Source organism: Chlorocebus sabaeus, chromosome 18, assembly GCF_047675955.1.
Source record: "Chlorocebus sabaeus isolate Y175 chromosome 18, mChlSab1.0.hap1, whole genome shotgun sequence".
NCBI lineage: Eukaryota > Metazoa > Chordata > Mammalia > Primates > Cercopithecidae > Chlorocebus > Chlorocebus sabaeus.
In genome coordinates this window covers 62,657,262-62,729,350 of record NC_132921.1, presented here as the reverse complement: position 1 = coordinate 62,729,350, position 72,089 = coordinate 62,657,262, and the positions used below count along the sequence as shown (strand labels likewise).

The 72,089-nt window shown below is 42.2% G+C and overlaps 1 protein-coding gene across 1 annotated transcript; it reads right to left on the bottom strand.

Moving 5' to 3' along the window:
- Positions 1–57,259: 57,259 nt before the first annotated feature.
- On the bottom strand, positions 57,260–66,744 carry ADCYAP1 (adenylate cyclase activating polypeptide 1). Its single transcript, XM_007974503.3, is given in 7 exon segments — positions 57,260–59,943; positions 61,045–61,143; positions 61,619–61,750; positions 63,926–64,036; positions 64,363–64,630; positions 64,633–64,664; positions 64,867–66,744. Coding segments are annotated over 7 exon segments (1,014 nt in total). The 5' UTR covers positions 65,049–66,744; the 3' UTR covers positions 57,260–59,753.
- Between the last annotated feature and the right edge of the window lie 5,345 nt (positions 66,745–72,089).

Here is a 72,089-nt window from a genome sequence, read left to right as displayed (position 1 = left end):
TCAACAGAAACATGAAGATAAAGGTCCTTTGGGTCACCTCATATTCCAGATACACCAGGAGAGACTTCTCCAGAATCAGCAAACTTGACCATGAAACATGGTGGGAGGGTAAAGTCCGTGTTCTAAAATTATCACCCAGGGGGCTCCAGCCCACAAAGAGAAAGCATGCCTCCCTCCTGCCACCCCATGGAGTGGCAAGAGAGTGAAAGACGCAAGTCTGTTTCCCGTCACTAATCATAACTCCAGACTCCCATGGATGCCTATGAGAAGAGGATCTCATGCAGAAAAAAAAAAAAAAAAAAAAAAAAAAAAATGGGTGTCATAACTTCAACAATGTGAGAAAAAGCAAAACAGATCGCAGGAGCCTGCGAGAACAGAATGTAAGAGAACGTGAAATGTTCATGGTTTCAGTCGCATATACAAATTATGAACCAGTTGGGATTCACCAGAAATGTTTTGTGGGCCAACTTTTCAATGCAATGCTTTGCTCAGTCTGGAGAAGTGTGAAGAACTGGCAGCTGACTTATGGTGCCTTGTTTTAAGTGTAAATCTGGGTTCATCCCAGCAGCTTACATCTCCAGGGCCCTCCAACAACCAGCTGAGTCAGCAACTGCAACAGCAAGCCTCCCCATGGAGAAGTTTGTCACTAGAGACACCACACTTGAGTACACCATATTGCAGCTTCCGAAGAAAAGCCCTAGGGTACTCCTCTCCAAATGCCCACAGGATGACTTTACAAAGCCATTGGAATTAGCCCATGCCTATGTCCCCTTCCTGAGCTCCTAGATTGGTACTAGACACTTAGTGAGGGCACCCAGTGTTGGGTGCTAAGAACTCTGCCACCAACTTTCACAAGATTAGCTTGTTAACTTCATAACTAACACAGCAAGAACAGGAAGATGAGTCAACTGCAGCACAGAGAAGGTAGCTGGCTTGCTACCGTGCTGTAAGTAACACAGCTAGGATCCAATTCACTTCACAACACAGACGAGGGTCTGCCCTGCACAGCAGCAGACACTGTGTTTATCCTGAGATTACTAAGACATTGCCATGATCTTTGAGGAATTGACAGTCTACTGGAGTGTGCCTCATCTCATGGGTTTCAATCCAGATTTTTCTGCCACTTTTTAAAATACTGTAACTACTTCCAAACACTTTATTGTCTGTATTTCATTTTGTGCTTAGCACAGACTATCCAGAAAGGTATTTACCTTCCTATGTACATGGGCCATATTTTTACCAGGATTTTAAGCTTTGTTATTTTTTTGAGATGAAATCTCAGTCTTGTCCCCAGGCTGGAGTACAATGGTGCGATCTTGGCTCACTGCAACCTCTGCCTCCCAGGTTCAAGTGATTCTCCTGCCTCAGCCTCCCCAGTAGCTGGGATTACAGGTGCCTGCCACCACACCCAGCTAATTTTTGTATTTTTAGTAGAGACGGGGTTTCACCATGTTGGCCAGGCTGGTCTCGAACTCCTGACCTCAGGCGATCCACCTGCCTCAGCCTCCCAAAGTGCTGGGATTACAGGTGTGAGCCACCACGCCCAGCCTTAAGCTCTTTGAAGGCAAGGAATATGTTATGAACCTCTTGTTCCTGTACCTAGCACTGTATCCTACACCTAATAGGCTAGCTTAGCAGGTTTCTTTTAATATTGGTGGTGGTGGTGCTGATGTGAGTGATTGAGATCAGTTCAAAGTAGAGAAGAAAGAATTCGAGTTTGCTCCCTTACTACCAACAAAAAGGTGTGTCTGTGTGGATATTATATGATTAAAATTCATTTCAGGAAACATTACACACTAGCAGCCTGTAATTCAGAGTCTAGGCTCTCAAACCAGACTAATTACATTTAAAATCCATTCCCATCATGTATGTATTAGCTGGGTGCCCTAAGCATATTACTTAATTTCTCTGTGCCTCATTTCCCTCTCTGTAAAATGAGAATAATAATAGTAACAACCCACCCTCGCAAAGACTGTGTGTGTTAAAACATGTAAAGTGCTTAGAACGGAGTCCAACACATAGTAAGTGTTCAACTAACATTGACTCTGGCTATGATCTTCAGATAATTTTGCCTCAGTGCAGTTAGTATATAGTTATAGGATTGGCAGAAACAAATTACAGGGTAACAGACCCTATTAATGGATTTATTTTAAATAATAACTTCCAAGGGGCATCCTTGGTTCAGTATGAATTTAGTTCAATGCTTCATCTGGAAAATGATAATTTTGTCAATAAATATTTATTAAGTACCAAATAATACTTAATTAATTGTGTGTCTCTGTCACAAAAATTTGTCTTCTAGCACACTTAATAAATATTTATTGACGAAATTATTATTTTATAGATGAAGAACCATCTTCTTCCCTCAAAGAGCTCAGAGTCGAGGGCTGAACCTAGCACAATAAATGCAAGGACAAGGGAAAACACCAAGTATTATGGAACACAAAGAAGGGCTACACCTGCCGTTCTGAGGAGGTGAAAAGAAGTCTCTTGGAAAGGCCACATCTGTACCAAATTTTGAAGTAGCAGTGAGCCAGTTACAGAAGCGAGAGATAATAGAAACAATAATGATGTTAATAATTATAACACCATGTATTCTCATGTGTCTTTACAACTTACAAAATGTTGCAATGAAACTGACTGGTAATTGGTCCAAAATGTGAGCACATGAGCTGTACCAGACCAATCAGGGTTCTTTTCTGCCTGAGCTGATGGAGAATTGTGTCTTTATCTGTCTGGTTACAACAAAGGTGAGAAGACAGAGCTGCTGCTGCCACGTCCCCAGCTGAGCGGAGAAGCAGCTGTCGGGAAAGAATGAAGTTGCCAAGCAGAGGCAGAAATTAGAAAGATCATGTTTGATATGCTGGATCTAGTTGTCTGTAAAGCCGGCTCCCCTTGCCCTTCCACTTGGACTTACATGCACTGATGATGACAGCGAATACTTATAATTAATAATATTGCTAATGACCATGTATTGAGAGCTTAATATGTACTAAAGCCTGTGCCAAGCTCCTCACACTGCCAGTAGCACAAAATTCTTTTATAAAATGTGGGCAAATATAAAGCAGTTGCCAGACAAGGAAGAAATCAGCTGCTTTAACTGCCTATTTCTTATCAAATTAAATTAAATCCCTGCTTAGCCAACAGCTAAGAACTGTGTCTCACTTAAGCAGCATCACTGGATAGTTAGTATAGACAATGAAATCTGGTTGTTTGGTGCTATTTTTTTAATATTCTTGCCTTTATTTGTTCTGTAAGTCCAAAGAGGCTTTGTCTAAAGTCAGGGATTTATTTTCTTACCAGGTCAATAACTTTGATTAACATGATATAAAAAATTTTAGTGTGATATACAGAAATCTCAGAAAGTAATTGTAAAACATTTTAACGCACTTCTTAAAATCTTAATTTACAAGACACTTTGTCTTACCACCACTGACCTTTCAATGCAAAAACTTTACAATATTTGTTTGCCAATTATTTAAATATAGCCCACTTTTGATCACTTGCAGACATGTATTTGGGGGGCAAAAGGAGAGATTGGTTCTATCAGGATGCTCCTCAACCCGGCATGCTGCCCAATCCATCGTCAACTTACTACTTACCAGTGCTCTCTGACATCCCCCAGGCCACCAGCCCCACTCCAGCCCCATGCCGAACTCATTTTAAGATAAATGCCTGTACAGTACTCTGCCAGCAATAGCTCCTCAGGTATGGATTTAACACTGTTCATCTGTACAGCTCAAATAAAGTGTTACTCTCTAGTAATGTTGTCTGAAGGGTCTTTAAAATAGTCCCCCTGTCCTTTTCTCTTGCCAGGTGCAAATTCTTCCTTCATCAGCAAAGACAATTTGCTGTGGGACACGGCTCCAAATTGCCTGCATCCTCATTTATGCTGCTGGAGAACGGCATAAATGCTCCTTTTTCACCGTTCTACTACTTACTGCTGTTGTCAAAGACACCAGAAACCAAGTCAGTTTCCACACTATGCAAAGCATTAGAAAAATAACAACAACACGAACACACAGTGGTTTGGTCCTTAACCGTATTCTAAGTACATGATTTTAACACAATGTGAATTCTAAAATGTGGACTGGACAGATCGTTTTATTCCTCTTTTACAGATAACAGAGAGCACAAACAACTTGTTCAAGGTCACTGGACTGAAAGTGACAGAGCCAGGACTCTGTCCCACATGCAAAGACTCCATGCATCGTGCCTATGACTCTCAGAGAAGAAGGCTATCATAAAAAGATCTATGCTTGATGCTAGAAATTCAAGACCAGCCTGGGCAACATAGCAAGACTCTCATCTCCACAAAAAAAGAAAAAAAAGTTAAAAATAGGCATAGTGGAGCACACTGGTGGTAGTCTCAGCTACTCAGGAGACTAAGGTGGGAGGATCCCATGAGCCAAGGAGCTCGAGACTGCAGTGAGCTGTGACACACCACTGCACTCCAGCCTGTGCAACAGAGAAAGACCCTGTCTCAAACAAACAAACAAACAAACAAGCAAAAAAACACTAAATCCCAAACAAACCTAACCAATAATAAAAATCATTTCAGTTTACAGCCTTGGTTGTTTTTTCTTTACTTCATATTCTTTTTGGGATATATGATGCTTGTCTTTAATAGATACATATTATGTTTGATGAAAAACTTTTAATATTTATCTCCTTCGGATAAACAGTCCAAAATGTTTCCAAAAATAACAATTCATTCTTATTAAAAGCTCTGTGTGGAGTGAACAGCAGTGGCACTTATGTAAACCATACTTCATTTCATACCTGGAAATGAAAAGATAGAAGCAGCACAAACTGTCAGATAGAAAATGTTTTTCCAAAATAAGGCCTTCTGAAATGGCTTTTGGAGTAAAATGTCTGAGTATCCCCCACACCTCACGTTCTTGGCAGATAAGTCACAAAACTCCCGAGGAAAAAAAAAAAAAAATGTTTCCTTCTCAGTTCCTTCCCCGGGAGAGATTTTAAATGTTGATCAGATTCTCATTAGAGAAAGAGTGTTCATTTGAGAAGAAGAGGTTTCTCATCCTATTCAAAACAATCCGTGCACAACCCAAGAGACTGGAGCAACACAATCATCAGCTAAAACCATTTTGGTGGTGTCCCTGGTGCCCTGAAGGAAGAAGCAACGGAAAGACAAGATGACAGGCCCCTCACGCGGCAGCAGATCACACAGGCTGTGCCACAGAGCAGTTGTGCCCTCTGCATCCGGCACAGAGACAGCCAAAGAACGCTTGCTTTCTTTTTTAACTGAAAAGTTAAAAGTTTTTTAACTGAAAAGTTAAAAACAATAACGACATTATGCCGGTGACAGTTCCGATGCTAGCCTCCAGGGGGCGCTGTTAAATTTCGTAGCTACTTCAACCAGCAAGTCTCCAAGGAGCCAAGTCAAAAACATTTTTCTCCAGCCAGAGCTTTCATAATCCTTGCCAAATACAGACAACATCTAATGACAGAATATTTTAGGATCTTGATGTTCCTTGACAAGTTTATCATTACTTTCTGAAACAACCTTGAATATCATGGCTTTTTACAAAGTTTTCTTTAATTTCAAGGAGCAAAAAGTGATTTTTTTAATACCTCACAACTAAGAAATTAACATAACCTGCATGACTTATGAGGCTTCCATTAATAATACTTATTGTTTCTTCCCCTAAAATCCTCTACTTCCCATTTCTATACAATTTATAAACACATAGAAAAGGAAGGATAAATTTGAACATAGAGAGAAACGAGGCCCAGAAAACAACTCAATAGGATTATACCCTCTTCATATATGCATATATACAATATATAATCTATATAAATAGAATCATATATTAATCATAAATAGAATCATAATTTTATATGTATGTATAAATAGAATGTATATAATTTATATAAACAGAATATTTGTGGACATAAGAATAGAATCATATATCATATAGTCAGTATCCTCATGTATATAGTCAGGCTGTTAAAAATCTCACAGTTATTAACAGATATTAATATATTATTTTTAAATTAACTTAGCGAGTGTACAAAAGTAGCAAGATAATTTATTTTCAGTATTACTAATTACCAAGGACACTTAAGCAACCAAAAACTGAGCAGTCATTTTAAACATAAGTGCTTTTACATTTGTTTCTGGTCCATAACAACTTTTTCCCAACTGTATTCCCTTGTCAAAGAAGTTTTGAAATGCTGTAAACCATTCTTCACTTTTGGAGAAGCAAAATGCACAGACAGAAATCTGTTGAACTTTGTTTATTCAACCTAGCATTTCTCAAACTTATTTGAGCACCAAACATATTCTTCATTGACTACCTTTTAATTTCTCATGCAATTTATTATAATAAACAATAAAAATAGCATTATAAATATGGTTTGGAAAACACTAGCCTAGGGTATTCATGCTAAGAACATTTAAGAATTTGTGAATACTGTGTTTAAATAATTATTTTTATTTTGTTCTTGATACTCAAAATTTCTTTTGGGAAACTATTTTATTATCCAGAGAATCTATGTCAGTATATATGATAACCTAAATTTGTCAGTTTCATCTCCATGTATCATGCTGTAATGCTATAAAAATGCACACTCGTATACTAAGATTTATCAGTTCCACATAATGGTAATATTTTATACTCCTCCAAAAGAAGCTGGAAGTATACTGCAGGCATTTTGTAACACATTTTTTCTAACACTACTGTGACACAGGTGGAGATTAATTGTTCCATTTCACAGATGTAGAAAAAGCATCTTAGAGAGTGAGTCACAAGTAAAGTTGGAAATAAAACTCATTTATTGAGACTTCAGAATGTAATCTTTCATCCAGATGGCAATGTTCCTCTATGAATTAAAAGTATGATTCTCTCTGTGTGGCCATCTTCTTGAGAAAAAAGTAAAATAAAGAACAAGTGAAAAGCACTATTGATGGAATCTTCTCCACAACAGAAACGTTTGATCCAGGATCTTTCCCACAGGGTTCTGATAAGAAGCTAAAGGAGCACCCTCCACAGCCGGGCAGAGAGCACGTGGTCATATAATTCTAATGGTGAGCCAAAGAGCGTAGGATCAGTCATCAATGTCCAACTATCCACTTCCTTTCAAAGAACTACAACTGGAGTTTGCATAGTCATTTGCCCTAGGCCACAAAATGAAATATACAGCAGCCAAATAAGTTGAAATAATTTCAAATCTCTTAAAATAATTTAATCTTCTGCATTCATTGAGTATACTTAAAAGAGTTAATGATTATTAAATCATAGTTATTGTTGCTGTTCTCACTTTCAAATGGTTTGGAAGCTGTCTTTTCAGGAAAAGCTTCCTAATCACTTTCCCAGTTCCTTACATCCTCCTGCACACACACACACACACACACACACACACACACACACTCTTATTTTTCAGTCCCTGCCAGGACTTTGTCATTCCTTTCAAAAAAAAATTGACCAGGCATAGTGGCTCACACCTGTAATCCCAGCACTTTGGGAGGCCAAGGTGGGTGGATCACCTGAGGTCAGGAGTTCAAGACCAGCCTGGCCAAAGTGGCAAAACCCTGTCTCTACGAAAAATACAAAAATTAGCCAGGTGTGGTGGTGTACACCTGTAATCCCAGCAACTCAGGAGGCTGAGGCAGGAGAATTGCTCCAACCTAGGAGGCAGAGGTTGCAGTGACACTCCAGCCTGGGCAACAGAGTAAGACTTCGTCTCAAAAAAAAAAAAAAAAAAAATCAAAAACACAAACTCTTGGATTTTTTTCTGTCATAACATTTTTGCTTTTAACATTTAACCTTGCCTCCTGGTGCATTTTGCTCAGCAGAAATGCTTCTCTGGGCAAAGTCATCTGTGTCTCCATTTTCAGCATGATGACAACAAAGCATGCTATCCCCAAAGTTTCCATTTCCACATTTAGAACCAATTAGCCCTCGGCTGTAAGATTAAGTTAATTCTTGGCCAATTCTGTTACTATTCAAAGAGAATTTAAGGATTCGTAGACCAATGTTCAAGCTGGAGTAGTGTTCAGTTCTTCTACCAGCGGTGTTCATCTGCGTTTACAATGCCTCTTAGGAACTGAAGTCTAGTCCCAGAATCTGAGTATAAGGCTGGGCTCCTCCACTCTTGCCTGCTCAGCCCTCCCAGTTGCCACTCCCTGTCTTGAGGCTTTCTGGCATATTTCCATCATCTGTCACCCACTGCTTTGTCCCTGTGCTTTGCCAGATCATCCAGATCATTTCACTCTGCCAGCTTCCAGGCATGCTCCTCAGAGACCCGCCCACCCTGAACGCCATGTCTGCTTTCCAGGTCTCTCCTTGGCCACCTCTATAGTCCATCAAAGTACTACTAATTCCAAACACTTGAGTATCAGCATCCAAAAATGTTCACCTGTTCCAGAAACACTGAGAATCTGGAAGAACAAGAGACTGGAAGTTTTACTAGCAGGACAGTAGACACCCACAGCATCACGTACAGAAAAGATGATGCACACAATACAGAAAGAAAGACAGAGTCCCTGTCACCTCAGACAGACACCTCCCACACCAACCTCTCCTCCCTCCCTGTGAAACTCACCTCCCAGTCACCAATGAGGAGAAGCCAAATCGTCAGATTGAAGTTTGGCTGTCCATAGTGCAAACTTTAGATTCAGATTTTCTTGGTTCCATCCCATGTCCATGACTTACTAACTATATAATCTTTGGAAAGTTACTTCGCCTTTCTAAACCTCAGTGTTCACATTGTTAAAATGACAGGAATAATCATTTACCCCATTAGGTTTCTCTAAGTCCTAAATGAAGCAATCCACATAAGGCAATGAGCAAGTACTGAGGCTACAGTTGACATTAGATAAATGGTAACTAACTAGTAGTATTAAGCCCTTTTTCGTTACACCCAAACAGGAAAATAAGAAATAAACAAAAAACTGGTGCCTGAGAATTTCAAAAAGACTGGGCCCAACTGCTGTATTTTTTTCCTTTCACTTTTATGCCTCACTCTGATCATGCTTGTTAGTCACTGCTGGCCCATGACACCATGACAACCAGTAAGTCAACAACTGCAGCATTTCTCAGCAGCTGAATCCAACCCAGCAAACTCCATGAGACTCTTGAGTTCTCTTCAACATGCTGCCGAAGGGTGAGAGTTGCCTTTCTGCTTAAGGAACTATTACAAATCCTTGAACACTCTTAAAGAACCCTTGCCCCACGTAGAACAGGCTTCCAAGCCTTTATTCACTGGCTCATTGGACTTCGTGCCATGCTAATAATTATTCTGCTGGGATGCTGCTTCTAAGGCTGAAGTTTTCAGTGCTCCAAAGCAAGCCAGGTTTATAGTCTTGACCTTTTTCAGAGAGAGATTGCCACCGTCCTCAGGGTCCCCTACTGCCAATTTCACCTTGGCAATTCCTCACAATTTGAAAACATTATCTACAGGGATGCTGAAATGCTGCACGTCACACTGTGCAGACTATTTCTAAAGAACGGCAAAAGTTATCCAGCTAAAGAACTGTTTTTCAAAAGTGTGGGCTCTGACCCACTAGTGAGAAATGAAATTTAGTCTCTCTCTAGAGACCTGTTTTTAATAAAATAGAACAGAAATGAAATAGAATAGAACAATATCAGAACATGTCCCACTTAGTAAGGGTAAAGCGGCAGTCACGTTTTAATTACACATTTAGGTATGTCTGTACTAGATCATATTGTAAAAATGTAATTCTTACTCTGGATCAAGATGAAAATTTTATGGAAGTTGCAGATCTAATGGGATGACTAAATCAGTATCTATCCATTTTTCTACACATAACAATAACAGTTAAGAATCTGGAGGATTGAACACTGGAAAAATACCAGGGAATCTACAGTAAAATTTAGCTACATGGCTAAAAGTTATTCAGACATTAGGGAAAATTAATTCAAGCCAGCTTACATCAAATAGCTGGAAATCTAAATAGTACTTAAAGAATGTAGGTATGACAGCACACTGCCAGGGCCCAAACTGTGTCACTGGTTGACTGTGTGATCACAGCTCCATAACTTAGTATCGCCAAACCTAGGGTTCCTCATCCGTGAAATGGGAATGAAAGTAGAGTTACTAGAAGAATTAAATGAATTATTATAATGAATTGTTAAAAATACATTCTTGAGATTGGGTGCAGTGGCTCACACCTGTAATAGCAACACTCTGGGAGGCTGAGGCAAAAAGATTGCTTGAGGCCAGGAGTTCAAGACCAGGCTAGGCAACATAGCCAAACCCCATCTCTACAAAAATAAAAAGTAAGAAATTAGCCTGGTGTGGTGGCATGCACCTGTAGTCCTAGTTACTCGGGAGACTAAGAGGGGAGGAGACCTTGAGTCCAGGAGTCTGAGGATGCAGTGAGCTCTGACTGTGCCACTGCACTCCAGCCTGAGTGACAGAGTGACACTCTGTTTAAAAAAAAAAAAAAAAAAAAAAAAAAAAAGGCCGGGCGCGGTGGCGCAAGCCTGTAATCCCAGCACTTTGGGAGGCCGAGACGGGCGGATCACGAGGTCAGGAAATCGAGACCATCCTGGCTAACTAACACGGTGAAACCCCGTCTCTACTAAAAAATACAAAAAAAAACTAGCCGGGCGAGGTGGCGGCGCCTGTAGTCCCAGCTACTCGGGAGGCTGAGGCAGGAGAATGGCGTGAACCCGGGGGGCGGAGGTTGCAGTGAGCCGAGATCGCGCCACTGCACTCCAGCCTGGGTGACAGAGCGAGACTCCGTCTCCAAAAAAAAAAAAAAAGAAAGAAAAGAAAAGAAAAAAGAAAGAAGGAAATGAATTACACAGCACTGAGCACCAGTGCCTAGCACAAAGTAAGCACGTTTAGCTGCTATTTTATTTGCCATTGAAATTGGTAGTTATTATTGTTGCTTATAACAGGCAAAAAAATATTGTTGTCTGAATAACCTTATCTCACAAAATAACACCCAGTACACCATGAAGACCAAATAGCCACCTTCCCCACTTTACCATCCAGCCTATTAAATTCCCAGTGACTCCAAACACCAAATCTGCCTAAATAATCCTGGGACTCCATTTCTAGCCACAACTACCCAAACAGAAGGTGTAGACTTGTAGAAGTGGGGTTAATGCCATGATAGTTTGTTCTATGGAGTAATGGCCAGTGTGGGGTCAAAAATAAACACAAATACTTTATCTAAGTTGTCATCTGTGAAGAAAATGTGGCCTTTTAATCATTTTTTCATAAAATACCAAAAGGAATTCCAAAGAACTTTCAATTTTTTCACGACCTTAATAATTCACCTAGAGCTATTTTTTAATGAAAATAAAAACTCATTTCTCTTTTCTCCCTGCTTCAACCCTGTCAGGACTTTCTCAGTGGTGGAAGAAGGGGAGGAACGTGCAACCCACCAACGACAGGAAGCCCCGTGGCAGAGGTGGCGAGCAACAAACCTAATTGTGCCTGAACATCGATAAGAACAGCATTTTCCAGCTTTCACTGTCTTTGTTCTCTTCCCACCCATGGCTATGCTGCACTTCACAGCAGCAAGGAAAACTTAATGCAGAACTTTCTTTCTGCTGTAGGGTGGGTCGAATGTGGGAATCTTTAGTAAAAAAGAAGTTTCTCCCAGCTCCAGACTGCTTGAGCAGACTGTAAATGAAATCAGGGAGACTTCAATGGGGACATTTTTAAAACTCCATCCTCCTGCTGGGCTGTCTTAATTCTAGCATGGAGTTCACAGGTCCTCCTAGGGGCAGGGCTTCAAAGAGCCAGCAAGTCATAGTTTCATGTTAACCGCCACAGAATTTTAGCTTATGCATCCGGGGAAAGGAATTTCTTAGGACCATGAAAACACAAGTGATTCTGGTTCTGATTAGAGGGCTCAGTCTTCATCCCATAAAGTATATACGTTTATTTCAAATTTACAGATGATCAAACTGAGGTTGACAGCAGCCAAGTAACTTATTTGAGTTTGCATAGCAAGCAAATAGTACAGTCAACTTTGGAAACCAAATCAAAGAGCTCCTCTGTTACCCACAACATCCCCTCCAGCAATGGTAAACATCTCAGACTTCACACTGGCTTTCACAAACCACCTCACAAACCCATGAGAACAGAGGAGAGGCTGTGTGGATGCAGAACTGAGCTGAGTAGAGACAAGGGAAGCCCAGTGGAGGTTTTCTATCTCCCTCCCATTCACAAATACACTCACAGATCAGAGTCTATAGTGACATCAATAGAGGTTGGGTTCTCATCCCAGCTTGGGAAAAATGTGTCCAAGAGTGGTCTAGCACCAAGCCAAGCAAAAGCCATCAAGGGTGGAGCCAGGCTTCCCTTGGGAGTAGAGTGACACAGGATAGGCTGGACATTCTCTGCAAACAGGAAGCCTCATTCTGTCTTAGAGAAATAGCACTGGCCAGGCACAGTGGCTCATGCCTGTAATCCCAACATTTTGGGAGGCTGAGGTGGGCAGATCACCTGAGGTCAGAAGTTGGAGACCAGCCTGGTCAACATGGTGAAACCCCATCTCTACTAAAAAAAAAAAAAAAAAAAAAAAAAAATTAGCCAGGAGTGGTGGCACACACCTGTAATCCCAGCTACTAGCGAGGCTGAGGCAGGAGAATCACTTGAACTGGGGAGGCAGAGGTTGCAGTAAGCCAAGATTGTGCCACTGTACTCCAGCCTGGGCAACAGAGTGAGACTCCATCTCAAAAAAAAAAAAAAGCATCAAGATTGATAAATCGCATTTTTAAAAAATACATTCAATTTGTCAGTGTCTAAATAAACAGCTCTTCCACTTGAAACAATAGGCTGAAGATGTCATAATATCTAGTTAGCTTCTCTAATGCCAAATAAGAGTGTCATTAGGTTCTATCCATATCTAAGCTAGAAACAATGCCGTGAAATGTTAATAAAAAACTTTTAAGGCATATGAAATTTCCTAATTGAAAAATAAATTATCTATATTCCCAAAGAAACATACAGGATGCAGACCATGGTTATTGTTTTAGGAAGCAGACAACCCATATTAATGTTGTCTGAAGAATTCTTTTTTAGCTAAACATTAGCCATAACTAGGGAAGACATTCGCATAACTCAGCATCATTCAAAATCCAAATGCATATAGAATCTGATCTGAGATCGTGTTCAAAGCCCTGCTCCTATCAGATGCTCAGACAGATGAAGAAATTTTATACAAAGCTCCATTCTTAATGAAAATCCATCTCTTCTTCATTCTTCACCTCTGGCTGATCATGACAAAAAGAAGCTTTCCACTAAAGAGAGTGGATTGAGTAGGAATGTGGCAGGAGACACAATGTGTATTCAACCCTTCGCCTGCCGCCGGCTCCTGGGATTTAACTGGCTTTGAAATATGTATAAGCTAGGGGGACTGTTGTATTATTCATCAAAGATTTATCAGACCTTCAAACTCAATTATATATAGTGACCATGGGACACTTAAAATAACAATAACAAAACGGGTAATGAAATTATCTTTTTCAGAAATGCTGTCTAGGAAAAGAAAAAAAAAAACAGTTGTTTAATGTTGATTCCTAGGCCCCTAAATAAAAATTATAATAGTCTTCCCTCATCCCCCAACACTTACTTTTTAAGGTAACCACTCAGTTGTCAAGGGTCCCTTCCTCAACTGTGGCCAGTGAAAACCAAAATTTCCCTATAAAGAATCAACACCTTCATTTGGTAGATAAACATTGCAACAGACCTCTGAAACAATCATCGTGGTCCAAAAAGTTGAATTATCCTTAAAAACAGAAAAGGAACCATAAACACTCTACTAATGCTTTCTAAACCTAGATTTTTGTTTGTTCATTTGTTTGTTTGTTTGTTTGAATGGAAAGGAAGTTGGATGCCATGTAATATGACTCTCCAATTGTGCAGATAAGATTGCACAGATCTAATTGTACAGATCTGAGCCCCAGCGATGCTGTGACTTGGCCAAGATCACAGACAGATAATCATATTTATTACTTTGCTCAACAAACATTTATTACGTCCCTAATATGTGCTAAGCATTACGTGCAGTGTAAGGTATACTGATAAAATAGCCCTGGCCCCTTTCCTTCTAGGGCTGAGTGGGTACCAGGACCACTAAGGTATGGGCCTCTCCCAGTGATCCACTCCTAACCCACCTACCAGACCCAGTCTATGAGGACCTGTTGGAGGCAAACAGTAAAAAAAAAATGTAGATTTCCATGAAGCTGAACATACTCTTTTTAAAGGTGTCCGAAACCCCAAGAGTATCTTCCTTATTTTGTTGTGTTAAAAGTTCCTGCCTTTGGTGCTGGGCGAACTGGCTAGCCATCTGCAGAAAGCTGAAACTGGATCCCTTCCTTACACCTTATACAAACATTAATTCAAGATGGATTAAAGATTTAAATGTTAGACCTAAAACCATAAAATCCCTAGAAGAAAACCTAGGCAATACCATTCAGGACATAGGCATGGGCAAGGACTTCATGTCTAAAACACCAAAAGCAATGGCAACAACAGCTCAAATTGACAAATAGGATCTAATTAAACTAAAGAACTTCTGCACAGTAAAAGAAACTACCATCAGAGTGAACAGGCAACCTACAGAATGGGAGAAAAATTTTACAATCTACCCATCTGACAAAGGGCTAATATCCAGAATCTACAAAGAACTTAAAAAAATTTACAAGAAAAAATCAAACAACCCCATCAAAAAGTGGGCAAAGAATATGAACAGACACTTCTCAAAAGAAGACATTTATGCAGCCAATAGACACATGAAAAAAACGCTCATCATCACTGGCCGTCAGAGAAATGCAAATCAAAACCACAGTGAGATACCATCTCACACCAGTGAAAATGGCAATCATTAAAAAGTCAGAAAACAACAGGTGCTGGAGAGGATGTGGAGAAATAGGAACACTTTTACATGGTTGGTGGGACTGTGAACTAGTTCAACCATTGGGGAAGGCAGTGTGGTGATTCCTCAAGGATCTAGAACTAGAAATACCATTTGACCCACTCATCCCATTACTGGGGATATACCCAAAGGATTATAAATCATGCTGCTATAAAGACACATGCACATGTATGTTTACTGTGGCACTATTCACAATAGCAAAGACTTGGAACCAACTCAAATGTCCATCAATGATAGACTGGATTAAGAAAATGTGGCACATATACACCATGGAATACTATGCAGCCATAAAAAAGGATGAGTTCATATCCTTTGTAGGGACATGGATGAAGCTGGAAACCACCATTCTGAGCAAACTATCACAAGGACAGAAAATCAAACACTGCATGTTCTCACTCACAGGTGGGAATTGAACAATGAGAACACTTGGACACAGGGTGGGGAACATCACACACCAGGGCCTGTTGTGGGATGGGGGAAGGGGAGAAAGATAGCATTAGGAGATATACCTAATGTAAATGATGAGTTAATGGGTGCAGCACACCAACATGGCACATGTATACAGATGTAACAAACCTGCACGTTGTGCATATGTACCCTAGAACTTGAAGTATAATTTTAAAAAATTCCTGCCTTTTTAATGAAATGATAGTGACAAAAGATAATAGAGGCTTTATATACCTCACTTAGAAAACGAATTTTTCTTTTTTAAAAGCTCCTTGTCTATGGAATCCAAGTCCAGGATTCTCGGCTTCACACCACAATACCCTCTTTCTGCGGATTAGCAGATGAAGAGCTCTACTAATGCTATTACAAGAGCAGAGGCAGAAGCCCCCAGCTGGTGGTCAGTTGAGGTGAGCCGAGTTTAGCTGTTCCTTTCTACATCTGGAATTCTGGCCTTTAAAAAATATGTTAATAGGGTTAATACAATGTCCCTTGGCTCTGTGACTAACTGATATTGAGACTGGAAAGTTAGGCTGCCAAGACAGGGCCAAAAACCTCCTCTTTTATGAAATGGATTAATTAGTTAATATTTGTGGAGTGCTTGAAAGTGGCAAAGGGTTATGTCTACGCTTTATATAATCAACATTCCAAAAAAGTGATTACGAACTGAGGAGAGTGTGTACCTGTCGAGAAAGCAACTCAAGCAATCTCTGAGGGTTACATCATTAACCTGAACATAAATGAGCAATCCGCTTGTAATTTCCTGGGTACGTTTCCCCCTGAGCATAGGATCAAGAGCCCCCGGAGTAGCTTCTCTCCTTTCTAGATCCAGGAACAGCAGCAGCCGGCTCTTGTTCCTATTGCTGGATTTTCCAGTTCAGCTTATCCTGATTCTGGGCCCTTCTGCCAGAGGAAACAGGGAGGTTAGAAGTGAAGGGGCAGGCTCATAAAAATGCCTCAGTAGTGAGTAGTGAAGCACCGCCCGTTTTCATCCGCTGTTGACATAAACTGCCACTCCACTCTCCTGAGCTCCCAGGGGAAAATGCTTATATACCCAAAAGGTGTGTCTTATAAATTCCTAGAATCATCACAATAGCAACCATTTATTGAGTGCTTACCAAACTTCAGCACTTGGGCTAAGTGATTTCCACAATTATGCTATTACAGTCTCACGGCAGTCTTTACTGTGTTATAATTAGCCTCAATTTTTAGTTGAAAAAATTGAAAGCTAAAGAATATAAATAACCAGAGGGGCTTCAGGATGGCTGAGGAGAGGCATCCAGCACTCACCTCCTCCACAAAGAAGAACCAAAATGGCAAGAAGAAAATCACACTTCAATAGAGGGAAAGCCATCAGAATTCCACAGAGAAGTGACAGGAAATATCCAAGGCACGGAAGGAGATGGAAACTAGGCAGCCTGCTGAGCGGAATTGGTTGGGAGCCCAGAGAAGGTCTCCACTATGGGGAAAGGGTGAGTGAGAGATCCCCAGTAGTCTACATTTCCACCATGGAATCCTGCAGCCCTAGCCATGGGAGAACCCCCAGCCCTCGCAAGGCCCTGAGACTAGTATAGGGAGCTGCCTGGACTGTGCAGTGGCATTGCTGCAGATAGGGAGCTCACACTGCGTCCTACACACACACCCAAGTCCCAAGCAACTGCAGCACAGAGCCAGTTTGAGAGTCCAGCTTCACCAGACTGCATCCTGCCCTGTGACCCAAGGGTACCTCCATCTCCCCATCTCTGGAGCCCTACTGACATCCCCACATGTCCACCTAGAGGGCTGCAGTAGTGTGACACTGGTTGGACCCAGTGGAGTGGCTGGGTCCCTAGCACTCTAGCACACACACAGTCCTGCACCCCAGAGAAAGGACAGTGTGGCACCCTGAGGAGTCCTCCCCTAAAACAAAGGGAGCCAAAGTGTATGCTCCATAGAGCCTGAAGCCTGCCTGCCTGGGGCCACTACCACTGACAGCAACCCCCATACCCCCACCCCTCCCCCAGCAACAGAACCACAGTGCACTTGCACACACCCCAAGGACGGGCTTTCCCTACTAACCACCACTGCTGCCTCCACCCACAAGCTCCACTGAGAAGTCTGGGAATCACCCTGCCCTGCCCACCACAGCCCATACAGAGGACAGGCCCACCTGACCTGGCACTGCTCTTCCAGTGCTCAAGCAACATACCCCAGGGGTTTGGGGATCACCCCACCCTGTCCACCACTGCTGGCAACTGTGCACCCCTCCCGGGGATCTGAGGGTGGGCCAACCCAGCCTGCCACCATCATCACAGTGGCATCCACCCTCATGTGCCACTTTGGGGACTGGGGGACTGGCCTGCCCAGTCCATCACAGCCACTGGTAACACAAGCATGGGCCTCCTGGGAGCCTCAGGGTTGTCCCACCACTGCTATAGCCACTGCCACACCAAGCACACTGTCCAGAGGCCTCAGAACCCGCCCTGAGGTACAGCCCACCACTGCCACTGCCAGCACCTGAGGAAGCCACCTGGAGATCCAAGAATCTCCCACTTAGACCTGCTAACATTGGTGTCCACGTGCATCAGCTGAGAGCCCAAGGACAGGCGTGCTCAGGCTGCCACTGCTACAACTAGGGCCCAAGAACTACCCTACCTGGCTTTCTCGTCCCCAACAAAACCTTATCATAGCCTTCACTTAACAAATGCAGATCAGTCACTGAGGAAATCAGAGACACCGCTGATACCGCTTACAGCTGAAGAAATGACACCGGTGCATGCACCTAGAATCAAAGCTAAAGTACCCTACCCAACCAACAACACAGATGTATCTTCACAAAAAAAGCGCTACCCTGTAAAAGGAGATTTTAAAATAGGAAAAAGCAACTGTGACACCAGATGTGCAGATATCAATGTAGGGACACAGGAAACATGAAAACACAAGAAAATGTGACACTCAAAAGGAACACAATAATTCTCCAGTAATAGATTCCAATCAAAAGGGAATTTATGAAATACCAGAAAAGGAGTTCAAAATAATGATATTAAAGAAGCTCAGTGAGATATAAGAGAACACAGATAAACAATACAAAGAAATCAGAAAAAAACAATTCAAGATATGAATGAGAAATTCATCAACAAGGTAAATATCGTTAAAAGAACCAAACAGAAATCCTCAAACTGAAGAATTCTATGAATTAAATTAAAAATCCATTCAATGGCTATTATTTAAAAAAAAACAGAAAGCAACAGATGCCAGCAAGGCTACAGAGAAAAGGAAACATTTGTACACTGTTGGTGGGAATGTAAATTAGTTCAGCCACTATGCAAAGCAGTTTGGATATTTCTCAAAGATGTTAAAACTACCATTTGACCCAGCAATCCCATTACTCGGTATATATCCCCCCAAAAAAATATCTTCCTACCAAAAAGACACGTGCACTTGCATATTCATTGCAGCTCCATTCATAATAGCAAAGACGTGGAATCAATCCAGGTGCTCATCAATGATGAAGTGAATAAGGAAAATGTGGCACATATACATCATGGAATACTACAGAAACCCAAAAAAGAATGAAGTCGTGTCCTTTGCAGTAACATGGATGCAACTGGAGGTCATTCTCCTAAGTGAATTAATGCAAGAAGATAAAACCAAATACCACATGTTCCCACTGATAAAAGTGAGCTAAATATTAGGTACTCATGGACAAAAAATATACACATCAACAATAGAAACTGGGGACTGCTAGAGGGGGGCAGTAGGAAGGGGGCCACGGTTGAAAAGCTGACTATTGAGTACTATGCTCAGTAACTCAATGATGTGATGGAATCATTCATGCCCAAACCTCAGCATCATATCCAGGTAATAAACCTGTACATGTACTCCCTGAAACCAAATAAACGTTGGAAAAAAATTCATTCAAGATTTTCAGCAATAGACTATATCAAGCAGAAGAAAGAATTTCGGAACTTGAAGACAGGTTTGTTTTAAATAACCCAATCAGACAAAAAAAAACAACAACAAAAAAAAAGAATTTTAAAAGAATGAACAAAGCCTGCATAACTTAATGGGACACCATAAAATTATTAAATAGTCTAATTTTTTAGTGTTCCAGAAAATGAAGAGAAGCCCAAAGTCATAGAAAGCCTATTTAGTGAAATAATTGGTGAAAACTTCCAAGTCTAGCAAGAGATTTAGACATCTGGATACAGGAAACTCAGAGATCACCATGTAGATACCATCTAAAAAGGCTTCTTCACAGCACATTATAGTCAAACTGTCAAAAGTCAAAGACAAAGAATTCTAAAAACAGCAAAAGAAAAGCATCTAGTCACATATAAGGGAACTCTCATCAAGCTAACAGCAGATTTCTCAGCAGAAACCTTAGAGGCCACAAGAGAGTGAGATGATATATTCAAAATGCTAGAAAAAAAAAACTGCCACATAAGGATAATAGACACAGAAGGGTTATCCTTCATAAATAAAGGAGAAGTAAAGTCTTTCTCAAACAAGAAAAATCTGCAGGAATTCATCATCACCAGACCAACCGTACGAGAAATACTTAAGGGAGTCCTACACCTGGAAGCAAAAGGATAAAATCTACCATCATGAAAACACAAAAGTATAAATCTCACTGGTAGAGTAAACACAGTAATAAGGAAGAGAAAGGACTCAAATGTTACCACTAGAGAAAACCACCAATCCATAATGATAAACAGAAAGAGAGATAGAGAGAGAAAGGAAGGGAGGAAGGGAGGGAAAGAAGGAAGGAAGAAAGGGAGAAAGGGTAGGGGGAGGGGAGGGGAGAGGAGGGGAGGGGATTTAAACTGCACTTTAGACCAAATGGACCTAACAGACATCTACAGAACATTTTATCCAACAGCTATAGAATACACATTCTTCTCATTAGCACATAGAACATTCGCCAGGATAGACCGTATGTTAGGCCACAAAACAAGTCTCAACAAATTTTTTTTAATCAATATCATGCCAAGTATCTTCTCAGACCACAATGGAATAAAACTAGCAATCAATAACAAGAGGAACTTTGGAAACTCTAGAAATACATGGAAATTAAACAACATGCTCTGGAATGACCACTGAGTGAAGGAATAAATTTAGAAGTGACTCAAAAATTTCTTGAAGCAAATGACAAATGGAAACACAACACACCAAAACCTATGGGATATAGTAAAAGCAGTGCTAAGAGAGAAGCTATAGCAATAAATACATACTTCAAAAAAGTAGACAGATTTCAAATAAACAACCTAACAATGCACCTCAAGGAACTAGAAAAACAAGAACAAACCAAACCCAAAATTAGCAGAAGGAAAGAAATAATAAAGACCAGAACAGAACTAAATGAAATGGAAACTGAAAAAAATATATATATGAAGAATCAACACAATGGAAAGCTATTTTCTTAAAGGGATAAACAAGATTGATAAACCACTAGTTAGACAAACCAAGAAAAAAAGGAAGTCCAAAAAGACAAAATCAGAAATGAAAAAAGAGACATTATAACTCACGCCATAGAAATACAAAAGATTATCAGATACTTTTATGAACAACTATATGCTAACATACTGGAAAACCTAGAGGAAATAGATAAATCCCTGGATACCTACAACCTACCAATAATGAACCAAGAAGAAATAGAAAATCTAAATGACTAATAATGAGTAAAAAGATTGAATTGGTAATTTTTTTAAGTCTCCAAAAAAAGAAAAGCCACGATTGGATGGCTTACTACCAAATTCTACCAAACTTATAAAGAAGAACTAAGACTAATTCTCCCAAAATTATTCCAAAATAATTGAAGAGGAGAGAATTCTCCCTAACTCATTCCACAAGGCCAGCATTACATTGGTACCAAAACCAGATAAGGACACACACACACACACACACACACACACACACATACATACACAGAAAACTACAGGCCAATATCCCTAATAAACATAGATACAAAAAATTATCAACAAAATACTAGCAAATCGAATTCAGCAACACATTCAAAAGATAATACACCATGATCAAGGGGGATTTATCCCAGGGATGCAAGGATGGCTCAACATATGCAAATCAATAAATGTGATAAATCTCTTCAACAGAATGAAGGACAAGAGTCATATGATCATCTCAATAGGTACAGGAAAAGCATTTGATAAAATTCAACATCCCTTCATGATAATAACTCTCAATAAACTAGGCAAAGAAGATATATACTTCAACATAATAATAGCCATATATGACAAACCCACAGCTAACATCCTGAACAAGGAAAGCTGAAAGCCTTTTCTCTAAAAACTGGAACATGACAAGGTTGCCCCCTTTCACAACTCCTATTCAACACAGCACTGCAAGGCCAGGCGCGGTGGCTTACGCCTGTAATCCCAGCACTCAGGGAGGCAGAGCAGGTGGATCACTTGAGGCCAAGAGTTTGAGACCAGCCTGGCCAACATGGCGAAACCCCATCTCTACTAAAAATACAAAAATTAGTATGGGCATGGTGGCATATGCTTGTAATCCCAGATACTCAGGAAGTTGAGGCAAGAGAACAGCTTGAACCCAGGAGGCGGAGGTTGCAGTGGGCCGGGATGCTGCCACTGTACTCCAGCCTGGGCAACAGAGAAAAACTCTGTCTCAAAAAACAAAAAACAAAAAAAAAACAACACCGCAAGTCCTAGCCAGGGCAATCAGGCAAGAGAAGGAAATAAAAGGTATCCCATAAAAGGCCTCCTGCTTCAGGAGCAGCAGGAAAAGAAGCTGCTACTGAAGATATACCAGATTGTCCTGGTGCATAACCTACTTCTAGGAGTAAAGGAGCCTTTTTAACAGAAGATGTTAATGCTCTGTGTTACTGGGGCACCACTTGGTAATAAACTGTTACTTTTAAATATAAAATAACCCTGAGTGGATTCCTCCAGTTTTTTCAAACTATGAAATTAAAAATGTGGCCAGGCAAAATGGCGCATGCCTGCAATTCTAGCACTCTGAGAGAGTGAGGCTGGCCAATCACCTGAGGTCAGGAGTTTGAGATCAGCCTGGCCAGCATAGTGAAACCCTGTCTCTACTAAAAATGCAAAAATTGGCCAGGCGTGGTGGTGCATGCCTGTAGTCCCAGCTATTCCAGAGGCTGAGGCAGGAGAATCACTTGAACCCAGGAGCAGAGATCGCACCACTGCACTCCAGCCCAGGTGACAGAGTGAGACTCTGTCTCAAAACAATATAATAAATAAAAAAGAAATTAAAAGTGTAAGTGTTCACATGCAAACAGCATCAAATATTTTTGAATGGGAGTTTATAGTAATGTAAGAAGAAACAGGGGCAATCCCAGAAAAATAAAGACCTGTACCTTTCCCTTGCTACTTCAAGGGGCAGGTCACACTATGAACCATCTGGGACCCAATTATCTGAGGCCAAGGATGTCATCAACATGGATACTGGTGACAGAGCATTCTCTGAGAAAGAGGGTCATTGCAAGTACAACAGACTTCAACAAGGAACCTGTGGTATGAGAATTCTAAGACAGCCCCAGATTCCTACCCCCTGCTATACATATCTTCTAGGTATTTCTGTAAAAGGATTTCACAGATGTAAATATTCCCGAATCAGTTGACTTTAAACTAGGGGGATTATTCTAGGTGGGTATAACCTAATCAGATGAGCCATTAGAAAATCAGGGAGCATAAAAATGGGAACAATAAACCCTGGGGATTTGAAAAGGAGGGAACCAGGAAGAGAGGAAAGGGTTGAAAAACAACCTATTGGGTAGTATGTCCACTACTTGGGCAACAGGTTCATTAGAAGCCCAAACCTCAACAGCACACATTGCCTATCTAACAAACCTGCACATGTACCCACTGAATCTAGAAAAAAAAATTAATTAAACTGAGGCACCTTTAAATATTTAAAAGTTTTTTTAAAAAAAGAAAATAAAAAGAATCAAAGCAGCAGCAGACACCTCCTATTGGCCTTGAAGAAACACACCACCTGCTGAGGGCCGTGTGGCAGAGAACAGTGGGCTGCCCCTAGGAGGCCTCAGCTCTGAAATCACACAAAAGTGAATTCTGCCAAGAACCAATGAACTTAGAAGAGGTCTTGGAGCTCTGGATGAAAACAGCCCAAAAGATACCAAAAGGCTCATGAGATCCTGAGCAGAGGACCAACCAGGCTGCGCCTAGACTCCTGGCCCACAGAAACTGTGAGATAGTAAATGTAAATTTGGATTAACGTGTTAAACAGCAACAGCAAACTAATACAGGGCCCATCGCAGAAGCACACAGAAGCAGATGCAGTAGGCTATAGGGACTCCAGGGGTGTAGATGCAGGAGACAGAAAAGGTCTAAGTTTTCTCCAGCTCCAGAAAAGTCCCTCTCACCCCTGCTGGAAGCAGAGGAGCTGGGCAGAGAACTGCAGCAAACAGGTGGGAGTGGGGAGAACAAAATCAAAGAAACACTCCTCTAAGTGTTTGTTGAAGCAGATGACTGAATTGTTTTACTTGCCTGGTGATGTGCCTGTCTTACTAACCTTATTATCCCAAGGAGCTTTCTCCTTTTTTCTCTCAGGGACTGTACAATGGCATTGGCAGAAGGCCATGAACTTGGCACAGTGTTAACGATTTTGCTTAAGCCACCAGCACTCAGGGAATAAAGCAAGACACTGTGATTCACTGCTCACTGCCTAGAGTAATAAAATGTTTCTCGTTTTATCAAGTAGGTCTACTGTTCATTTGATCATTCTTAGGATGTAACCCAAAGTCCAAATTAGGTATTTCCAGCATCCAATGCATTCTTCTAGTAAATTCTTAAAGTAGTTTTTTTAAACTTACTGTGAGCTTTACAACTTTTTCCCCTCTGGGTTCATAGAGTACTCCATTCATTCCCTCACAACAGTAATATTCTTATCATTGAATTATAGGTGGAACGCTAAAAACCTAGACTATGGTTAGACTTACCCGGAACCATAAAGTCAATTTCAGATAGACTGGACTACTCTAAAGTCTCTTTTTTCTATGTAACTAGTAACTTGTGTGTGTGTGTGTATGTGTGTATGTGTGTGTACATATTTTACTTGATAATTCTTCAGGGGTCATTTCCACAGTCTGGGTTGCTAGCTCAATAGCCTCTTGTTCCCTGATCCAATCTACCAAGTTCAACATATTCCCAGAACAGTTTGAGCTAATTACTCAAACAATTAAGAGTGGTATGTAAAACTGTCCTTTGGTTAAGCAGTAATTCACATGTGGTAAAAGGTTTTTGAATTAAAAATAAGGACACATCAGGGTTAGACAATGGGGCAGAGTATGTAAAAATCAGAGCTGCCCTCCACAGCCAGAATATATCTTTTGGCTGGGCACCGCAGCTCACGCCAAAAATCCTGAACTTAGGGAGGCTGAGGTAGGAGGATCACTTGAGCCCAGGAGTTCAAGACCACCCTGGGCAATGCAGTGAGACTTCATCTAGATATTTTAAAATGTTTTCATTAGTATATATGTTTACATACCTTCACAGACATATTTTAAATACATTCGAACGTTTATAGGTTCAACATCATCAGGAAAATTGTGTTGAAGCCAGCCTGTGCTCACAGCATAAGTTCTATAAATGCTTGATAACTGAGTGTTTTGCATGTATCATTTCACTTATGCCCAGTTATAACCCTTGAAGGTGAGTATTGCTGTTGCCATTTTGCAGATAAGGAAACTGAGATTCAGGAAAGTGAAGTAGCTTGCTCAAGGGCACACAGCTACTAAATGCCTCTTGAACAAAACACATAAATAAAGGCCAAAACCAACAAAATATCTTGAGGTAAGGCCCTCCAAGGGTTCCCTATTACAGTCATGGGCCGTGCAAGACAGACTGAATATACAATAGTAGTCCCATAAGATTATAATATGGTATTTTTTACTGTACCTTTTCTATGTTTAGATGCACAAATACTTACCACTGTGTTCCAGTTGCTTACAGTATTCAGTAGGGGAAAACACTGTACAAGTTCATAACTTAGGAGCTGTAGGCCATACCACATAGCCTAGGTGTCAAGTAGGGTCTAGCATCTGGGTCTGTGTAAGCACACTGATGTTCACGCAATGACAAAATCTCCCAACAATGCATTTCTCAGAACATATCCCTGTCACTAAGCGATGCATAGCTGTATTTTGTTATAGTAAAATTATATTTTGTTATTCTGGTAGAAGGCATATTTCTAGCCCACTAAGCCTAAAGGTAAAACAGAACTGACACCCAGTTTTACTTTACTATGTAATCAAGTAAATCAAATTATATATTTAGAGTCCAGTAGAAGCTATTCCTTTCCTTTGCTTCTATTTTAGGGGGAGGGGTATTTTTATTTAGGTGGAATAATTTTTATTGTGATTATTATTTAACGTATAGTTTCAAACACTTTACATAGAGTAACGTATTGAAACCTCAGAAAAATCCCATGAGGAATTTTTAGGTGAGAAAGCTGAGGCACAGAGAATTAAATAACTTGCCCAAGGTTACAGTGAGTAAATGGAAGAACCAACATTCCATCGCCAGGCGCCAGGCTTTCAGCTACTAATGAATGGAGGGAATTAAGGTCCTGGCTGTTCTTCCCACTGCCGCACTTTCTGTGGCACAAGGACTCATGACCTTTTTCTCTATTAAGGAATGACAGTGATTAAAGAAGGGGAACTGGTTTTGAATGGAATTTTGTGTTATAAGAAATGCAGTCTAGTCTATTTTGTTGCTTGGAGAAAACTGTCCTTCCTCCACCGCACTGCAGCTTCCAACTGGAAATTCCCTTTCCTTCCCCATACCAATCAAATGGATCTGTCCTCTCTAACTTACAGCAGCAAAGTGTACTGATGACACAAGGCATGCCATTCACAGTCAACACATGGAAACTTTTTATATATAGCATGATCTCAGCTCACTGCAACCTCCACCTCCTGGGTTCAAGTGACTCTCCTGCCTCAGTCACCTGAGTAGCTGGGATGACAGGTGCTCATCACCACACCTGGCTAATTTTTGTATTTTTAGTAGAGATGGAGTTTCACCATGTTGGCCAGGCTGGTCTCGAACTCCTGAACTCGAGTGATCCACCTGCCTCAACCTCCCAAAGTGCTGGGATTACAGGCATGAGCCACCGTGCCTGGCCAACACATAGGAACTTTAGCATTGACTTTTAAATACTGTTTGAACCTAGTTGGATAAGTGTAATTGTAGGGTTGTGGGCACCATGGCAGGTTTGGAGAGCTGCGTTAAGAATGGTGAGCCTCTAGAAGAATGCTTCAAATTAGTGGCATCCTGAATGATACTGAGGTGTGCATACTATATAATATATGGTGTTATAAATATGAACGTATATGGCATTATAATGTCAAAAAACTTTCAGGCTTAAATAAAAGTAAGTTAGCTTTAAACTGTACATGGCAGATTCAAAGAATTAGATGGGTAGATTCAATTCATGTCTATAAAAAGCAATAGTAATTATAGAATTCTAGAAGTTTTGAAATTTAGGATAACATCTTATTAATACAGGAAGATTTAGGTATAGATATTTCTGTCTGTCTGTTCCTGACCCTGATGCCCTAAGAGGGACACTTGGTTCACACCTTGAGAACAAACATCAGTCTAGTAAAGGAGGTTCACATGAGAGGATCAGATCTGAAGATGACGGTGAATCACCAACTCTGGAATTTGTACATATCCACACGTTGCCACAGTGGTTTCCCTGCATCTCTTCTTTTTCACCCTGACGGAGAATGCCAAAATTAAATAATAATTGAACTGTGGATTTAAACTGTGTAGGTTACTGCCACAGCTACTTCAGGAAGGAGCCCTGGGCTAGACGTTGGAAGACTTGGGATCTAATTACATCTCTGCTATTAACTAGTCAAATCACTTAACATCTCTGACCCTCTCTTCGCTGTTCTGGTCAATGGAGAGGGATAGGTTAGAAAAGCTCTAGGATCTCTAAAAGCTTGAAAATTCAATGATTCAGAACAAACTATGGCTACCTGCAACAACACAGGTGAAATTCACAGATGCGTCATTGAATGAAGGAAACCTCATATAAATGAGTATATTCTGCAGAATTATATATATTTTTATATATATATATATATGTAGTTGCAGAATATATATATGTAGTTCAAAAAAAGACAAAACAGCCTATCTTGTTGATAGTGGAAGAGGGCCTTCTGGGGTGCTGCTCATTTCTTCATCTGGGTACTGGCTAAATGGATCTGAGAACTTGGTGACAATTCACTGAATTGTAGACTTATGCTTTGCACACTTTTCTTTATTATGTTATTCTTTATTATGTTATGCTTCATTTTAAATGTTGTTTTCTAAAAAACTGTTCAATAGTTCAAACCATGGTGCATTCTCAAATTCACGAAGTAACTGCAAACTCTTCCTTTTACTCTGTGCTGCAACCATCTGAAGAAAAGGAGAAAAGGGAGGCGAGTGGGCAAGCATTTGTTGAGCATTTACTAAGCACCAGGTTCTGTGCTATGTATATTACATAGCCTATCTCTATTCTCACAGTAAGGCTGTGAAATAGCATCCACCATCCGCATTTACAGATGAGAAAGCTGAGGCTCGGAAACTGTAAAAGTGAGCAATGCAGCCGTGCCTTAAAGCTGGATCCGTCTGCCAAGGTCTGTAATGCTCTTTCCACCGCGTCTTGCTTCAAATTACTGCAATTTAGGGCTTATTTTTTAAAAAACTTCAGTCCTGAGTTCTTACACACAAAAATAGTTTGAGAAGGCTGGAAAATTACTTTACCAAAGTTTGAAACCCTCTGCAAGGTTCAACGTTTGCAGTAGTTCCTGCAAGTTACTCACTGAGTAGGAAGTTATAGAGGCACTTGGCCCGTCTTGGCTCATCACATGATGTGTGCTTGAAAATAAAACTCTTCTCTTATGAACCATTCCCTCTCAAGAATCTAAAATAACTCTCGGTATCTGAAAGATCCTCTTCAACCATAAGAGAGTGCAGTTGCTACTACCTTAAACACACACACAGGACTCACAAACACTGAGTGCATGCATTCCAGGAACCCCATTTAAATGGCAAAGGCTCAGGGTGATGGAGATAAAAGGCTGCCCAGCCAAGGACAAGAACAGAGGTCCGGGTCCTGTCTGGGCCAGTTAGCTGAGAGGCCTTGGGTATAGCCATGGGATCTTCTTGGTGCTTACTCTGTTCTTTACCTAAATGAGACCACTGTAACCTACACTCCGAATAAGTTTGTTGTTGTTGTTGTTGTTGTTGTTTTAATTGACACGCAGAGAATTGTGATTGCTTTAGATGATCTGTAATATTCTATCTCATTCATATGCTTCCTCCTCTGGAAAAAAAGTATTGAATGACTTTAAACCCTTTTAGATAATTTGGTTTGTGACAAAATAGCAAAATTGGAAATATTTTAGTGCCCTCCTGCCTCTCTTTTTCTCTCCTTCTTTCCTTTGTCTCCCTTAAGTCATCCTGGTCCATCCCAAAATCCTGCACTCAGGACCCTTCCTGGGCCTGCTTTTCTCTCTCTTGCCAAGAGGCCAACATCCCAACCTGTCTCCCAATAAACTTCCCTCTTTCAGTGTGGATGACTTGTGCAAGGTATCAGAAAGAAAGTAATAGGGTTGAAAGTGTTCTTTCTAAGATCAATTTTCCAGAGTAGTCATTTTTTTTAAGCAGAACGTATTTATCCACATATATTCCTGATAGACGAAATATGGATTTCAGCTTGTGTGCCCAAAGAAATGAAAGAATTCTAGCACTGTGGAGAGGCTGGCACTTTTTAAAGAAGGTGGCTACTCCCTGTGATGCAAGAACCTCACCCATCTGACTCCTCACTCCTAGGAGATGCTGTAAGGATCAAGTCGCTGAATCACACTCCTTGATCCCCTAGGTGGTTGTGTCTTCAGGCCTTTTTCTCCTATATCTAGATTAACAGGATTTTAATGAACTATAGGCATACATTTATGCAGGTAATATTTCAAATGTCACACTATCCAAAACTCGTGGCAAATAAGTGGTGTAAACATTCCAACTTGGCTAGAATATAAGGCTGTGATTTCTATGAGAGTCCACACTCAGTTCCTTGTTCAGCTCCAAATACTCATTTTAAGACTATTTCTTTCTTCTCATTTCCAATGCTTCCCATATGCACATACAACCACAAAGTAAAAACAAAGCAGGAACTAGATTTGTGATCATTACAATGTTGGTGGTCTGATGCCACTGTAAATAAAGGACTAAACCTTGATGATAGAATCTCTGGCACAGTGTGGGGTTACAATACCCTACCAGCTTTTATTGAGCATCATCTAAGTGTCAAGCATTAAGATCTGCCCTCAGGGGGTGTAATGGGCACAAAAACAAATACTTAGAAAGAATAAATAAGACCTACTATTTGATAGCACAACAGGGTGACTATAGTCAGTAATAACTTAACTGTACATGTTTAAATAAAGAGGCCGGGCATGGTGGCTTGCGCCTGTAATCCCAGCACTTTGGGAAGCCGAAGTGAGTGGATCACCTGAGGTCAGGTGTTCGAGACCAGCCTGGCCAACAAGGTGAAACCCTGTCTCTACTGAAAATACAAAAATTAGCCAGGCATGGTGGTGGATGCCTGTAATCCCAGCTACTTGGGAGGCTGGGGCAGAAGAATTGCTTGAACCCAGGAGGCAGAGGTTACAGTGAGCCAAGACCGTGCCATTGCAATCCAGCCTGGGCAACAAGAGTGAAACTTCATCTCAAAAAAATAAATAAATAAAATAACTGAAAGAGTATAATCGGGTTGTTTGTAAGTCAAAGGATACATACTTGAGGGGATGGATGTCCCATTCTTCATGATGTACTATTTCACATTGCATGTCCATATCAAAACATTTCATGTATCCCATAAATACATACATTTACCATGTACCCACAAACATTACAAATCAAAATAAAAAGATCCACCCTCAAAGTGACTGCCATATCCCAGTTCCTTCATCTCTGGAGAGAGACGCTGGTGTTCACCTAAATGCCTGTGATAAGAACACCATTGTATATCCACCCCTCCCCGCCTTGTGCCGCAGCATCACACAGTCTGGTCATCCCAGGTCTACGTGCTTAAAACATGACCCAGAGAGACATAAGACAAGCTCAGATGGGCAGGTTTTGGGATCCACAGAGAAGAGCCATTTTTAAGAAGAATGCTTCTAAATTTCATAATTCACATTTGTAAGCAAGTACTGGAAATAAAGTGCTGTTGTTGGAAAATAAGAACATATTATAAATCAAAAAATATTTCCTAAGCAGATGTTTACCCTCATAGTCTCCAGAAAACTCCTACACTTTGCCATCTCTGAGCCTGAATTTCCAACTTAATGCCTGTGTCAATTGTTTATAACATGCAGATCGAGCCATTCCCTATTTTATTAGTATGTAGAGTGCCTCGCACAGTACCTGGCAAGTACTTATTGAATAGGCACCCAATAAATATTTGTTGCATGAATGAATGAACTGTTAAAATCTGTGAATCTGTGACTCATGTTTTAGACAGCAGAAATACAAATGATGTTTTTAATTAATTCTGCAACATATGGTATTGCTTCTAAATATGCTTTATTAAACTATAAGCGAGCGCTGAGATACTGATACTACAAAAGCAACTCTGCTTCCAGAATAAAATTATAGTAATGCATATCTAGACTTATTTGTGAAATACAGACTACTAATGTGCATTCATTGGCCCTTCATTATGTTTGTACAGGAGTTTTTTAATGTTTAAGTTACCTGACTTCTTTTCCATCAGTAGAGGTAGGAAAGTACATCCATTAGGCCCAAGCAAGAGCTGTCACCACTGTGGTGTTTGTCCAGCTATACCCCTCCTCATGGGGAGTCCACAGGGCCTGAAGCCCACACCCTCTCCTAGACCATGCTTTGAGTATCTAGGACCCCAGGGTTCCCAGGTCAGACAACCCCAAACCTGCTTTTGGAGCCTGTGCAACACCACTTCTGGGGTCCTTCCTCCAGAGGGTGGAGCCCATGCCTAGAGTGCTCCTCCACTAGGACTGAGAAGTGGTCTGCACGATAGGGAGGGAGGCCCACACCACTGCATGCAGGACAGAGCCAGGGATGGGGAGGAAAGGGGCTGGCCTCAGGCCAAGGACCAGGGCTTGCTCTCGCTGTGCCACCACATTCCTGCACAGACCACCAAGGAGTCCAAAAATTCTCAATTCAAAACTGCTTTCCAGGTTGTCATGAAGATGTGTCAAGATGGGAAGTTACAACAGAGTTACATTTTGGTAGCTTGATATACGGCTTATCAATATTTAGATCTATGATTTGTGAACCTTCATTTATACTCATGCCCCTTGCTTTTGCAAATATTAAGCATTTTTTTCTCAATTTTTTTCTTGAACTTCAAAAATCCAAATATACCAAACGTGCTTAATAAAGTATCACAAGTTAGGCCAGGCGCGGTGGTTCACGCCTGTAATCTCAGCACTTTGGGAGGCCGAGGCGGGTGGATCACATGAGGTCAGGAGTTTGAGACCAGCCTGGCCAACATGGGGAAACCCCATCTCTCCTAAAAATATAAAAATTAGCCAGGCATGGTGGCAGACACCTGTAATCCCAGCTACTCGGGAGGCTGAGGCAGGAGAATCACTTGAATCTGGGAGGCGGAGGTTGCAGTGAGCCAAGATCATGCCACTGCACTCCAGCCTGGGCGACAAGAGTGAGACTCTGTCTCAAAAAAAAAAAAAATTAATTAAAGTATCACAAATTAAGAACTGTCTATTTAAACCTTTGAAATTTCTTATGCTCTCAAACTTTACCAAGAGAGGTACTTGGTCCAGATGAATAGGTTCTCTTGAAAGGCAGCCTGTACAAATCGACAAAGTGAATCTACAGGGGTAGTACCATTAACAAATAATAATAATATTGAGCATTTAGCATGGACCAGGTACAACACCAAGTCATTTGTCTGCATGTGATTTCAACTAATACTCAAAAAACTCTACATTAGTGTATTAGTCCGCTTCCATGCTACTGATAAAGACATACCTGAGTCTGGGTCATTTATAAAGAAAAAAAGATTTAATGGACTCATAGTTCCACGTGGCTGAGGAGGCCTCACAAATGATGGCAGAAGGTGAAAGGCATGTTTTATACGGCAGCAGGCAAGAAAGAATGAGAGCCAAGGAAGGAGAAACCTCTTATGAAACTAGTAGATCCGGCGAGACTTATTCACTACTATGAGAACAGTAGTGAAAAACCACTCCCCATGATTCAATTATCTCCCACCAGCTCCGTCGCACCACATATGGGAATTGTGGGAGCTACAATTCAAGATGAAATTTGGGTGGGGACACAGCCAAACCAGATCAAGTAGGTACTAAAATTATTTTATTTTACAGATGAGGAATCTGAAACTTAAAGAAGTTCAATAAATTGTCCAAGTTTCCACAGTTGGAAAGGACGGAATCCTGGGTGCCAGCAGGCTTAGAAGCCTGCACAGTGCCTGGTCTCCGCCACTGAGTTCTCCTGCCTCCAGCACCACAGTCCTCTCCCAAGCTCCACCTCCTCTCAGTTTTAGGCCCTCTAGTTCTTACCTTTGCTCAGCCCCACCGTAGCCCCAGGTCCCCAACCTTAGGTTTCCTGTGGCAATCTCTTATTTTATTGGTCATAGAGATGACCAATAGGGGGACTGATGTCTTTCAGCACACGCGTGCATGCATGCATACACACAAACCCACAACAGACACACACAGGAGTTCACAAGAGTTCACACACAGGAGTGAGGGCAAAACTTGGAATCAGGGAGTCTAAATCCCATGACGGAACTGAGGGAAGTGGGCTGAGTCCTAGAGACCGCAAAGGGAGATGGGTGAAGCACGAGTATGGAGTCCATGAGGGGCACACCATGCCAGGAGCGTGCTGTGTAAAGGACCGTCTGGTGTGTCTGTGCAGCTTGAAAAGGAACGGACAGAAAGGGACAGAACGAGAAGGCACAAGATATGAACCTCGTCGCTGAAAGGGGGAAAAAGGGGTCTAGACTGAAGGAGAGATTCCTAGAACAGGGAGCATAGTTTGAATCAGACAGAAAAAACAAAAAGCAAAACTCACTCTTAAACTCCAAACCAAATCCAATATTTTTTGTTTGTTTGTTTACTTAAATCAGATCTATGTTTAAAAAAAAAAAAAAAGAACCTACCCTACATATTTTTTAAATGCAGAGACTACAGGGAGAAAAAGTTATAAACTTTCTCAAAACCGATAAGTGTGTTTGTTAAGAATCCTTGCACCCAAAAGAGACGGAAAAGGTTTCCAGAAGCATATCTCTGGAAGAAATAGTTTAGGAAAATGCAAGAGGGAAAAAGGAGAACCTCTTTTCTCTCCGTCTCCTGTTCTCTTTCCTTTAATCTTCAAATACAGTAACAGAATGTGCTTATTTTGAGGGAATAGATTCAGAAACAATCATGACATCTGCCCTCTATATATAGAGGGAGATGAAAACGATATTTCAAGTCCACATTTCAGATCAACCTCACCCTTCTTCTTGCACAAAAGCGTTTAGGGCACTCAAAAACTCTTACTTGCTCTTGTTTCTGTTACCATGACAACAGGCATCTGCTCTGAATGGACAGGAAGAGTAGGGAAACAAATATGTTTCAACCTACTTGAGAAATACTTTCTGGTTAATAACCTGATGCTGCCAGTGTTACTGGCTCCTAAGCGTATTCAGTGGTTAATGGAAGTGCCTTCAGGAACCTGCTTCTCTCCAGGATCTAAGTCATGTGGCTGAGGTACAACACACTCAGTGAAACCCATCTATCCAACGAATAGCGGTGGGTGGGGCTCTGTCAACTTTCAGTGCAGCTAGGGCACCCGAGCCCGGTGGCTCCACATGGGGCTCAGACACGTGCACAGCCTACCTAGGCCTGACCCACACTCCAGGCACAAAAAAAGCTTGTGGGACACAAAGAGCCCTTTGTAAAGTCTGAATCTCTGGTTCTGATTCAAAGGGAAAATGACAAAGCCCGTCTTCCAGCCTCCCTCACAGCAGTCGTGTTTTTCCCATTCAATACGGACATTCAATGTGTCCTATTATAAGCCAGGCCCTCTCTATAATTATCACATTGAGTCATCTCAACATCTTTTTGAAGTAAGTACAACTATCCCCACTTTTCAACAGGAAAACTGATGCTCAAAGAGGTTAAATAATGTGTCTGGGGCCACACTCAGTGGCTCATGCCTGTAAGCCCAGTACTTTGGGAGGCTAAGGAGGGAGGATCCCTTGAGCCCAGGAGTGTGAGACCAGCCTGGACAACATAGTGAGACCCAGTCTCTACAAAAAAAAAATGTTAATTAGCCAGGCATGGTAGGGCGTGCCTATAATCCCGGCAACTCAGAGGCTGAGGTGGGAAGATCACTTGACCTCATGAGCTGGAGATTACAGTGAGCTATGACTGCACCACTGCACTCCAGCCTGGGTGACAGAGTGAGACCCTGTCTCAAGAAAACTAAATAAATAGCACGGCCTGATTCATATAGCCATAACATAGAAAATCTAATCTTCGAATTTACTTAGGTAAATAGAGGAAGGAGCCTGTCCCTACGGTTGACCACAGTCTGGGACTAGGAGCGAGAGACTGAGCTGTCCACTGACTGACTCCCGACACGCTGATCCTTGGTGACCTAGCAGCTTGATCTCTGCCCTCATGTAGCTGACACACTGAGGCAACTGAGACCACAGACAAGTAAACAAAAATATGCAGAATTACAAGTCATGGTAAGTGTTGTTAAGGAAATGGTGCCCTAAAAACAATTGTGTCCTCATTGTTATTAAAAATCCTGTCCTCTGGATCCTCTCCCTTGCAAGACAAAGGCAGAGCCCTGATCCACAGGCCTCTGAATTTGTGTCAGGAGCAGCTTTGCACAGAGATTAAGAACATGAACTTCCTCTCAGTCCACCACTTAAGACCCAGCTCTGCCACTGCTTAATTGAATGACCTCGAAGAAGCTACTTAAAACCTTATGGGCTTCAGCAAATGAAGAAATATGTGCCAAGCACTTAGTTGAACCTGGCATATAACATAAATATGAGCTTCAATTATATTATCATTGTCATTACTTCCCTCCCACACCCGAAAGTCCTCCCAGATGTTGTCTGTGATGGCATTGGGAAATAGTGGCCTCCAGAGATTGTGGAACTAAAGCTATGGAGAATCAGCTTATCTGAATGAAAACATCCTCTTCCCAGCTCCTTTCCCTCACATGTGATCTGCAGGCTGATGCAACAGAGGCTGTCCGTGACCCTCTCATCTGTCTTCAAATCCCATTACCGTTTTCATGCTCACTAGCTCCCAGCGCACTTTGATTCCCAGTTGCAAGCATTTGTGTTTCCTTTGTCAATCCACTTTGCTGCCTGCAGAGATTGCCTGGGAATCCATGTCAGAGGTTGTGAGGGGTAGAAGGAGACCCCTTAACCTATGACTGACAGGTGCAGAGCGCAAACCTGTGCCTCTCGGCAGCCTGAAAGAGTCGAACTCCAGGAGTTCCTCTTTGTAGGACTTTACTTCACACTGTGACCTTGCTTGGCTTTGCTCTCTTCCACGTCACACGTTTGAAAACCATACAAGGGAACACTTCCTAGTAAGTACATCATCTTCCAAGAATCCTTTTTCCAGGGTCTGCTCCTGGGGAGCCAACCTAAGATAGGCTGGTGTTAACTGGCCCAAGGACTGACTTTAAAAGCTTGGTTAGAAATAAACACTTGCTTGAGAAATGTTCCAGTCTTGGCAAGGCTTGACACACACAGCTTTAGTATTCTCTGGGACTTTGAGAGGGAGCAATAGGCATTTTGTCCTTCTGTGTGAAAGATGGAGAACAATTAGAATTGGAAAGTGTAAACACAGTGATACATTTTGGGATAAGATGCACCTCCTGGGACGCGAACACTCCTGAATTAGAGTCATCAGACCTACCATTGTTGCTTGTTCCAAAATGAAATGTTTCCTAAACAAAATTCAGAATGTGCAAGAACAAGCAAGGCTTTCTGAGGTGCTCAAAATAACAAAGAAGTTGTAACCTTTTCAGTGAGATACAACTAAAAGTATAAGTAAAATATTCATCATTGAGTGTTTAATGGAATTCTTTTTTATAACTGTATTGCACTTTTTGTTTATTTATTTATATTAAAGACAAGCTCTTGCTCTGTCGTCCAGGCTGGAGGGCACCGGCACTGCTGTAGCTCACTGCCACCTCAAATTCTTGGGCTCAAGTGATCCTCTCCACTCAGCCTTCTGAGTAGGTAGGACTACAGGCACACGCCCTCCCATCAGCTAATTATTTTAATTTTTTTGTACAGACAGGGTCTCAAACTCCTGGCCTCAGGTGATCCTCCCGCCTCAGCCTCCCAAATCTCTGTTATTCTAGACAGAGGAATTCTATCTGAGAGACTCTCTTTATATTTACAGCAGTAATTGTTTGTAGATATAACTTATAGATACACAATAATAGGATCCACTCATTCAGGATGGCTTTCAATTAGATTAAAATGTGTCCAGAAGCCTGGGTGACATAATGAGACCCTATCTCTAAAAAAAGTAAAAAATACAAACTTACCTGGGCATGGTGGTACATGCCTGCAGTCCTGTCTACTCAGGAGGCTGAGGTGGGAGGATTGCCTGAGCTCAGGAGTTTGAGGCTGCAGTGAGCTATGATCATGCCACTGTACTCCAGCCTGGGTGACAAAGCAACCCCTGTATCTGAAAAGAAAAGAACCTAGGTTTTTATTTAAGAATAAAAAATAAGGCCGTTCTAATTAGAGATGGTTTTGAGCCCAGCCTCCTTATCATGACTTTGGCTATCTAGCCTTAGATATGAAATGTCTGATATTAGGGTCATAGCCCTCGGAACTTAAAGTTAATCCAGCCCAATTTTTTCTTTCTAGTCTTCTACATTTCCAGTTTTTCCACAATAGGTATATGGGTATAGATAACATACATGTTTACATATATGTATATATATGCATAATTGTATCTACTTTAAGTGTACATGTATATGTGTATATGTAAATATTCAAAGAAATTATTTTATAATTTAAAATTTCTAAATTGGACCATGTTCAACTGTATGGATACTTAAAGAAATTTAAATTAGAATAATGTAAGTTTTATTTATGTATTATCAAAGTTTTTTGAAGTAATAAGATTTAGTACTGGCCAGACTCAGTGACTCACACCCGTAATCCTACCACCTGGGGAGGCCAAGGCAGGAGGATCATTTGAAGCCAGGAGTTTGAGAACAGCGTGGGCAACATAGCAAGACCCAAGAGTTAGAGGCTGCAGTGAGCAAGATGATTGCCCCATTGCACTCCAGCCTGGACAACAGAGCAAGACTCTGTCTCCAAAAAAAACCAAAAAATGTAGTGCTGATGGTGGAAATTTAAACTGATATACTCCTTTGAAAGCAATTTAGCAAGAACTTTCAAAAAGTTTATAATCCAGTAGTTCTATGCTTACAAAACTAAATTTTACAAATTCTTTGTGTACAAATATGCACATTTTCATAATATTTAATAATAGGTTTTCTATTTTTATTAAAGTATTATACTCAGAGAAGTGCACATTCCATAAACCAACAGTTCAATAAATTGTCACAAACTGAATTCACCCATGTAACCGTCACCTAAGTAAAGAAGGAGAATATTGTCAGCACCTCAGAATGTAATCATTTTTAAAGTAGAAACAAATAAATTTTTAACAATAGAGAAAAGTGTAAAGTGGGACAAACAGAGCAAATTTTAAGCAGTTCAAACAAAGCCATCTATAAATCCCAAAGGCAACAAGACAAAGAAGCAAATATGAAGATCCCCATGGACCACAGTCCCAAACTTTCAAGAGAACCATGCCCCTGCCGTTAAAGAACTATATTCCTAGAGGTGTGGTTGATGCAATGGGAAACCATACCAACTAGCCTTTACAAGAAACTCTTGGGAGAATCACAGAAGCAAAAGCACTGAGTATAAGTTGGGCTGAGTCATGCGTCATGGCTCACATGACGCATCGTGGTTATGCAGATCAGGTCTAAATTGATATGCTCCTTAAACCAAATGCTGAAAGTAAGTAGGCAGTCACAGCGGGCAGAAGCAGATACAGGTGGCATCCTCTGAATGAGGATGAAAAATATAATCATAAGTGCTTGAGTTGATGGATACCCTAATCACCCTGATTTGATCATTACAACATTGTATGCCTGTATCAAAACATCACGTGTACCCCGTAAATGTATGCAACTATTACGTACCCATAATAATCAAAAATAAAAAATTAAGAAAAAAATGGACGTAAACCCTCTGTGCTGAGAAAACCAATGGAGTTCACCATTTTGAGTCATACAGTGAATATGAACATCAAGCCAGATTATAGTCAAAGACACTAATGAGAAAGCCAAGCTTAACCAATTGATGTAGCCAGCTATTGCCATCGGTTTATGAATAAGCATCACTAAATTAAACATGACCTTGAGGTTTAGATCATGAGAAAGTGAAAGAGTTTCAGAGGCCAAAGCAAAGAAGCTTCTCGATCGATGAAAGATGGTCCAATGACATTCCAGCAAAGAAACCTAATACTCAGATTAGGGCTCTTGAAGTTAGAACTTTCTCACCCAATGGTCCAGGCTTTAGCGGGAAATAATAACATCAGTATAGACAGTCCAGGTTTCACAGAAACCATGTCAAAGAGAAGAGTAGATATCTCTCCAGGCCTTCCATAAGACCAACGGCAAGCCAAAGTATTGCAATTGGGGATTTCTCCAGCTGGATAAGGACAGAACTAGTTTATGTCTCCTCCTTAGTCTATAACAGATTTACTCTTTCTTTCAATGAATAGTTATTAAGGCACTGCTAAGTACCAGTCACTGTGCTAAACGCAGAGGATATGGTGGTGAGAAAGATTAACACAGGTCCCCATCCTGAGGAGGCTACCTAGACCTAAACCATGATACCAGAGGCACATTTACCCCGAAGCTCAAGAAGCTGCCACTTCAGGCCCCGTTTCAAGGCCTGCAGCTAATGTTTTTTCATAATTTTGTATAATTTTCTTTAAAAGATTCCCTCAAAAAAATGAGCAAACTTCGGATTCCACAAAACCTGGCCCCAACTCTGTTGATGAGTCCTGTGAAGAAGAGGTTTCCATGGTGGCACCTCTCACATTGCTTTACCCGTATTTATTTATATCTGTCTTTCCCAAGAACCCCGAGCCCCTTGATGTTAGGGGTGTTTCTGGTTTTATCTTTGTGTCTCTGATGTTCAATGCACGTTTTTTAAATGAATTAATAAGTGGAGGACTTTCGTTAATGTTCAGTTCTCAATACGCTAAGCAACCAGTGGTTTTTATGCTTTTGAATATTATTTGTTTCCTTTTTGCTTCCCTATAGTAAAGGTCTTATTAAAAATTTCAATCTGACCAAGTGGAACAAGTGGGAAATCATTGATTCTTACCAAGACCAGGGAGCCAGAAAAAAAAGAGCCTCTTTGTTGCCAAGTAAGGTTATGGCAGAGTCGTTGCAATCAAAAAATCAGTGAAACTTGAAGTTGCTGAGTCAATTAGGAAAATGAAGTTATTGGAACAAATTGTCTTCTCAGACAAACAGTTCTCCAATTTTAGCATACTCACCTGGAAAGCTTGTTAAAATATGGTTAGGACTCACCTCCAGATTTCTTAATGCAGTAGGCATCAGGTAGGAACCAGAAATCTGCATTTCTAATAAGGTCCCAGGTGATGCCGATGCCACTGGTCCAGGGACCACACTTTGCAAATCACTTTGCCCTGTACCACTGATGCACAATCTTAGCTGTACATTGGAATCACCTGGAGAGTTTTAAAAATGCTAGTCTCTGGGTCCTCCCTCACCCTTGTTTTCTAATTAATTGGTCTGGCTGCTAAGATTTATTCACAGTTCCCTCAAATAATTCCAGAGTGCAGTCAAGATTGTGAACCACTACCCTACGCCATGGTACATTAGATGCTTAGGTCATAAGTCTTGACCTACCCATCACCTTACCAGAAGCAAGAGTATCTGAATCCTCATTTCTGGAAAATCTTAACAATCAAAGAAGAATTTTTAACATCTTATGCGGTTATGGCCTCCAGACATCTACCCTCTGCCCCATCCACCCCACCTCACTTGGAACAATTCCAGGTGGACGCAACCTTTGTGCATTTAAACAGCCCTAGCTATTAAAATCCAAGGAAGACTCATTTCGGCCTGGCTGCTCCACATACACCTTGTTTCCAAGCATTTGCACATACTAGTGACTACCTGGGATGGCTCCCCTACCCTGACTTCCATAAACCCCAATCTGCTCCTCTCTGACACTGTCTAGATCCCAGCCTCTTTAATTTGGTTAGTCCTTCTTGCTGGTTCCCACAGCAATTTTTATAAATACATTCTTCTCTCCTTACCTCATAATTTCTTGTTTGCATTTCCATCTTTCTCACAGAAAAAAAAAAAAGTGAGCTCCTTGAGGGTAATCTCTCTCTCCCTGGTAGCCCTAGTACCTCCTTCAGGTATTAAATGTTTTTGGTTTTGTCTTTGCTTTTGTTTTTGGAGACAGAGTCTCACTCCACCCCTACAACCTCCGCCTCCTAGATTCAGGTGATTCTGCTGCCTCAGCCTCCCGAGTAGCTGGGACTACAGGCGTGCACCACCACGACTGGGTAATTTTTTTGTATTTTCAGTAAAGATGGGGTTTCACCATGTTGGCCAGGCTGGTCTCGAACTCCTGACCTTAAGTGATATGCCCATCTTGGACTCCCCGAGTGCTGGGATTACAGGCATGAGCCACCATGCCTGGCCTTAAATGTTTTTTGAATGAATGTCAAGTATTGTATTATTCAGATCATTAACTCCTCCCTTTGGGGCAAAGGAATTGACTCTTTTGTCCATTTGGGGCAAGAGAATTTCTTACTTTTCCCAACTGTCTCTCCATTTCTATATGTAATTACTGAAGGCCTTTGCCTTTATCATAATTGAAAGGTAAAAAACTATATCGTAAAGTCTCATACCAGAAATTGCAAAACAACCAAAATAAGCCCAAACTATTTGAATGGAATCTCAAAAGAAGAACCTGAAACAGAGAGTTATATAAAGTGAACTAATTAAATAAGGAAAATGAGAATTTTACTATTGCATTACAAGTTCCTGGTTTTACCTAAGTGAATGATTTAAAAAAAAATAGTGTGGAAGAGCAAAATGACTTAATGGTAAAAATCTAAGCCCCAGAAGATCCTAGCATCCCTTCTGTTCTAAACATAGCTCAGCCACTGGCCCACCATGTGAATGAGTCACTGCTCTTCCTTGACTTAAATCATCCCTCTTATAAAACTTGTTAAAGAAAGACGTCACTGCAAATTAGATGTTGTAGCTAAGTTTAGCCATCCTCAGGACATAAATACTGTAACTTATGTGACTTCAATCATTTTTGTTTCATGATGACTTATATTTGGGCATGTGCTTGAATATGTGTTTATATACATAGTGTAGCTAAAGATATACCTTCTGCTTAGACATAGGTTTTATATATATATATATATATATTTATATGCAAATATCCACAAAAGCACCTTGCACAGAAACATCCTTGAGCTATTTTAAGAGGCAGCATTATTTTACTGACGAATGTTCAGAATTCAGCTCTCTGACTTGCCCCCAGCCCAACCTCTATGGATTGACCATTCTCCTCAGAGAGACTGTGTATGCCTGTGCATGCACACATGTTGAGAGGAGGACAGGAAGACCTGCCCTCCCCCAGGCCCTGGCTTCTCTTCAGACAGTGCCATTCACACTGAGCCTCACAGGCAAGTACTGCCTGGTGTAACTTGGGGAGTAATGGGGCCTGTTGACCAGAAACACTCCTTCAAAAGCTTCACACAGAAGCCTGAGTTTCCAGTCATCGCCAGCAGTACTTTCAGTCTTTAAGAGTCTTCTTTATGAACATGCACATTTTACCTGGATCAGGACACTGTGTTATCTGGCAAAGTTTGCCCATTTAAAATGAGTGACTGGAAAGGTTCATTTTTCTGGTCAACCCTCTACTGCCCCCCTATTGTCACGCCTTTGGGATTAGAATCCTGAAAGAATGATGAGAAGAAAGGCTACAAATGGAGAGACCTAAGAAACCCTGAATCTTGCTTGAGAGGAGGAAATCAGACACCTGCACAGTCCAGCAGCCTGATCCCAGGTGCCAGGGAGCAGGGAGCAGAGGAGAATGCCAGGGACCAGAAGCCGGGAAGTGGGATTAAAGACTAACACTGGCCATGCAAGACGGACCACTGCACAGGAATTTACAGTTCACAGAGCACTTTTTCATCTCCTTAAAATCTCATAAAATCCCAGTGAATTGAGCATTGTTATGTTCCTTCTCGTTTCATGGGGGACAAATGTGAGACTCAGAAAACTTGAGTGGCTCATCTAAGGTCACTGAGCTAGTAAGCAGCAGAACTGGACTGTAAACCATGGTCTTCAAAATCCAGTGATCTGGTTTATTTGTTGGTTTGTTTGTTGATTTGTTGGTTGGTTGGTTTGTTCGTTGGTTGGTTCGTTGGTTGGTTTGTTGGTTGGTTGGTTGCTTGCTTGCTTGTTTCTTTGCTTGGTTGCTTGGTTGGTTTTTAGAAACAGAGTCTTGCTCTTTCACCTAGGCTGGAGTGCAGTGTCATGATCATGGCTCACTGCAGCCTCGACCTCCTGGGCTCAAAAGATCCTCCCACCTCAGCCTCTTGAGTAGTTGGGATTACAGGCATGTGCCGTGTGCCAACATGACCAGCTAATTTTTTTAATTTTTTGTAGAGATGGAGTCTCACTATGTTGCTCAGGCTGGTCTTGAACTCCTGGTCTCACATGATCCTCCCACCTCAGCCTCCCAAAGTGCTGGCATTACAAACATGAGCCACCATGGCTGGCCTCAATAAGTCTCTTTACCATATTTTTCAGCCTATGTGTGTCAGGACAGCCAGTAGATGTGCCAAATGATTCTGTCCCCTGCAGTACACACGGATCGTAGTTATATACCTCTACTGAGTTTCCATTTACTGTGGCCACAACTGACCCCGGAGACCTAGCAGTAGTCAGCCAGGCTGCTCATATCAGGAAAACTGGTATGCCCTGAAACATGGAGTGAATGGCTAAAGGAGAAATTGAAGAGGGAGGCTAATATTAAGACAGGTAAGCAAGGTATCCCAACCCTTCTAAATCAGGAGAGTGCGTTGCTCGCATCTTCCTATGGGTGACAGGATGAGCTGAGACCACAGAAAATACGGTGCAGAAGAGGCCTCAAGGGTGCCTCTTTCCGGGAGGGGTTGAGGCCCTGCTGGCAAATATTTACCCAGTCTCAGCCTACACCTCAAATATCCAGTCCATGTTGTCATCTAGTCTGTCTGTAAATGGTGAAAAAGAGGCATTCTTCACTTTCCTTAAGAGACCCGTTCCTGTGTTCAGTACTCTTTCCTATTAAAAAGGTGTTCTTGGCCGGCCGTGGTGACTCACACCTGTCATCCTAGCACTTTGGGAGGCCAAGGCTGGTACATGACCTAAGGTCAGGCGTTTGAGACCAGACTGGCCAACATGGTGAAATCTCATCTCTACTAAAAATACAAAAATTAGCTGGGCATGGTGGCTGGTGCCTATAATCCCAGCTAGTCAGGAGGCTGAAGAAGGAGAATCGCTTGAACCCAGGGGGAGGAGGTTGCAGTCAGCTGAGACCATGCCACGTCACTCTAGCCTGGGCAAAAGAGCAAAACTCCATTTAAAAAAAAAAACAAAGTATTCTTTTGTGTCTGATTTAAATGTTTTCCATCCACTTGCTTAGGTCTCAAAAAGAGATCATCAGTGCCCTTAAACAATATATTTAATATGTTCACGCCTACAAATAACTCCTTCAGGTTTTTTTTTTTTTCTCTATTAAAGCAGCGCCAACTCCTTGGACATTTCCTAAGGCGTAAGTCCCATTTTTCATGGCTTTAATCAATTCCATTGCTCATCTGTGGTCCCTTTCCAATTTTCCCACATTCACCTTAAGATGTAAAGACCACAGCACAGTGTGCTGGATGCAATACTCTGAGGAACAGACCAATAAAAGGCTGGCTTCCCAGCTTCTGAAAGAAGACCACACAATAAAAGCCAGGGTCATGTTCATGCCAAAATATCACTAATATGTAACAGCCCGGCGTTGCTGATTCGTTCAGTGTGCGCTCCATTTGCTGCCTACCTCCCTGGTGTATTTCTGTGGGCTGTGGTGAGTGCTCCTGCACATAACCTTGTACTGACCCTTCCTGAACAGCACTGCTGGAGAAGAGAGAGCCACAGGAGTTTACAAGTTTAAAATGTGTTAAGAGCAGCCACTTCTTATTATCACAGATGACTAGAGCATCACAAAAGTTTAGAACAAAAAGAATGCTCAATCTAGCACCACAACAAGAAAGGAGGAATTTTAGAGAGAGAGAGATATATATAAAATATATATATGATATATATACACATATATATATAAAATATATATACACACACATACACAGACATATATATATTCACATGTGTGTGTGTGCACACGCATGAGTGCATGTATGCACCAATGATGCCTCTATAAGTACAAATAGCCTAAGGACATTTGCAGGTGATTTATACACTGAGGTCTGTCTGTATAAAGGTAAGCATCATCCTCATTCACCAACTCACAGGGTTGATAAGCAAAAAGACTAAGAGAAAGCCAGAAGTACCTGGAGCTTGCTAGAAAATTGATCACAGCAGGAGCAGCAATCACTCGGCCAGTTCTCTCTCTTGTTTTTGCTTTCCACGTGCATATAAAATCAAGCTGCTTGCACCTCACAAAGACAAACTACTGCAACCTGAACTTTCCATTTTTTTTCCCTGAAGCAATACAAGATTGTGGAAGTGAAAGCCCCAGAAACGTTCTAATCAAGAATGAGAACTAAAACCCAACAACCAAGATTTAGGCAAAGAAGAAAATAGACTCCAGAATCAGCACAGAGCCTCCTGCTGCTGCTGCTGCTGCTGCTGCTGCTGCTGGAGGCATTGCTAACACACTCACCCAAGCCTTAGCTCTTAATAGAGACATATTTGCAGCTAAATGCCCCAGGCCTGTCTCTGCCTGAAGGGGCTAAGGCCCTGCTGGCAAATATTTACTCAGTTTCAAAACATCCCTTCCAGAGTGATATTTTCCTTTACTGTGCTGATGAAATCCACCCCTTGGAGTCCAGTGAGGTAGCATCATGTACCACTGACCCACACGGAGCGTCCACCACAGGGCCCGCACCATCTCGCATAGTCCCAGAGTGAGTTTAGTTCTCTGAAATGTTGGTTTAATGCCCAAATTGCAAGCTAGGTAACATAAGGTGGACATTTTAACAGAGAGTAGCCTGCAAAACCAATAAATCTGATTATATTCATTTAATAATTGAATTATATTTCCAAAAGGATGGATCACTATGTGTGAGATACAGACCTATTAAAAACACAGTGAAGATAAGAGATACCTGCACTTCCACGTTCATCGCAACACTATTCACAATAGCCAAAATACGGAAACAACCGTCTGTTGATATGCCCATCAACAGATCAACTGATAAAGAGTACGTGACATATACATGCAACGAAATATTCAGCCATGAAAAAGAAGAAGATCATGTGCTACCTCATGGATGAGCCTTGAAGACATTATGACAAGTGAGATAAGCCAGACCCAAAAGGACAAATACCGTGCGAGTCCATTTCCATGAGGTATCTAAAGTAGTCGAATCCACCAAAGCAGAAAGTAGAAAAGCGGTTGCCAGGGGCGGAGGGGATGGAAAAATGGGGAGATGTTCAAAAGGTAGAAAGTTTCAGTTATGCAAGATGAAAAAGTTCTATAGATCTGCTGGGCAACATTGTGCTTATAGTAAACAGCACTGCTCATATGGTACGCTTAAAAATTTGCTGAGGGTAGTTCTCATGTTATGTTTTTTTTTTGTTTTTTTTTGGGTTTTTTTGTTTTTTTTTTTGAGACGGAGTCTCGCTCTGCCGCCCAGGCTGGAGTACAGTGGCCGGATCTCGGCTCACTGCAGGCTCCGCCTCCCGGGTTCACGCCATTCTCCTGCCTCAGCCTCCCGAGTAGCTGGGACTACAGGCGCCCGCCACCTCGCCCGGCTAGGTTTTTGTATTTTTTAGTAGAGACGGGGTTTCACTGTGTTAGCCAGGATGGTCTTGATCTCCTGACCTCGTGATCCGCCCATCTCGGCCTCCCAAAGTGCTGGGATTACAGGCTTGAGCCACCGCACAAATTTTTAAACCTGATTCATCTCTACTGTATTGTAAATGGCAAACTGAATTGACAGTAAAATTATGGGCATGTCAAAAAATAATACACACACACAACGAGGATAGAGTAAGAACAAATGAAGACAGGGTTCTGGTGTAGACACAGGCCGGGTCTGCTATGCTCAGCATCCCTACATCTAGAACCAGAGCCAGCTTCATGGGTATATGAACCATACCCTGTGCTCAGAACAGGCACACACTTGGTTTAACACTCTGCTGTTGCTATCTAGAAATTCTTAATAATTTTTTAAAATTTTCATTTTGTACTCAGCTCCACAAATTATGTAGCTAGTCCTTCCCAGAACTAATTGTGTCTGTTTAGACACATACATCATTCATTCTATGTGACTGGAAATTTGTGGTGTCCAACCATTATTGTATAATCTGCGCATGATGGAGCATATGTTATAAAATAAGAAAATATGTCAGGATGTTAGACACAGGTGGTTCGCCAAAGGCTGCTTTTGTAACTATATAAAGAAATTAAGCTGAGGGGTTGGGGCATTGTACTTGAGGGTAAAAGAGATTTGGAAATCCCTTACTTTGGGCTTCCCTCTACCCAACAGGACCCAGAATGTACCTGTGGGCAGGCAAATTACCATTGCTACCCACCCAAGCACATCTCCCTCAAGGAATTGGGAGGACCTGGAAAGCCATGTTCATCAAATTTCCTCTAGCTCTAGCCTGGTGTCTCCTGACATTCTTTGCTAAAAATACATCCTTTGTGCTTATCATAGTAATGGTGACTTCTAGAAAATGTAAGTGATGAATGCTCTTTTTTGCCAAGCCTCCAGCTCAGTTTGCTAAAGGAATTCTTCAGGATCATCTAAAGCAATCAGAACAAACAGATGCTTTCAGAGACTTGAATTGAGTATTCTTTCAACAACCAGGCAATAAAGTTGAATGTAGTTTTTAGACAACTTAAATGAAAATGGAAAGTTAAGTCTGGTCTAAATGACTATAATATATACAGAGATAATTTATTAAGAAAGACTTAAAAATATATTTATTTCAAGGTATAATCAGACAAACTCTTACTCCCTCAGTCTAAGTTTTTTTTGTTGTTGTTTGTTTGTTTGTTTTTGTCTTATAGTAGGATGCCTTTTATAGTAATGTCAGGGATGTAAACTACTCATTAACACTAATTGTCAACTTTAACCTATTAAAAAAAAGACAGAGAGATTCTACATCTCAAACAAAGATCCCATAAGAAAAGACAAGATCCTGCACCAGGTATGTTGGCTCATGATTATAATACCAGCATTTTCAGAGGCACAGGCGGGAGGATTGCTTCAGCCTAGGAGTTCGAGACAAGACTGGACAACATAGTGAGACCTCCTCCCTACAAAAAATAAGCAAACGTAGCTGGCCGTGGCAGCATATGCCTGTAGTCCCAGCTATTCAGGAGGCTGAGGTGGGAAGATCGCTTGAGCCTGGGAGGTCAAGGCTTCAGTGGGCCACATCATGCCAGTGCACTCCAGCCTGGGCAACAGAGAAAGACCCTGGACCCTGTCTCCAAAGATAAAACAGGAAAAAATAAAGATCCTCCCTCCATTACTGCTAATATGCACTGATTAATTTATGGAAAATCTAGGAGCCTTGCTTTGGTAATTTCAATCTCCTTTTTCATCAGCTTTTCCACCAGGATGCCTAGGAATCAGCAGATTGAGCTGGCTTGAATTTTTGTTTCTTCTCCTTCCTTCTCTCTAATTGAAGCACAATTAAATAATGTTATGATCAGAAGAAAGAGTCTGATAATGGGATCATCAGCTCCTTACCTAATTATGAAAGTTATGTGAGCAAGATGAGCCCCCTACAAAACCATACTCCCAAGACAGGTTCCATCTAATTATGCTAAGAGCATCATTTCTTTCCCCAGCTCACTCCACGACCAAGCATCTGGCTTGTTCATATAAGAAAGTTTTTGAGAACAAGTAAATCAGACTACCTTTCCCTGAGGAACCCTGTTTACATTCAAAGTGGACTAACCAGAAGATTATCCTAAGGATAATCCAAGAACATCTGCATCTACAAGCCAGATGGAAAATTCCCAACCACTCTCAAGAGAGTCTCATGTCTGTTGTTTGAATGCCTTATTTTCTTTACCACTTCTCTTCAAAACTTACATTTGGAAACACCTATGGCAATGGACAAAGACAAATACACTTGAGGTCTTTGAGTAACTCCAAGGAATTTGAGTTTTATATTAATGCCCTGCCTTTTCTTAGAAAACAAATTCATTTGGTCAATCGATAACTTTTGGTGAGCACCTACTATCTGCAAATTCTATGTTACCATTCCTGCCTGTCATTGGACAGCATAAAATTTGTCGCCAATTTAGATCAGATGCTAACAAGAAAAATGGAAAGGAAAACAACCCTTCAAAACTCAGACAACCTCAGCAAACATTTTCGGTATTCAAAGGAGTATGCTTTGACTTAAATCATTCAACAAGTATTTGTTGTAGCCCAAATCCTTCCTAATATCTAATCAAAATCTTTCTATGTGGCTGGGCATGGTGGCTGATGCCTGTAATCCCAGCACTTTGGGAGGCCAAGACAGGTGGATCACTTGAGGTCAGGAGTTCGAGACCAGCCTGGCCAACATGGTGAAACCCCGCCTGTACTAATAATACAAATATTACCTGGGCACAGTGGCACACGCCTGTAATCCCAGCTACTTGGGAGGTTGAAGTACGAGAATCACTTGAACCCGGGAGGCAGAAGTTGCAGTAAGCCAAGATGGCGTCACTGCACTTCAAAATGAAACTGTGTCTCAAAAAAAAAAAACTTTCTATGCTATACCTTAAATTATATAAATCATATTTTTTCCTGTTGTCTGTGTGGTAGAGAACTATCTGCCAACTTTCATAGAATTAATTTCAATTCAACAAATAATGATTTAGTGCCCATTACATGCCAAATACTACAGGCCCTAAGAATAGGAAGTTGAATAATTATGGTCCTCTTCCTATCAGCAAAATACATGCATGCAGCTACATGCTAAACTAGGAGTATAAAGAACTGCAGCAGAAAAACAGAGAAAGGAGCTGGTTCTTCCCTGAAAGATCAGTCGCATTTCACTAGGAGGGCAAAGGGATAGAGGACTATTCTAGAGGCAGGGGACCACAAACAAAAGGTGATAGATAAGAGCAGGAAACTAGAGTGAAGAGAACTACTAAATACATGCTAAAGACTTTGGACTTCATCCAGTAGGCCACAGGAAGCCATAAACATTTATCAAGCCAGCATAGGATAGTAGCATGACCAGAGTCTTATTTTAGATCTGTCTGGAGACAGAGAAGACTGAACCGGGGGGAGTAACTAGAGCCAAGTTTTGAGAGGCTATTGCAAAAACAGCCAAAAGACTATGTGAATGTGGAGTTCTGCAGAAAGTAGGATTGAAAAGTCCTAAGATTTTGTGACCAATTAAATGAATGGAGTAAACGGGAGGAAAAGGAAGGGCACTCTGCAATATATCAGTTAAGAAGTGTGTGGTGGATATGATGCCAAAAACAAAGAGGAGGAATAAATGTGAATAATAGTTTTACCTGGGAACATATAATTGGCCCTCCATATCCATGGGTTCTGCATCTGTGAATTCAACCAACTGCAAAAGGAAAATATTCCAAAAAAAATTACATGTGTATGAACTTGTACAGATATTTTTTCTTGCCATTAATCCCTAAACAATAATGACTATTTACACAGCATTTACATTGTATTAAGTATTATAAGTAATATAGAGATGATTTAAAAGCCCGGACACAGTGGCTCACACCTGTAATCCCAGTACTTTGGGAGGCTCAGGTGGGCAGATCACTTAGATCAGCCTGGCCAACATGATGAAACCCCGTCTCTACTAAAAACACAAAAATTAGCCAGGTGTAGTGGCACATGCCTGTAGTCTCAGCTACTTGGGAGGTTGAGACACAAGAACCGCTTGAACCCAGGAGGCAGAGGTTGCAGTGAGCTGAGATTGTACCACTGCACTCCAGCCTGGGCAACAGAGTGAGACTCTGTCTTAGATAGATAGTTAGATAGATAGATAGATAGATAGATAGATAGATAGATAGATAGAGATAAAGTATACAGAAGGACATGCACAGTTTACATGCAAATGCCACACCATTTATATCAAGGACTTGAGCATCCACAGATTTTGGGTTCTGCAGGGGTCCTGGAACTAATTCCACATAGATAATGAGGGATAATTGTATTGATTTTGGGTATTCACTGGATATCCAGGTAAATATCTCAACTGGGCATATGAACTTTCTCACAAGGTCTGTAAGATTGCAAGTTGTCAAACCATCAGATCATAAAAGATAAGATTATCCAAGGTGAAAGTATAGCCCTAGTAGAAAGGGGGAAGGACAGGACTTGAGGCCATCTACCTTAAAAAAGGAAGAGGAGGCAATGTAAAAGATTGAAAAAGAGACAAAAAGGTATGAGAGGGAAAAGACAAAAAAGCCATGTTCCGGGAACAAGTGAAAAGAAAGTTTTAGGAATGAGGGAATGCTATAAAAAGATTATATAAGATGGGAACTACAAAAATATTGCACTTGGCAAGTATGGGACAATTGAACATGAAGAAATTGCAATTAAGTGTTAGAGGAAATACAAACCTCAGGAAATTGAGGTGGGGATTTGAAGTGAAAAAAACACATGGACATAGAGGAAAAGAAACTAGGGAAGTTTTGTTTTGTATTTGTTTGTTTTTGGAAAATGGCAGGCAAAGTCAACAATGAGGTCACCCTGCAGGATGGGCCAAGGATACTGAAGAGTGGAGCAAACAAGTATAGGAAAAGAAAATAAGACTGATTAGCAATGAGTGCTTTATAGATCCTACAGACATAGGTAATCATAAATTTATAGTAAGAAAGGATGAAAACAGAGCCAAGATTTTTCTCAATAGCCTTCGGCAACCAGGAGAAAACGCATGGTTGGGTTGATCCAACTTTGAGGAGTGTTAATGTGAATGTGGCAGAAACGGTCAGGGAGTGAAAAATGGTCAGTGGGGGCAGGCAGGGTCACTAAACTGATCTGGGATGAGAGGAGAAACAGCGAAGAGAGAAAGGGGCAGGCAGCCTGGGGAAATGGCGGGCAGGGCATCAGACGACTGGAGCCTCCAGTGTGATCACAAGTTTCATGGGTGTTAGGGAATGACAGCAGTGACGGGATAGCAGTTTCTACTCAACAGAATTTCAAACAATGTTTCGGAGAAGAGCAGTTCTAAGGTACTGGTGGTTCAAAGAAGTAGTACAGTTGGCGGCAAAAGATGGTGAGAGTTCCTCAAAGGACGTTTCTTACTATGGTTAAAATCAGTGACTAGGGTTCACTTCTAGGTGCTCTGAAATGTTTTAATATTGGAACTTTAGAGTAAAATTTTAACGGAGGATGTGAAATCTTTGGAACACTGGGGCACTGGAACTTGTAAAGCTTCCTGTCGGCTGGAACCTCTGTAGACCACTCTTAACTCTCTTCTGTGTTCTGAGAAAACCATACTAAGCCAGTCTGAGTTGGGTTTTCCACTGCTTGAAACACAGGTCCTAACTGACACTACAAATAACAAACAAACAAACAAAAACTGACTTAGGCAATGAAGGGGACTTATTGACTTACTTAATAGGAAACTCAGGGACTCAATGACGTCATCAGGAACCTGCCTTTTCCTGTTACTCCTCTGTGTCTTCCATGGTGATAGGTCCACTGTGAGGCTGGCTTCTTATATGGTGCACTACATTACACACCACACCATTCCAGAGAAAAAAAGGACTTCTTTTCCAGAAGCATCAAAAAAAAATTCCTCTCTAACCCCACTATTCTAAAATGGATCACATGCCACTCCAGGAACTGTGGCCAGGAGATGCAATTATCCTGATTAGTTATATTTTAAAGTGGGGAGTTATTGTCCCCATAAAATCCATATCCTGAATGAGGTAGGTATAGTTAACCAAGCAAATATCAGGGTAGTTAACAAGAGAAAGGGAAATACACATAGATACACATCATACTATTTTCTTTGTGGTTTATAGGCAATATTCCTCTCTGACTTAAGATTCTATAATATACAGCAAAGACATAATTAAGAAAAAATGTAACTGGGACCAGACGTCATCGCCTACTATAATGCTAAACTGTTAAAAAATATTTTTTCGTTATATTCTTTTGGCTGTTGATGAACTCATGTTTCAAATTACATTTCAGCTGATGAGAGAAATTTATTCGGCAGCTGTAGATAACCGCTCTGTTAATTATCACTTTGAGAGCAGTCCAGTTCCCAGTCTGCCTCCCAAAGTATCCCTTTTCCCGTATTCCAGAAAAAAGGTATTATTGTCTTGAAGCATAAGGTGAATTCTGTTTTAGTTTGAAAATATGACTCTTCTTTTTTCTATGAGAATGAAAAAAATAAAATCCTCTGTGGCTTGAATCTATGACAGCCTTTTGCCTGTACGTGAATTTGGATTTTAGTTTATCTTAACTAATAGAAACACACTAATTTGGCATTCTTTCTATGTAGCTTTTCTTGGAGGTGGATCTAGTCTGATTCATGATGCCCATCTAAGTGATAAGTTAATTTTTCAGATCTTTGGCTCTTCCACATTAAAAAAAAAAAAAAAAATACTCCTGTATATGCTTTGCAGTGTCCTATTACAAGGGAGAAATATCATGGTGAATTCTACAGGTCCTCTGTTTATTCTAATCACTCAGAAAAGATATTTCTTATGTTCCCAGAAGTGTGTTGGCACTAAAGTGCAATGTATTGTCCACACCCTCTAGGAGGTCATCCAGTGGGGAGACAAGCCATGCTCTTACAAAACAGTTACAGAACTGGACAGAGCAGTGTGGAATTAAAAGTCAGAAAGGGAATACAGAAGGGGCAATACAGAGTATAATGGTCATGGAAAAACAGTGCAGGTTCCCGGGGAGGAGGAGGGAAGATGACCGTGACTCTGAGAGGCTCAAGGAGATGCCTAGAACAGGAGAGCTTGAGTTGGACCTTACAGAATATTGAGGTTGGGTGGGTAGAGAAAGGACACTGTGGTCATGGGGGGATTGCTGGTAACCGATAAGGAGCATTTGCATTCAAAAACTGATAAGAACCTGTTTTTTAAAAGAAGGAGGATTGGGCTGGGCTCGGTGGCTCAAGCCTGTAATCCCAGCACTTTGGGAGGCCGAGAAGGGCGGATCACGAGGTCAGGAGATCGAGACCATCCTGGCTAACACGGTGAAACCCCGTCTCTACTAAAAAATATAAAAAAACTAGCCGGGCGAGGTGGCGGGCGCCTGTAGTCCCAGCTACTTGGGAGGCTGAGGCAGAAGAATGGCATAAACCCGGGAGGCGGAGCTTGCAGTGAGCTGAGATCCGGCCACTGCACTCCAGCCTGGGCGACAGAGCCAGACTCTGTCTCAAAAAAAAAAAAAAAAAAAAAGAAGGAGGATTGGCCTGGAGCACTGGCTCATGCCTGTAATCCCAGCAGGAGGCCGAGGTGGGTGGATCACCTGAGGTCAGGAGTTCGAGACCAGCCTGGCCAACATGGTGAAACCTTATCTCTACTAAAAATAAAAAAATTAGGCGGATGTGGTGGCACACACCTGTAGTCCCAGCTACTCAGGAGGCTGAAGCAGGAAAATCACTTGAACCTGGAAGGTGGAGGCTGCAGTGAGCCGAGCCACTGGACTCCAGCTTAGGCGACAAGAGCAAAACTTCATCTCAAAAAAAAAAAGAAAGAAAGAAAAAGGTCCAGGTGCACACAGGGGCTCAAGCCTGTAATCCCAGCACTATGGGAGGTCAAGGTGGGTGGATCACCTGAGGTCAAGAGTTCAAGACCAGCCTGGCCAACACGGTGAAACCCTGTCTCTACTAAAAATACAAAAATTAGCCGGGAGTGTTGGCATGCGCCTGTAATCCCAGCTACTCGGAAAGCTGAGACAGAAGAATCCCTTAAACCGGGGAGGCGGAGGTTGCATTGAGCCAAGATCGTGCCACTGCATTCCAGCCTGGGCAACACAGTAAGACCCTTTCTCAAAACAAAAACAAGAAAAAAAAAGAGGAAGGATCGTGTTAAAGAACGGAGAGGTAAAATTGACTACTGATTACCTTAAACCCTTTAACCCTTTGACAATGGAAGCTACTCTGGAACATCTGATTAGAGGGACATGATACTAAGATGGAGCTAAAACTATGTGGTTGCAAGGGAAATGACCAGGATGACCAACTACAAACCAACGTGAGAATCCAGCAGTGATGCAATCTGCAGCAGCAGGGGCAGCTGCCATCTCCCTTCTACAAAAAAGGATGGCAACAAAAGAGAAGAGGGATGACATGATCTTAGCTTCCAATCTTGTGATTATGTGAACAGTAGGGTTGGGTTGAAGGTCATAGTGAGCCATCCAAGAGAAATCATCTTGTGAACAGTTGGGGAGCAGTAAATACATTCAAACCAAATTGGGATATAATGCAACTGGAAGTTGACTTCCGGATCCCCAGAATTATGGCCAGCTAGCTGCACAAGTTCTCTTCATTATAGCGATAATCTCTTAGTCCTGTGATTGAATATTTTGGACCCAACTTAAAGGATCACTCTCCTTCCACAAGCTCCTGTAGGAGAGGTCCAACCAGCCTGTACAAGTAAAATAATGCTAACTAGTAGCTATAGTGGCCTAAAGGAAATACTGAAATTGTCAAAGAGCTTAATGACCAGATATCTTGGAAGAATATGGCAAGTGATGTACTTATTACTGTGTGCAGGTAACATGACCTTTTGCTTATTTTATATGAAAAAAAATTCAGACCAGCACATATGTACATTTACATATGTCACCAATTCTAAATCTAGGCAGTCTCAAATTCTAGTGCACAGTAATCTAGGGTTTTTATTTAAAATGCAGAATCACCGGATCTGGCAGAGCCCTACAATTTTGCATTGTTAAGCCCCCCCGGATGATCACATTTCAGAAAAACACTCTGAAAAAAATACTACCTGAGCTCCCAGGTGTTAGTCAAGCTCTCTCGACCAGTGTGGTGGCCCACTTCAGGTGTTCAGTAGTGTGTACTGTATTGAATAAGTGTGTTCTCAGCCCTAACAGCATTAAGACACCTGTTACAGCTTCTTGAATACCCAAACATATCAAGTCTTCCTTTAAAAAGCTGTAATTTGAGTTATCACAGAAGATAATATAGCAAGTTGCTAAATACATGAACTTCACTTGAAGTCAGCCAAGTCTGGGGTTTATCTTTATGTTCTTGACAAGTCGTTAGCCTAGCCCCAACCAAATAAATTCTTCTTCTTTATTTTTCCATTTACCACACTAATGTCTTCAAGGACAAAGAGGGGCAGTTAAAGATGGCAGTTAAAGACACTAATGTCTTCAAGGACAAAGAGGGCAGTTAAAGATGGAGAAGAAAAATTCCTTATCTAATAAAATCAAATGCAAATATGAACTGTACTGGATTCATTTTCTCATTGACAACAAGTGGGATTTCTAGACTGTGGGCTCCTCCCTATTTGATTCTAGGCCTTAAATACTGAGCTAAATTCTGAATTTTAGAATCTTCATTCATCCTTTAATTCTATTGTGACACATTTATTGATTTACTAATTGAGCCCATTAATTTTTAGGATGAAACCCTGGCATTTTAAATTAAATGATATGTCACTTATTATGTGACTTTCTATACACTTTCTAAGCCAAAAATAGTCAAGGGCGCCAAAACACACACCACTAGGGAATTGGAGGGCATTTCATAGGAAAGTTTTGCTCTAAAGTTTGTAAATACGAACTAAGACAGCATATAATCCACAAATGACTTCTTGTGTTTTGTCTTGTACTTCAAAGTACATTTTCTTTTAAAGACATCGAATTAACTCTTTACTTACTCATGTTCATGTTCCTTCTACCTAAAGCATTTTAATCAGAGACAGTTGTTTGTATGTCTCTAAACACATTTTAAAACCTCCAAAACTGATTATTTAGATCATTTTATACAAAATGTTATCAAGACAAGTTTAGTCTGCAGTTTCTTGTATAAGAACAATGTTAGATCCCCATTTTAGGCTGGGCGTGGTGGCTCACGCCTGTAATCCCAGCACTTTGGGAGGCTGAGGTAAGAGGATTGCTTGAGCAACACCAGCCTGGGCAACATAGTGAGACCTGGCCGCTAAAACAAAAAATAAAAGAACAAAGTTAGATCGCTATTTCAGATGTGTAACTAATGTTCCATTAGTTACACTCCAGTAGTGTCTCCCACTACTACCTAGTAACTTTCTGAATATTGAGCAATGTATATACACACTAGGGGATAGAAATTAATCTAAATTGTGTGTCTTATAATGTTGCAACATTGTGCCTGTCTATGAGCTTAAAACCTTCTTAGGCATCTCCATCTGAGAAGCTACTTTAAATTTTCAGCAGAATCCAGTAGCCCATCAAGTATTAAAGCACAGTTCATGAAAATACAAGGATGCTTAGATAGATATATATTCCAGACATAAAAAAATCTTATGGTTGCTAAAGAAATATAATACTTTAAGAGATTTTAAAGTAGTTTTTTCCTGAATGTCTTTTTTCCCAAACATTAGACCAAGTTGCATTGTTTACAAAAATTTATTCATACAAATTTTACACACTTTATATAACAGTTATCAAAGTCCTAGTTATAGATATCATGTGTGTAATAATACTTGGTTAAGGTGTTTTTATAATCAGTTGCACACAAAATAAGAGCTTCAAGACTAATATCTACCTAAATTATCACTATATCATAAATCTGCTTCAGTTTAGTAAGGCTCTTGGCATTTCTAAAAAGTATACAAAAGATTAAACTGGGTGATCACTGTAAAATGCTTGCAACTAGCCACGGGAACACTAAATTAGACTTCATAAATAAAAGGTTAACTAGAGCCCTATTTCACCACTAACAGCTGACACAAATACAGAAAACTCTGCCCATTATCCAAGAAACAAATAATTAAGACTAAAATGCAAGCTGATGTGTTGCAGCATTGTAGGGCCACTAAATAGCCATCTGTGATTCGTGGCAATTTAAAAGGCGAAGAAAGGCACTAAAGCTGCAAACTGCATCCCGTGTCACATTGCCTGAGGAGACTGCAGAATTAAAGGAAGATTGATCCTATACACAGGACTCAGGCATAAATCGAATGCCTCTGTTTTCACTATTTGCAATGTGATCTCCTGGCAGCATCCATCCCGCCTGGGAATGCAAATCCAATTCTGTTTTCTTTGATTTATGACTTCATACTGATCAAATCCGTAAAGGAAACGGAAAGGTCCTTTAAACTTTACAAGCTAACGTTTAATCTTTCCTTGTTCTTTTTTTTTCCTTCTTCTTCTTTTTTCAAAAAATAAAAAATAAACTTGTGCCTGAAATTTGGGAGAGTGGCTGGCTGGTTTGTCTGTTGCTGCTCGATCTGGTTGCTGGGTGAAGGTTCTTTTGTTTATAAAGATTACTCTATATGTTGAAAGAATTGACAGGAAACAGACATACTTTCTTTAGCCAAAGAAAGGATACAAGGGTAGGTTCTCAGGGTCTTTTGGAGCTTGCTTACCTCACTCTTGACCACAGATATAAGATAGTACTCATACATATGAAGAAGAGGATTAAATGATTTATCAGTTAGCAAAACTGAGCAACATGTAAACACTACACATTCTAATATGACAAAGGTTGGTTTTATGAAATAAATTTTACTAAGCAATAAGCAATAATGTAGAAAAATACATTTTACCTACAAACTCAATAAACAAGAAACAAAGGGTTCATATTTAGTGCATAATTACTTATTAATAGCTACACAGGGGTTCCTAAAATTTACAATAAGTGCCTGCATCAAACAAAAAAAAAAGAAGCATTCACAAGTTTAAGAGAAGTGAATGAAAAATGGTAAACAGTACTTAAACAGTGCAGGAGGGTAGGAAGGAGAGGTCTCCATAAAACCAGAAAGGAAAAGGGTGGCTCCTACAGAGCAGGTTTCAAAGGGGAGGATCCTGGCCATTTCACAAGATGAGAAGCATGGACAGCACTGGAGAAAAACACATTGTACTTTGCATCCATTTCCAATACCCAGCGCCCAAAGTCAGGACCATTGGGACTGGACTTGCCCTCAGCTTCCCAGACCTGGGACAACCTCATACCAGTCCCTTTCCAGGGTCCTCCTTCTACCACCTCATGCTCTGCCTCTTCCAATATACTTCTGTGTCCTTCACTTTGTTCCAATTGCCCTAATTTGGGGATATTAGATTCCCTGGCAACTCAGGAAGTACAGAAAAAAGAGCGGTCTAACGAAGTCGCCCTTTTCTGCACTTCCTCAACTCTTCCCCCAGGGAGAGGCGTGAATTCTGGGGAGAAGCACAATTTGGATCGAGCTGTTGTTTTATCAGGAGAATTTTCTTCTGGGCTGAGAGTCTGAAGAGAGACAACTACACATAAAAGGAGAATCAAAGAAAGCAGAAATATTAGAATTGTCACCCAACCAGGGGGACAGTGCCCAGTTGAGTTAGGCTGGGATTGAAGCAGCCTGCCCCAGAGGCTCACTGGGAAAGAATGCCCTTCAGCAATTCTCCAAATCATTACCTCAAAATCTCTCTGGAGCAGGGCATCATTGTTTATGTACAGTAGCAAATGGTAAGTAGTAATATCTTCAGGCCTGTCATGGATAAAAATACTATCCTTTTAATTCCAGTTTACAAAAATAGGAGTAATATTCAAAACAATGATTGTCTACTTTTCTATTTATTTTTATAAAAACATAAACAGCTCAGGCGAATTTTCAATCCTTGTGCACGCTTTGTATGAACTTCTCTCTATACTTATATATATATATTCTTTTTATATATTTATAATATATATCAATAATTGGTCCACAAAGTATATCTGTGCATTCTCTAGTGCTTTGTAAAAAGAAAAACAGTATTATTATCAAAATATTCATTTAATGGCTTTACTTCATTACATAAATACATGTTTGGATAGAACACACGAGCGATGACTGTTCAGTCAGTTTGGAAAACGACTTTTCATTGCGTCAGGGCTGTATACACAGGGTAGCTGGTAACTCATCGCTACAAATAAGCTATTCGGCGTCCTTTGTTTTTAACCCTTTGTTTATACCTTTTCCCTAGGACGGCCGCCAAGTATTTCTTGACAGCCATTTGTTTCCGGTAGCGACTGTAGCTGTCCGTGAAGATTCCATCCGAGTGGCGCTTGGAGAGCGGCTCCGCGTCCTCCTCCACGCCGCCGCCTAGGCTCCCACTGCAAGCAAAGGGGTCGGGAAGAGGGTAGCGGGGCGGGAGACACAGGTTCAATCGCTGCGGGGAGCAGGCGGACCCCACCCCACGCGGGAGCCTTCCGGGAGGGCCCGGGGCTCGCACTGCCCACCGCACCGCCTCCCTCTACCAGGAAGCAGCCTAGGGATGGCTGAGATGGAAGCCCCTCAATGCCTCCCTCCCCACCCAGGATTTCCTGGCACGAAACCCCACAGAGGGGGGGCCGGGATGAGATCCGGGCAGACGACACTCGCTTTAAGCCTAACCTTTCTCCCAACGCTGCCTCTTGAGATCTGACCATCCGTGCGTTCGCACCAAATTGTCCTCACTGTTCCTCTCACCCCCGACGTACAGAGAAAATAACCAGAGAGCCCTAAATATGCCAGGCTGGCTGCTGCCCTGGAGTTTGCATCGATCCTACAATTCCTAGTCAAACATGAACACTCCTCTCCCTCCTCACGCCAAGTTGAAAAACGTGGTAATAATATAAGTCGACAGGCTGTAGGCAATATTTTTCACTGCATGAATTATTCATGGCGAAAATGTAATCTGTCTTCCCACGGGCTTTATTAAAATGTTGCCTTCTGCTGAGATACGCTTCACGCAAGCCCTATGCTCTCAGTTTCTCTGGCGTGAGCAAAACTGTTTGGTTCCCTAAGTGTTCAAATTTGGCTATTTGTCATTTCGATTTGAATTTTCAGTAAATACAACCACCCCTTTCCCCATCCCCCCAAAAAAAAAAAGTCACGCTTAGAGGAAATTATAGCAAAACCTCCCTGGAAGCTTGAAGGTTTTGAATGACCGAGAGGTTTGGTTTGGTTTCTCTTTCTTTTCACTCCCTCGCTCGCGTTCCCTTTTTCCCTCTTCCAGAGCTCTCTGGGCAAATTTAAGGTGCCACTTAAAAATCTCCGCCTGCGACCTGTGGCGGGTACCCACCCCAGACCCTGGGGTGCAGACTCACTCTGGGCCCCACGTGCACGCACGGCCGTGGAAGCCGCGCCGCCCGCCCTCCGCGCGCCCCACACAAGCACCCACTCCGGCGCGCGCGAGCCACCATGTGCGGGTTAATCCTTCCACAAACTCTTACCCCACGCCCTTGGCCACGAGCGACTGCAGGTACTTCCTGGCGGACAGCTGGTCCAGCACTTTGCGGTAGGCCTTGTTAAGGATCCCGTGGGCGACATCTCTAACGGGGAGGCAAAGTGCGCGCCCAGGGTCACTGATTCTGCCCCCCAGGAGGCCGCTGGAGACCCCCTTGTTGGGCGCGCGCCCCCTCGACTGTCAGGGAGGCTGACAGAGAAACCTTCAGAGGCACAGAACTCGCGAGTAACTCCCGGGATGATCCCGAGAGTAACTGCTAGGATTGGGAGTTAGTCCTGGCTCTAGGAATGGCAGCTGTGGAGTGTGGGTTCCTTGACGCCACTCACTGCCACTCTTTGGGCCACAGCCCCCTCGGTCCCCACGCGGCCCTCAGGTCCACATAGACCCGCCTGCTGCTAATTTTCTGTCGCTGCAATAGGATCGGGCCAGGGAGAGGACAGGCTTGAGGACTTTCTTGGGAAAAAAAAAAAAAATCCTCGGTGGGTCACCACACCACCCCTCCAGTCACCGCAGTCCCGAGCGCCCAGCCGCGGGTGTGCGCGAGGCCGCGCGAATCTCACCTTCTCTCGGAGGGGTAGTACAATGCGGAGGCGTCGCGCAGCGCGGAGGCGGGGCTCCCTGCGCCCGGCGGCTCCAAGTCGTAGAAGTCTTGCAGCGGGTTTCCGTCCTCGTCGTACGCCTCTTCCTCCGGCCTGCGGGGTGGCCCGGGACAGAAGGAGTGGTCAGTACAAGTTCCTCCCCAGCTCTGCGAGGACCCAAAGAAAGGGGCTCGCGCTGATTTTCACAGTTGATAAAAGTCCTCCACGGAGAATTGTCTTTTCTCCCAGGACTGGAGGTGGGAGTAGAGGTAAGGAGGAGGGAACTACACCCTACCATTCCTACCCCGCCGGGCGGCTCGCCCACGCCCCCTTTTCGCGGGTAAAGGGTGGTCCTGCAGGACCACAGCCTCAACAAGCACTGGGAAACAGAGGCGTCTCCGCCGATCGCGCACACCTGGCTACTGAAAAGGACCGCCCCCCTCCCCGCCCGGCTCCCGAGCCTCCACAAAGCAGCAACGGGCGGGGACGAGAAAGGCCCTACGAGACTAGGCGCTGACCCACGCGAAGACCCGAACGGGGAGGCCCAGAAAGCAAAGGAGAGGATGGGTGGGGTGTGCGGCGGCCAGCTCCGCAGCCACCCCCACCCCCACCCCAGCCTCCGAGCCCAGGGGAGCCCTTCCCGGAGCAGATGTAGGTCACGGAGAACCTCGGTTTCTATTTTGGGCAGGAGAGGATCTGGCAGGAACATGAATAATAGATGCCCCTAAACTTAGCCAGTTTGGCGGCGGCTCAGACTGTGGCGTGTCCTCGCCCTCCGGTGCCTCTCGACCGGAGAAAGTGCCAGGCACACGGGAATTTGAAAATAGCTGAGGGTGAAACGAGGGTGTTTTAAGGCAACTAAACGAATAGTTCGCGCTAATCTGTTAGCGATGGCGGGGCCCCATCTCACCCCCAGAGCACAAGGAGGGGGGCCGATACCCAGCGAGTGCCTGGCGACTTCGCAGTCACCCTCATCTACAGCCTCCATTCTTGACATAGGACGGGTAGAGATGAGTTAAAACAAATCCTTCTCCCTTTGGACCCCTGGAGAGATTTGGAATGCAGCCAGCGCTAGTAGCACTCTCTAGGCGGGGATGGAGTCGTACTTCGTTACTTCACTCGCCTTTTCTCCATCCTTGGAGAGGTCAGGGCAAGGCAAGCACATTCCTCCGCACGCCCCGCACCCAGCCTTTTCTCCGCGATGCGCCTCAGCCCTGGCCCGGGTACCCCGAACCCTGGGTCTTTCTGATATTGCCCTGCCCCGAGTCCAGATACTGGAATCCTAATACAGAAGCCAGAACCCATCTCTCGGTTCAAATCAGTGGTCAGCGGCCCCCCAAGGCTAATGTTCCTAGGCGAGGCTAGGAGAAGGCAGCTTCACAGACAGAAAGAGCGCTCCTCCCTGCCCCAGGCGCCGCCGGTGCGGACCCTCCCCTGCCCAGGGCTCTTCCACAGTCCGGCACATCGGCGGGCGACTCCCTGGGGCTGCCTGCGGGAACCTGGGGCAGCGCCTGCCGATTAGAAACCCGGGGTTAAGAAAAAAGCCAAGGTTCCTCCATCCTGGGCCGAGCAGGGCTGCTCTCCCGCTCCTGCCTGCCTGCTGGCTTTCCCTTCCTCCTCCCTTGCGTCTGTTTTTCCCCCTCCTTCGCAGTCTCGTTCTTGTTCTTCCCTCTCTTAAGTCGCTTTTCCTCAATCACACCGGGCCAACACCCTCCCCCACCCCACGCCCCCCAAGACAGCCTGGGATTCAAAATGCAGTTGGAACACGGATCACTTGAAAGAAAGCTCTTCAGGGGAAAGAACTGGAATGAAATGAGGAGAAAGGGTGGAAAGGAGAGAGAGGCCCCACCCGGATAGTCCAGAACAAGCGGTAACAAAGCAACGTCCGAAGGAGCTTTACGCTCAACCCCCGGCCAGCTCCAGAGCTGAAGTTCTCCTAACTTATCCTAAGAATAGGTAAAAGAAACCAACCTAGGGGCCATGCCCTGCCCCCATCCTGCTGGCCAGGTTGGGAGAGGCGGGTTCTCCAGCGGCCAGAAGCTCACTGGCTCTACTCGGGACCCTGAGCTGCCTAGGGCTGGGGGAGGGTTCTGAGCCGTCGCGGAGCCTGCCAGACCCTCCGGCTAGAATGGGGACCCGCTGTCCAGCCAAGGCTGGCGGAGGCGCACTGGGGGCGCAGAGGGCGATGCTAGTAGTCTGGACCCAGAGGACTGCAGGAAGGAGACTGTGAGGAAGTGTCTGTGACTGGGAAGCCCCAGCTCCTGCTCGGCCCGGGCAGCCAGCACCTACCTGATCCCGGGGAACCGGAGTCCGGCGGCGGCAGGTGAGCAGTAGACGCTGCTGTGCATGATTATCCCGTAGACCAGCAGGGCCAGCCTCGCTCCGCTACACATGGTCATTCTGCGCAGGATGGGAAAGAGGGCACACAGCTGTGAGAACGTCCCTGGCCTTCCACCCTCCAACCCCAAAAAACTCTCGAAGCTGGGGGAGGGACTGAGCGAAGCCCCGGCTCCCTGTATTGAACACCACTTAGCGACAGCCGGCGCGCGCCCTGCCACTTCTTGCTTGCTATAGTTAGAAATATATATATATATATATGCATATACCCAGCGCCCAATAACTAGCCAGACCTGGTTGAAGGAAAGCTAACTATCCTGACGCGATGCCAGCGAAAGAATCAGCACTCGAGTGAGTCGGTCGGTTTGGTAAGGTTTTCTTTCCCTTGCCCTTCAACTCTTACCGCTGTCAGGAGAGGATGTGCTGCCAAGTAGGACGGCGGGCAAAGGGCTTCTTCAAGTTTCTGCGCTGGAGTCACAACCCGAGAGGCATCACCGTCTGGCGTTGGTGTCTGAGCAGAAGCCGCAGGAACGAGCAGGAGCAGCAGGAGGAGCTGCAGGACTTGTTTGCCGAGGCTCGTGTTCTGTTCAAAAGTTTGTAGACGCGCAGAACTAGGAGGGAGCGTGACACGGAGAGAAGGGGGCGAAGAGAGAGAGAAGAAAGAAAGAGGGGGCGAGGAGGTAAAGCACGGAGGAGCAAAGTGGCCGTAAGTCCACCCTGAGGAATAAGCAAGCGATTAAGGAAAAGAGGGAAAGTCAGAGAAGAAGGGGAGGAAGGAAAGGGAGAGGGCCGGTCGCCAGCCGGCCTTTGTAGGAGCCGCTGGTCAGGCAGCTGTGAGGGTCGACAGCGCCTTCTCTGCTCCAAGGTCTCTCTGGCTGCCTCTGAAGCTGTGGCTTCTTCAGCTGCTGCCGGTGGTTACAGAGGTGACGGGCCTTCTGCTCGTATTTATCTGTGCAGTTAGCAAAAATCTATCCGAACATGGTTTTTGGAGAGCCCTCTTTGTCAACATCTGTCTGCCTGTTGCCTTTAAGAACAGAATATTTTGTTTCACTGTTGCGCTCCGATTTTTATTCATGAAATGACTTCCTTTTTTTTTTTTCAGTCACGTAATGATCGGGTATCAGAAAAAGACGTCAGCATCCTAGTCCCTCAAGGAACATATTAACTATTCTGTGCTGTCCTCTTGGATGATAAGATCCGGAGTCATCGACTTCTCATAAACACCTTTCACTCATACAATCCAATTTTTAAGAAGTCCAATTATTTTTGATGGTTTTCAATTTCACCCATTTCTCAAGGACAGGTAAAGAATTTTTAGAATTTTGAGGATGGCAAAAGTTATGTTTTTAACTATATAATTACGATTTCTCTTTACTTTTTCATCAAGCCCCACCAATCAGAGCTCTGGTCTCCGGAGTTAAGCATCATCAAGCTCTCCTATTAATAAATTTAATTTAGATCTCCTAATTTCTTGCGTATGTTCTTTCAGATAGACCATTAAATGTGGAAGTCGTTTTGCTTTTAAAGGGAAGTCTTGGAGGATTTTCAGTAAATCTCTCCTGAGTCTGGCTGCCGTTGACAGTCGGGCTATGAGTAGATTGATGAGAGCTCAAGCTGCCTCCGGAGCGCGGCCTGCGGAGCTGTCCAGACTCCGGGTGCTGAAGTGTTCGGTCACAGATGCTACAAACGTTGAAAATTGCCACTGGTTTAATTTTTCACCAGAGCCTCTAAATTTGAAGAGTTGGCAGTAGTGCTATTAACGTGGCGATTCATTGCCTAAATCACCCCCATCGTTCAGATACATCTTTCCCCTTTGTAGTGTCCACAAATGCCCTAATGCTGAGAATGCTCTCCATCCCTGCCTGGATTTGAGGAAAAAGCATTCTGTCCCCCGTTAGTCCTGGCTTTTGGATCTTTAGCCTGGCCGTTTGGCTACTTTCACACCTTCTGTGGCTCTTACAGATTTTAAAAATTGATGTTGTGAAATTGTGTTTTCCACAAGAAATGAAATGTTAAGAATTTTGGGGTGAGAAATATGTTTTTCCACTTTGTTTACAACTTGAGCTCTGTTTGGGAAACACAGATGGACTGGGAAAGCATGAGGGTTCCCAGTACAAGTTCACTTGATGAAGGTTTCTAACAGGAATCCCTCTGCTGGAAACAGTTAAATTTTTTTTAACTGAAAATGATGTGGTAAGAGGAAAGCAATAAGGGAAGACCATATCCACCCAGAGGCTTCCAATTTCCTGGGTAATTTAAGAAGGGTCATATATTTCTACACCAGTAAGAGAAATTGGGTCTATTTCTTTAAAAGAAAGAAAGGAAGGAAGGAAGGAAGGAAGGAAGGAAGGAAGGAAAGAAAGAAAGAAAGAAAGAAAGAAAGAAAGAAAGAAAGAAAGAAAGAAAGAAAGAAAGAAGGAAAGAAGGAAAGAAGGAAAGAAGGAAAGAAAGAAAGAAAGAAAGAAAGAAAAGATCCATCAGTAACCATTAGAGTGCATTTTAATTATTTGGATCTTACACAAAAATTAGGGGAAATTCCAGTTTAGTGGGAGGGTTTCCTGTTACTATGATTTGGATCTAACATTTAAATAAGCTATATTAGTTCTGCATGCTTTTTCCAAGATATTATGTTTCTCCTTCTAAATGCTGTTCCCGCTCTTACTTGAGATTTAATACTTCCTCCTTCTTAAAAAAACTAAGTTTTGCTTATTCCTGGCCATAAATGACCAAAAACTGTCTGCTTCTTCTTAGTTTACTCCTGGCCGTGCTTCAGATTGTCTGCCTTCAATAAAGCTTCAAACCACATCTACATGGGAATATGTCTCTTTTACTCTGATACATATGCTCACTGATTTATGTCGGAGTGTTTACATGCCTGTGTTCCGTGTTCAGCTCTGCCTCTGCAGCAAGCTCGCACACAAAGAGCCTGCGGTGAACACTACCAGATAATCAAGCAGAGACATCTTTCTTACTAAAGCGCCCAAAGCTATTCCCCACTGTGGCTTTCCTGTCTTCCGCCTTGCTTCACGTCAAAGGTGAACCCCATTAAAAACCTTACTCTTTCCTCCCACACGAATTCTGAAATGAGTTCAATCTGGAGAAATATTTGAAAATTTCCAAGACTCCTTGTACAATTCACTACTCAACTTTAGTAAAGGGAGCCACCATGTGGGGAGTTTGCTGACTTCACGGCCTATTAAAGGGGGAAAACCACAAACATGATTAACCATCTGGGAGGGGGACGACTAACTACTGGCTCCAAGGGCCAACAGGGGCTGAACTGTGCCTCTGACTTACCAAGGCTATGACCCCTGTGCTCTTCTCAGCTTAGATACCCTCAGCTCAGAACTCGGGGCTCAGCACCCAAAAATTACAGGCCTTCTGACCTGAACCCATTCACCAGAGTGAAAGACTAAACAGAGAACTTAAAATTCTTGGTCACTGAACTCCTGAAAATCAAGTCTCGAGACTCAGCGATTGCTCAACACAATCTAAAGACCCACCCAGCCCTGCCCACACTGCCTGGGGGAATCAAACTCCCACAGGATCACCCGCAGATCTTTTGTTGCTCGTGGCCATCATCTAGTTGGACATGTTTGACATCTCTCCCAGGGGAGCTTTCCTATTCATGAAAATCTGGCCTTGGGCCCCTGGGCAAAGGGAAAAGGCCAATAGATAGGAGGAACTCGAAGCTGCTAAATGAGAGTATAGGCCCCTTCTGCTTTCTATTGGTTGGAGGGAATATGGGATGACTGAAGTTTCAAAGACCAAAACTACCCCCAAACGCCTCTCTGATTCTAATCTTGGAAGGCTCCGGTCAAGCATTAGCACAGCATCCTGGAGGCCTTTGTGTCTAGGACTTTGGGGGGCCAGCGAGGAAGAGGGGACTTGTCAGCCCAAAACCCCAGGCTAGAGAGACTGGCAGCCCCAGCATGCACTGAGGAGGCATGGGGCAGTGGCCAGGTGGGATTCCGTGGCCCAGTCCAACAGACATGCTAATTGCAAGTGGAGACCCCAGTCTGGCTTGAAGTGCAGGTAGGAGCTGGAGGGTGAATCCTAGGGGCCCTCAACTAAAGCACTTTTATGAGAGGAGAGAGAGAAAGGGAGGAGGAGCTAGAGGAGAATTGGGGAAGAGCAAGACCAGGGTAGGACAGCCTTTCAGTTTTACTATTCTTACCCAGTTTCCCTCACTAAGGGTATTTAGGTATTTAGGGTTAAGAACACAAGAGAAACCTTCCAACCTCCTATATATAATTGAAAATGATGAAAGAGAGGATTAGGGGAGAGGAGGAAGAAGAGACCAAAGAATTAGAACTTTCTGTTTACAGATAACACAAAGGAATTTCAAGTCTTCTTTCCAATGCTCCCACTCCCTCCCCTCAGTGCTCACCAGAAGACTTCCCAGGCCAGCAAAGTGGATTTCCCAGGCTGGCAAAGTTTCTTTCCAGGCTATGAGATTGTTACGTTAGCTGGAATCACATTCAGCTAGAAAAGTTAGAAGAACAACGGAAATCTTAGAGTAGGAGGTCTAACCAGCATCCTCCCTGAGGCACAGCAACTGAAGGTGACTTGAGCTAAACCCTGACCTGCCCCAAAGAGGCTGTTTATATATATTTGTTGGAAATGATTTAATAATACTCTGAACTTCAAGTCCCTAATGTATCAACTTTTATCCTGTTGGTCCTTCAGATGTGAAAACAAGTTTTGGTAAGAAATGATAAATACTAGCTAAAAGTCAAACTAACCCTTCCCCAAATCGGTTTTCCTGGTGGCTAACACGTCCGCCTTTGTTGAAGGGTCAATCCTCAAACCTTGAATTAACATTCAATTTAAAGAACTCTAGCCTCTGAGGAAGTGGGCTTTTGTATTCAAACAGGAGGAATATGTCTAGTATACATACTGGGAGTTTGAATTGCAGATAGCTTCACAACATTAGCAAATACTATAGTGTTTGTACTGTTGTGTCTGTGCCAGGTTTCTGCCTTTGGACCATCACCACTTGGGAAGTTGGCTTTCCTTCTTTTGCATGGGAATCTTCAACATCTTTTAAACTACTCCCCTCCACCCCCATACTGCAAATCAGTGGTGAGCTAAATGTATTTTTGCCTTTAAGCAGCCCAGTGAAGTGTGGCTCCTGGTCACTTGGATAAGATTTCCACTACTTTCTTTTTGGCCCAGTCACCCATAGTACCCAGGATTTCTCCATCACATTCTTTTCCTTAGTTACATAGCTCTATACCATTACTTTTTACTACCACTATCTCTATATCCTACAACATTAGATTTTCTTAATCATATAAAAGGACATGTTTGCTCAAGGCATCCTCACACATTCCTAGTATAAATAATCTAAATCAAGATTGGAAAAGTTGTGCATTCTTATTTTTTTTTTTTTTTTTTTTTTTTTTTTTTTTGAGATGGAGTCTCGCTCTGCCCCCCAACCTGGAGTGCAGTGGCGCAATCATGGCTCACTGCCACCTCTGCCTCCCAGGTTCAAGAGATTCTCCTGCCTCAGCCTCCTGAGTAACTAGGACTACAGGCACCTGACACCACGCCCGGCTAATGTTTATATTTTTAGTAGAGACAGGATTTCACCATCTTGACCAGGCTGGTCTCAAACTCCTGACCTTGTGATCCACCTGCCTCAGCCTCTCAAAGTAATGGGATTACAGGTGTAAGCCACCACACCTGGCACATTCTATTCTTTTTTACCCAGTACTTAGCATAAGAAGCAGGCTATAATAAGCTTTTTCAGTAAACAAGCCTGATGCAAACCATCATCCTCTCCTGTGAGTGACAAAAGTGAATTATAACACTGTATTCCATTTCACTTAAACCTTTTCTCTTCTGACTCTTCCAGAAAATGCAATGACTAATGACTCACTCCATACCGATTACACCTGTAGGGAAACCCAAATGTTCTGAACCAGAACATCATGACCATCACTTACTGGACTGCATGCATCATGCCTTTCAGAACTCACTGTGAAGGAAGAAGCTGATGAGCTTACCTATAATGTGTCATGACTTCTCTGACCTTCAAAATGTAGTGCTTCACACACACTGAAAACAACTAGGAAAGGAAGCCTTTCCAAACCACATGAGTAAAGCTTCTCTCTAATCTAAGAACAGAATTGCATATTTACAGAGCCAAGAAATTTTGCCTGTTGTTTTAAGACATAAAGCAGACATCCAAGAAACAAAAACCAGGATCTAACCTTTGCTTACAGGTTTGGATGATTCCAAATATCTCACATATATGGTTCTACTAAGGCCTTATTCTCTGAACATTAGTTTACTGGGTACCAAAAATGTATATCCCAGACTTCACTGTGTAGCATCTTCCAAATTTTCCCCAGATTTCCAGAGCACCTCCTCTAAAAAGACAACAAGAAGAAAGTCTGTTCTCTACTTCAGTCTAAATCCTCTGTTCATATAAGGCTTAAATGCAGAAGGAAAAGCTTGGATAGGATCCAGGAAAACCAATATCCTAAATAAGTTTTTGAGACCACTTCAGAAAATGTTGGAAGGGGAATCTACATGCAAAATAAAACAAGGTTATTATGTGTAAAATTAAAAGAAGATCTTCCTTTGTGAGTTCCTAGCATCCCTCTGCCCTTTGGGCTCAGGCTTGGCATTATCTACCTGTGAATATAGGTTTACCTGTAATAATTTTGGAGCCTTTGTTTTCACTATCATTATTACTAACTAACACTGTATGGTAATCATAGCTTTGCAGTTTTTATTTGTCTATTTTGGTTTGTTTTTTGTTGTTGTTGTTTTTTACAGGGTCTTGCTGTGTCACCCAGGCTTGAGTGCAGCAGTGCATTCATAGCTCACAGCAACTTCAAACTCTTGGGCTCAAGTGAGCCTTCTGCCTTAGCCTCTTGAATACCTGGGACTACAGGCACATGCCACCACCATGCCTGGCTAATTTTATGATGATGATGATGATGATGATGCAGAGACAAGGTCTCCCTATGTTGCCCAGGCTGGTCACAAACTCCTGGACTCAAGCATCCAAAGTGCAGGGGTTACAAGTATGAGCCAGTGTGCCCAACCTGAAAATACTTTTCAAATAATCCTTTGTCTCTACCCAAATATACACAGGCATAAATTTTTAAAACCTATCATCTGCTTGGAATACTATTACATTTGTCATAAATACACTGCTTGAAATTTTTAATTATTATTTCTTTAAATTATTTTAAATCCTTCCTCCCAAAGGGACTGTATAGTTTTGCTACTCACCAGTGAATAACAGCAACAGCAACAACTGTTTAATGAGCACTTACTGGGCTAAGTGCTTGACTACTTATTTCCTTTCCCTCGCAACAAACTTCTTTGTAGGCACTATTATTACCTCCATTTTACAGATGAGAAATCGAGGCTAAAAGAACTCAGGTACCTTATCCAAAGTTACACAGCTGCTACATTGTAATGCTGAGCTTCAAATTCAAGTCTCAATGACTCCAAACAGTCTTAATAGCCATAGTATGTTATACTGGCGTATTTATTTTCTGTAGGAACTTTTTTTTTTTTTTTTTTTTTGAGACGGAGTCTCACTCCGTCACCAGGCTGGAGTGCAGTGGTGCAATCTCGGCTCACTGCAACCTCCGCTTCCCGTGTTCAAGCAATTCTCATGCCTCAGCCTCCCGAGTAGCTGGGACTACAGGCGTGCGCCACCACGCCCAGCTATTTTTTGTATTTTTAGTAGAGATGGGGTTTCACCACGTTGGCCAGGATGGTCTCGATATCGTGACCTCATGATCCGTCCACCTCAGCCTCCTAAAGTGCTGAGATTACAGGCGTGAGCCACTGTACCCGGCCAAGGAGTTTCTTTTACGCACATAACAAATTTTGCTGCAATCTTTTTTTTAATTTTTAATTTTTTTAATTTTTAAAGATTAAAAATTTAGAGATTAAAAATTATGAACCTAGAAAATACTGAGTTTTTGTTACAATAGTTTTAAACTAAAAAAAAATGTATACCGACAAAGCTGGTCTCAAACTCCTGAGCTCAAGAAGTTTCTTTTTCTTTTCTTTCTTTCTTTTTATGTTTATTTATTTATTTATTTATTTATTTATTTTCTTTTTTTTTTTTTTTTTTTTTTTT